Raw genomic sequence first — 72,089 nt, 5'->3', positions numbered from 1 at the left:
CTAAGTATACATCCTAGAGAAATTTGCACATGGGCCTTGAGTGACATTAAAGAGAATTTCAGAGCAACACTGGTTTTAATAAAAGTAAACAAACAACCTGAAAAAAACTATTTTTGTGTGTGTGTGTGTGTGTGTGTGTGTGTGTGAAAATCGATAAAGTATATTCATACAATGGAATACTACTCAACAGCAAAGTGAGTAAAAACCACATAAATCAATGAGTGAATTTCAAAAGCTTAAGATTGAATGTAAAAGGCAAGTCACTAAAACCATATCAGTTATGATAGCATATATATCAAAATAAAAATTATGCTGCCTTTACTCTGGGGTGGAAAAACCCTCTGGGGTTCCAAAAATGGAAATAATTCAAGATATTGGTCAAGTGTTGAAAAATGAGATGACTTGAATGTGCAGATCAGCACTATGCAGCAGATTCCTATAATAATGAAAATATTCTGTCTTTGCTGTCCAGCACAGTAGTCACTCACTTTGGCTATTGAACACTTGGAATATGGCTAGTGCAACATGAAACTGGATTTCAAATTTTATTTCATTTTAATGTAATTTAAATAGTTGCATGTGGCTAATGGCTACTGGTTAGCACAGGTCTAGGCAATGAATTCTCCTGCAAGGAAGGAAGTTTTCCAGCTTTTTGCTTATGTATTTGGTATGTGACTCAAAAGTAGAGTTCAAAGGATGGTAAAATTGCTATAATAAATATCTTTCCATCTCCATCTATTTATATATGATTAAAAGTTTTCTCATAGATTATATCAGCAAAACAAAAGTAAATAAAATTGATTCAGCCAGTAAAATTCACACCTAGACATAGAATTAATTGGGGGAAAAAGTCCTATGCATCTCATTAAACGATGTGTTTTTTAATAAAAAAAATTTTGAAAAATAATTCCTCATAAAAAGGTATTTTAGTTGCTTTGATCAACTGTATAAAAATACAAAAGAAATTTTAATGTTGAGAGCAGAGATTCCCAAACTGAGAAAGTTCTTGGTGCTTTCAGTGTCCAGGTTTTCCATGACTCCTCTAGGCTAAAACAAAGTCCCGACCGAATAGTCGTAGTTCAGGTCATGCCCAACAGATGTCACTGTGTTTCTCTCAAAGATTTAAAATATCCTTCTGGCCCCTGGGAGTAGGCTGAAGTGTCCAGGGGTACCTGGGAGCACAGTCTGGGATCCATGAAACTATAGAGACTTTCAGACATAGAAAGTGAAACCACTGACAAATCTAGTTAATGGATATATGGGAGTAACTTATATTCCCAATATTTAGAAGTAGTTTTCAAGAATTTGTAGTGGAAAATATGTAGGATATGTGTAAAAAGGGAGATTTAAAGAATTTATAATGATAATGCCTAGGGACGGGACAGTGGTGACTGTGTTTAGGTATCCACAAGAAAGGTATAAGGTTTAGATTAAATATCCTACAGAAGAAATGGATGAATATACACACCTATATAAACATACCAATGTATACAACAGGATTTTTTTTTTTTTTTTTTTGGTACTGAGAATGAAACCCAGGGACACTTTACCACAGAGTTATATCTCTAGCTCTTTTCATTTTATTATTATTTTTTTATTTTGAGTCAGTGTCTCACTAAGTTGCTTAGGGCCTCACTCAATTGCTGAGGCTGGCCTTGAACTTGAAATCCTCCCACCTCTGCTTCCTGAGTCACTGGGATTACAGTCATGTACCACTGCATCTGGCTGCAGGAAAATATTTTTTTGTTAGGTCTAAAAAAAGCAGTATTCAACTTAGTAAATAATCTTCTTCTAGTGTGCATCTCATCTTTTACTCTGAAGGCTGCTGTAACTAGGGAGGACCATATTAAGAAAGTAGACCTACCCTGGAAAGATTTAATGAGTTAATGAGAGAGAGAAGCAGCCATGAGGAGTTGGGGGAGAAGTGTTTCGAAGTGGAAAAGAGAAGTACAGTGAGTTTAAGGGAATCTTAAAGCGAGTTTAGAGGAGGGGCTACAGACTATGAATATCTTTAAATATACAATTAAATGAAGATAGGTGTATTTTCCCTATTATATTTATAAATTTATTTTTCTTTCTGGCATTTTTTACAAATAGGCTTTTATCTGAAATCAGTTTATAGGAAAACAGTAAAGTTCTTCAAGAATAGCAGCAAAGAAGGATAAACTAATATAAAAAATGAAACCTCTCTAGCCAAACACACACATATACTTTGATTAAAATAATAAGACCTCTAAGCACATGAATTTTATGCAACAAACATGGAAGAATTTGAATGGAGTAGATACCAGAATTTTCTTATTACTGTTCTCTTTATGAAATCACCTCATGACAAACAAGAATTTTCTACTATTAGCATGGACTTTTTAGAGGGCAGAAGTTTCCATCTTTACAATAAGGCCTGTGTGGAAATAATTTTTCCCCAATAACAATGTGAAATTTGAGAAATTTAATGTTCTTGCAAATGTCTTTCTGGTCCAAAAATTTTTTTCCCACTGTTTTCATTTTTGAAATTTAGAAAAGTTAGCCCACCTTTCAGTTCCTTATCAGTACAGGGACAGTAATAATCATTTCACTGAGTTGTTGCAGAAGTAAAGATATTGTCTGGGAAAGCCCCGCACCATCCTGTGATGCCACATAACGTCAACCATGGCAGTTGTCATTCCTCCACCTGTTCCCTGGCTTACATGAAACTCGGCACCTTCGGCTTCTTAATGGCAGACTGGAGGTTCTCTTGTGCATACTTTTAGAGGCAAATCTATGGCATTGTAGACCATATAATTTGGAGATTCAACAATTCTTCCGACTTTCTCTGATACATTAATCACTATTTCATTTCCTGTAACTCTGGGCATTTCTCAAGGATAAATTACAAAATTTTCACTCCTTTGATATACTCCTTTTGAAGGTTCTAGATGAATCTTTGCATTTCAGATATTGCCAATCTTGAATTACTCTCTCATCCACAATTATTCTTATCCTCTTTCTAGTTCTGTACCACCACTGTCTATCAACATTTCAATTTAAAATGCCACAACTATTCCTGAAACATCATATTGAAAAACAATCCATCTTCCCCAAGAGCTATCTTCACTAATTTTTCCTTGACTATCAACACGTTAAGAAACTCCAGACTCATAATCTTGGCATCACCTTTTCCTAGTTCTATTTTAACAAATCCCACTAATTCTTTCTTTATAATACTTTTAAGATTCACTTTTCCATCAACACTATGGCCCTACCACATCCGTATTCCCTTCCTAAATTCTCCACTTTCCAGATCTCTAGCCTTAACTTTCTCATGTAGAATATTTCAGTAGCTTGTTAGGAATTCTTATCATCTGACTTTATCCACATCAACCAAGTTTTGAAAATATTTGTATATCAATTACTCTTTTACTCAAATATCCAGAGTGAATGCCTATAAATATGTCCATTACACAAAGAACTTCATCATTAGAATGACTATTCTATGAACTAAAATTTTACTTGCTGCCCTATTATGTTTGCTATCTTTAAGTTTGACTTTTCTTGCCTTCTATGCTTTTCCATCTGCTATAGATGTGATATTGGCAAAAGAATGCCTTTGCTACTGTGATGGAATGGGAGATGATCAAAAGAGGGGAGAGAACTTCTGCAGATGACGGTTTGCTCTACAATTAAAAATGAAAATTCGTTGCTGAGTGTGGTGTCACATGCCTGTAATCCCAGAGGCATGGAGGCTGAGGTATTGTGAGTTCAGAGCCAGCCTCAGCAACTTAGCAAGGCACTGAGCCACTCAGTGAGACCCTGTCAAGTGCTCTTGAATTCAATCCCAGTCACCACCCCACCCCCCGCAAAAAAAAAAAATTAAAGGTTTTTCTTTGGTTTGGTTTGGTGGCCCAAAATTTAACTTTATATCACTATTCTTTTCCATCTTTAGATGTTCATGGTCTTCACCCTCTTCAAAATCCAGCTTTACATTTAAATTCAAGGATGTTTTCTGGACTGACTGCACATGGATAAAATATGCCCTTTCCTTAAGTGTCTCTGCTGTTCATTTAGAATTTTTAAGAATGCTGGTGTTGGGCTGGGATTGTGGCTCAGTGGTAGAGCGCTTACCTGGCATGTGTGAGGTCCTGGGTTTGATTCTCAGCACCACATAAAAATAAATAAAGTAAAAAATCCATTGGCAACTAAAAAATAGTTTTTAAAAACGAGAACGCAGGTGTTGATGTACTGTTACTTTCAAGCCCTTTTAAACACATACATAGTGATTATCATAAGCACATATCTCTTATTATCAACCTAGGACACAAAATAATGGCACATTTAAAAAGTTTTTCAAATTACAGGTCTCTATGCCTTTTCTTCTTTCCCATGATGCTTGCTTTGCTGACAACCCTGAGACCTCTAGGGATGCTTATTTTGACTTAGAGGTCACTTCTAGTAACCATCCTCTGACCAGTCAAGCAAGTAGTTGAACTCTTCATCTGTTACTAATGTCCCTGACACAAGATGGGCTTATTGAACAAAGACAACTCAGAAGTCCCAGCACACTTTTTATTGTCATTGTTGAAATACTCTGGTTCCACATTTCTTGTTCTTTGTTGGCCAAATTGCAATAAATTGGGCATGGCTTTTTTTCTGAAAAGCTGGCCATGCTGCCCAGTATACACTTGTTCGGCCTAAGAGTACCTCCCAATGCATGGAAAGAGCTCAATTGAACTTGCCCACATTGCTTCTTGGTACATGAAGGTTTTCACGTATCAATTCATTGGATTCATATCTTTGAGTCAGGGCACACACATATGAATATGGTACTCTAAGGGTGCCTGTAATATCAAAGTAGATGTTTCAAGTGATTTTTAGACTTGGTTACTGCAGTGATAAAAATTACTCCTTTTTCTGTTTGTTGTTTCCCAAAACCACACTTTTTCTGCCCAAGGATAAGTTGCAATGCTTCCAGGGGAAAATATGGACAGTTACCGTGTTAATGTTAAGAACCAATCTATTTTTTCTCTCTTTTCCACAGTTCCCACCATAGTAAGTACTTGTAGAGACATTGTTTGGTTGAACAAGTCCCTAATGTTAATATCCTTTGCTAATCTCCTCTAAAAGGGCTATAAAAACAAAATTTATGCTTTTCTAGTGTCTCATTAGATCAAAGCTAATTAGACGTACATGGAAATATGCTGAGAAAAAGTGGAAGGAACATTCCAAAGTGGAAAAGGAACACTCCAAAAATAAATTGAAAAAAGATTTCTTGTGATTTTTTAACCTCAAAACTAACATTTGGGGCTGGGTGGGATGTAGCTCAGTGGTAAAGTCCTTGCCTAGCATGCTCAAGGCCCTGGGTTCAATCCCCAGCACCACAAAACAAAAACAAAGAACAAAAAAACTAAATTATAATACATTGCTTACTTGTATGAAGAGTTGCATCAAATTTCTTAGGCAAATATAATTTCATTTTTAGTTTAGTGGTAGTCTCTGAAGTTAAGATTCAAAACAGTATTATTAATAAAGCTATTCCAGTTAGACTGGATATAAAGAGTCTTAACCACCTTTCTCCATCACATTCTCCCATATTTTATGAACCCCTTATATCTAATGAAATTAGAGTTCATTTTTGTTGCTTGAATAATATATACTTTCTGCTTCTAAGCATTTTTTTCCTCACACCATTTTTTGCATCTGGAATACCTCATTGTAGATAACAAAGATTATAGAAAACAGCAAAATATTCAGTAGTTATGGATCACAAGATATTCTAAGTATACTTAGTAAGGGGAGTACCCCTTACAAAGTTTGGGTGTTTGTCCACTAGGAGTTTGAAGTCGAACTGGGTAGGGTGGGAGAGGTATGAAAATGGACAAGTGAGTTGTAATAATGAGAATAGCAACAGGAAGATTAAATAGGAAGCTATCATAATTGTCCCAAGTAACAGATGATGAATACAAACTTGGAGTTAGAGGAGGTATGAACATAAAGGCTTACCACTTCTTCTTTTGAGAACTTCACCAAAATGACAGTAGAATGATCAAAACTAAAGTATTCAGAAGGCCAAAGGTAAAGGCAGATGAGAATACATTAAAGTTTAAAAGCCCCAAAGCAGAAGGGTAAGTGAGAACTGACTTAACAAAACTTAAGCCAGCAGGGAAAGAAACAAGTGAATTTGTACAACAGACCCACATAAAGACACAAGAAGTACAAGTACTAGATACTTCTGAAGGTAGGAATATGGCAAAGGTATGAATAAAAATCTGTAGAAGCACTGAGACCTACATAAGACCTTCATCAACCTTATAGTTAAGCAAATTGCCCCTCTGTGATCCATAGAGAAGACTAGAAATTTATTCTTTGAAGAGGCAAAACTAGTGTGACTTTGAACTGGGATGTAAAATTTGGCTGAAAACTATCTTCATATTAAAAACAAATGAGTTACTGAAAATCTGTATATTAAATGATGACCACATCATCTCCTGTTCTCAGTGTGACTCTAAGAATATTGGAAGCCAAGCTCATATTCTCAAGACAGGAACTTAAGAAAAAACTGTGAAAAAAACTGACCATTATAAAAGACTTAGAAATTGTTAACAGTTTGAGGTCCAAATAAGACAACCAACCATTTTGTCAAACACTGACACCAACAAATAATCCATATAAATATACAAAGAGATTTTCTATTACCTTTTAGTACCTCATACTTAAATATGAATTAATAGTCAAGAAACAGATTTTCTCAAATTCCTCTGGACACAGTGAAAAATTGAACAATTAAAAAAAGGAAACTTTGAGGAAAAGAGAGAAAAGAATAGAAAATAGCTTCACAAGACCTGTAATCAATATTCTTGGACAAATTAGACAGCATCTTTATTGCACTCATGAGATCAAGAACAAGGGGTCATTAAAAGGAAACATTCTGAGCATAAAAATATTCTTTAAGTTTAAAAATCATGATAAACAATTCACACTTTTTGTAAGAGTAGAGTTATTTGTATTAGATTAACGTCCCAACAGATAAATAACTCTGGGGGAAAATATAAAGATAATTACTTGCAGGCAATAGATACCAACTTAATAGGCAACAACTAGAGGGAATTTGACATTAGAGAAAAGGGAAATGTACTAATTCTGTGTGTGGCTTTTTACCTAAGGGCTCTCCACTGTATTGCATGGAGTAGGGAGGAGTCAAGGGGAAAACTGCAGTTTAACTGATTTGGGTATTCAGAGGGAAGAGTTTGAACTGATGGAATGGCTACAAAAAGATGAGAAAATCTCAGAAATGAAAAATTTAAGGGGCCAGAGAAGGAAAATTTATATATAAGTTCTCTCACATCTTGGGCTGGTCTTGCATGTTTGGAGGACCTGGTAAAAAGCAATAGCTAGAAGACTGAAGCCTTTAGCTCAGGGTAAAGTTTGAAGTTTGAGTTTAGCCACTGGAATTGCTTGCTAGAACAAAATCAACACTAAATTATTTAGATGATGATATCTATAGTCTCTACAAGGGCATAATTAAAAATTACTAAACATGTGAAGAAAAAAATGACTAGGAACAACAGTAAGATAGAGAAGGTCAAAGAAAGAAAGCAGTGAACTTAAAGCTGGATCAAAAGAAAATATTCAACCTAAAGCTGAGAGAAAGAAAGAGAAAAATACTGAAAAACAAACAAACAAACAAACAACAACCCAAAGACTTTGTGAACTGTGAGATCATGCTTAAATGGTTTAAGTTATATTTACTTTCATTTTTTTTTTGGAGAGAAGGAACATATGAAAATATAATGGCCACATTTTTCTAAATTATTGAAAAACATAAACTTACATATTCAAGATCATGGAATCATAGGAAAATAAATATGAAGAAAAATATACAGGGACACATCTTCACCATATACCTGAAAACATAAAGAGAAAAGCCACCAGCAGGAAGAAAGTCCCATTAAAAAAGGGAAACAATGATACAAATTACTTTTGATTTATCATCAGAAACAATGAAGGGCAGGAAATAATGGAACATCTTTGAAGTGCTGGGGAAAGCAGAAACTTGAAATTCAAGTCAAACTTGGATTCCATATGCAAGAAAAAATTATCTTAAACGTGAAATAAACATTTTCAGAAAAACAAAAATTGAGAGAGCCTGTTATCAGCATAGCTTCACTACAAGAAATACAATGGAAATTATTAGACTGTGGAAACTTACCTGAAAATTCATACGAGAAAAATGAAGAAGTCTGAAATGGCAAATATGTAGGCAAATATGAAGAACTATATATATTTTTAAAAAATACATTTAAAAGACTATGATTATTTAATGGAAATATAATAACACTAAAGTTTTGGTTAATGTATATAATGTATATAAATGAAAATATAACAGCAGATGAGATGGCAAATGGAAACAGACTGTTACAAGGCTATAACTTTAAAAAAAATGTTCTCATGGAGATATAATTAACATGCCATATAATTTACTCATTTAAAGTATACAACTAAGCGACTTTAATTACATCACAGAAGGAGGATGGCTAATATTGAATCTAAAATTTTTACCATGGCATGATATAAATATTTGCTTCAATTCATCTCCCCAAATCATACCCCAATTTGACCTGGAAACACAAAGTAGCCATTGACTATGAGGTATGGTTACAAAATTTAGTCTATTTCAATCAGGCCTCTTAATAATCTGTATTAAAAATTCAGAAATTTAGATTTATAAAAATGTTAACATTAAAACAGAGCAAAGGATAGAGTGAATAAAGTCTCTGATAAGAACCAATCCAGGAATAATTAATATGCATAAAAATTTCACAACCAAAATGGAATTTTTGAAATGACAATACAATTTGAATCTGATCATAAACTCAAATAACCACTACTTGTTGACAGCATTATATAAATTGGGACTATATGGATATAGATTACAAAAATATAAACAAAAGTACTGAAGATACCCTACCAGACACTAGCTTGACAATCAAACAAGAAAAGTTATGGCTGGTGCATTAAATGTGCTCAAATAAAAACATTGTTTTCCAAATAAATTTCTATTCACAAGAAGACCATACTGAATAGTGCAGTATTTCTCAAATATAAAAATAGATTCTTTAAAATGAAATTCATTTATATATGTAAACATAAAACCATAAAATTAAGTATAATAATATAATCCCTTTTTTTTATTGTTGGTCGTTCAAAACATTACATCTAATTTGATATATTTCACAGTTTGATTCAAAAGGGTTATGAACTCCCATTTTTACCCCGTATACAGATTGCTGAATCACATCAGTTACATCAATTACATTTCCATTGATTTACATATTATATAATCCCTTTTTTAAAAAAAGTACTTCTCAGAAACAATCTTTCAGAAGAGGAAAAACGGCAGATCAGAAAAACCCACAATATCATAACAACTCCCTAAAAGTGAATTAAAACAGCAGTTCTGCAGTGGCAAACAGAGGTAGGAAACTGTGAGAAAAGACAGTAGGCAACTCAGTAAGCCAGCAACCAAGGGAAAATAAAAATATTGGTTTCTAGAATAGAAAAAGAATTATTAAAAACAATGGTAGCAGTGTAAAGTGTATAGTAGCTCAGTTGGGGAGGGGAAGCTTACCTCCAACAAGCCAAAAGAAATTCTCCCACTGGATTTAAGAAAAACAGATGCTGCTATTCAAAAAATTTGCAATCTGAGCAGAACATAAGCTCAGATATGACTGAAAGTCATGGCACCACCCATCAGAGACATTAAAGTGGGGGAAAGAGCAACAACTTAAAAACACTCTCTATCTACTTCCCAAGGGCAGGCTAGAAGTCCTTGCAGCTTACCTTTGGTTTTCCTGTTTAGCTATTTTTTTCTCTTCTTGTCTAGTTTTTGGTATACTTGCTTTTGAACACCCAACACCAAACATCCATTTAGGCTCTATTTTTCACTAGATTGGTGGTACCCACACCAAAAATCATTTTAGGCATGAAATAGAGACTGTAAGACAGTCTTATGGTCTTGGGGTGGGGGGAACTCAGGGAAAATCTATAGGGTAACTACAGATGCCAATCTCTCAGTCTGCAGAGTGGAGAAGAAATGAAGGGCAATTTCATTTGAAACTGAAGTCTGATATCTGGGATAAGGAGCAGAGCAATGGAGGGGATGAGGACTGGCTGTGAGGGTCAGATGAAAAGCCACCTTCCTGTGCCACCTCCCCAAATCCCAAAAGGGAGTAGAGTACAGACTAACATGTTCCACATACTTCCCTCCAGCACACAAACTGAGGCTATCAGAACGAGAGGTATGACTCAACTTAGATCAGTCTGTAAGTGAAACAAGTGAGAGGGCTGACTAGCAACCTGACCAGACTTATATATAGTTCCACCCTGGACACAATAATAGACACAATAATAATTTTTTTGTGTGTGTCAAGTCTGCTTTGAAGAAGATACCACTCCCCATCCAGAGGTGGCTAGTAAAAAAGAAGAAGAGCTCAGCATACAGATTCTCCTAACAAGTTTGGCCAGTTTGAGTCAGAGAACAAATAAATAGCATGACATGTGGGCCACATATTTCTTCATAATTGGAATCTAAAATGGAAACTCCAGAAAGAAAGTCCCCTATTTCAAAAGCCTAATGAAACTGAATCTCCGTTTGACAATTATTGCACTAACTACATGCTATTAAATGGATTTCTAGGGTCTCCCATGTTTTGTGATTTGTCACAGTGCTAATTTTATGTATTTTATTAACTAATTGGATCCTTCCAATACCTGTTTTCCTTTCTTCCATCTCTATTCCTGCCTTTTCTCTTTCATCCTTTTTGCTCCTTAGATTTTAACTTGTTTCCTTTTCATCCCTCACCCTTTATCTTTTTTTCTTCCATTCTTCTAATTCAATGTAGAATACAAATGCTTAACTTTTTAAGTCTATTCTATATTATTTCTCACTTACATTTCTTTTTTGATGAATAGAATTGCAACAATCATTAATAATAACTTTGATAGCAAATGTTGATATATGGTTTGCTCTTACATTACCATTGTTACTGGCAGTTACTCTGGTGTTTATGATTAAAATTAACACTTTAATTATGATGATGAGGTGTGTTCAAGCTAAGCTATGCCCCCAGATGAGAGGTTATTGTAGAGATAACTAATCACTAAAGGACTTTCACAAAAATGAAAAGGATGAGGAATACATTTCAACAGATGCACAAATATAGCATCTCATAAAATATGAGAAAACAGGCCAGTAACATACTTCTAAAAATGTATCACCACCTAAAAACCAAATACATAGATACTGAAGTGGATGAAATCCCAGACAAATTCTCAAAAGGTGACTGTTAAAATGATCAAGAGCTTTAAGAAGACCTAAGAAACAAGATGAGGGAGAAAATACAGGATGAAACTGCATTTCATTGAAGAGAGGTTCTGAAAAAGAACCAAACATAAATCTTTGAAATAACTCAAATAATCAAATAAAAAATTTACTTGAAAGTCTTACCAATAGATTAGATCACATAGATGTCAGAATTTGAGGCCTTCGAGAATAGGTATATGAATTTGATACTTAGCAATAAATTAAAAAACACAAAAAATAAAAGAAACTATGATCAGAGTACACAAGAACTATAGGACATGAAGAGAACAAACTTTGGCATTGAGTAAGGAGTAGTAATACAGACTAATGACATTGATAGTCAATTTAGTTAAATAATGGCAAAAAATATTCAAACCTTGGGAATGAGATGAATATCCAAATACAGGAAGCATTTAGAATAATAACATACTATAATTAAAATGCCAAATATATGGCACAAGGATAGAATTTTTAAAATCTTAGAGAGAAATGACAGGTCACATTTAGAGGTAAACCAATCAGCATAACATCTCATTTCTTAATAGAAACTCTAAATTCCAGGAGGGCTTAGAACAATGGTTCAAATCCTGAAAGAAAATAATTGACAACCAAGATTGTTATATCCAGCAAACTTATTTTCCAGAATCAAAAGAGAACTGAAAACTTTCCAAGATGAGCATAAACAAAAAGAATTCATAGTCACTAAGCCAGCATTGCTGAAAATACTTAAAGAAATCCTACACATACAAGAAATTAAAACAAATATCAGAGCTGGGGAAAGGATGACACTCATTAGAAGCATAGTTAAGCAAATGACAATTAGGGCTGAATTAAACAATTGAAATAAATAAAAATTTCAGAAAATAATAAACATCCCTCTAAAATAACAATGAATGTAAATAATCTCAACTCTCTAATTAAAAGGACTGGCACTTCTCAGAAGAGGATATACAATCAACAAATATATAAAAAAGTTCATCATCTCTAGCAATTAGAGAAATGCAAATCAGAATGGCAGCTATTAGGAAGACAACAATAAGTGTTGGTGAGGATGTGGGGAAAAAGGTACATTCATACATTGCTGGTGGGACTGCAAATTGGTGCAACCAATATGGAAAGCAGTATGGAGATTCCTTGGAAATCTGGGAATGGAACCACTATTTGACCCAGCTACCCCTCTCCTTGGTCTATATCCAAAGGACTTAAAATCAGCATACTACAGGGACACAGCCACATCAATGTTTATAGCAGCAAAATTCACAATAGCTAAACTATGGAGCCAACCTAGATGCCCTTCAGTAGATGAATGGATAAAAAAATGCAGCATATATACACAATGAAATTTTATTCAGCAATAAAAGAGAATAAATTCATGGCATTTGCATGTAAATAAATGGATGGCATTGGAGAAGATAATGCTAAGTGAAGTTAGCCAATCCCCAAAAAACAAATGCCAAATGTTTTCTCTGATATAAGGAAGCTGATTCATAGTGGGATAAGGAGGGAGAGCATGGGAGGAATAGATGAAGTTTAGATAGGGCAGAGGGGTTGGAGGGAAAGGGAGAGGGCAGGGGGTTAGTAAGGATGGTGGAATGTGATAGACATCATTATCCAAAGTACATGTATGAAGACATGAATTGTGTCCACGTGCTTTATATACAACCAGAGATATGAAAAATTGTGCTGCATATGTGTAATAAGAATTGTAATGCATTCCGTTGTCATTTTTTTAAATCAATACAAAAAAAAAAAAAAGGACGGCAGACTAGATTAAAAAACAAGACCTAACTATACATTGTGTGCAAGAGGAAAACCTCTCAGATAAAGCATCTATAGGCAAAGAGTGAAAGGATGGAAAATATTCCATGAAAATGGAGCTTTAAGGCAAATAGGAGTGGTTACTCTCATTCAAAAAAGCAGAGTTCAAGTCAAAATTAATAAGAGAAAAATGTCTCTTTAAACTGGTAAAAGGAACAATGAATCAAGAAGATACACCAATGGTAAATATTATGCCACAATGTCAGTGTACTTAATTATATAAAGCAATCACTACTTAACATAAAGGCTCAAATAGATCCCAGTGCAATAATACCAGGTGATTGCAACACACTTCTCTCTGGATGACAGATAGTTCATCCAGACACAAAATTAATAATGGCACATGAAACTCCTCAAATATAGATCAAATGGATGGACTATTTCATCCAAACAAGAGCTGAATACACTTTTTCTTGACTTTTCATAGATAGTTCTCCAAGTAGACCATACTTTATGTCACAAAGCAAGTCTCTGAAAATACAAAAGAATGTAATTCTTTGTATCTTATTGGATAATAATGAAATTAAAAATCAACAGCAAGAAAAACTACAGAAATTACATAAACACATGGAGGTTGAACAATATATTTTTGACTAATGAATGGGTGATAAAAATTGGGGAAAATATAAAAATTATTAGTATCAACAGAAAATAGAGATACAACACAGCAGAATTTCTAGGACACTATGAATGCAATTCTAAGAGGAATTCTTATAGCTATGAGCACCTACATAAAAAATATCAGAAAGATCCCAAATAAACAACCTAATGACATGTTTCAAGGTCCTAGAAGAACAAGAACATACAATTCCAAAAGGTAGAAGGAAGGAAATAATTAAGATAATTAAGGATAATAATTAAGGATCAATGTGCCAAAGTTTATCAATCTTGGTTATCTTTCAAACCAAAAGAAAGAGAGAGAAGACTCAAATTAATAAAAACAGAGTTCAAAAGGAAAAATCATCACAGACATCTCTGAAATACAAAAGATCATTAGAAACTGTTTTGAAGACTTATATTCCAAGATAATTATATCATCAGAAATGTGCAAATCAAAATCACAATGAGATACCATGTCATCCTAGTAAAAAAATCTATTATCAAAAAGACAAAGATAACAAGTGCTGGCAAGAATATGAAGAAAAGGGAAGACCGTACACTGTTGGTGGGAGTCTAAATTAATACAGCTATCATAGAAAAAGTATGAGGTCCTCAAAAAATTAAAAATATATTTATTTATGATCCAGTAATCCCACTCCTGCATTCCTATGTTCTTTGCATCACTATTCACAATAATCAAGAAATGGAAAAAACCTATATGTCCATTGGTTGATGAATGGATAAAGAAAGTGTAATGAATATATCCAATGGAATACTAGTCAGCCATAAAAATATATGAATTCCTGACACCTGAGACAACTTGGATGGGACTGGTGGTCATCATGTTCAGTCAAAAAGTAGGCAAAGAAAGGCATGCACTGTATGATATATCCAATATGTGAAATATAAAAAAGTTGATTTCATAAGAAGTTGAGAGTAGACTGGTAGTTACCAAAGGCAGGGAAAAATAAAAAGAGGAGGGTGGGTAAGATTTGATTAATGGGTTCTAAATTTTAGTTAAAGCAATAAATTCTGGTGTGCACAGTTGGATAACTACAGATACAATTAGTGAATACATTTTATAAAGCTAGAAGAGACAGGCAGGCCCAGGTCAGCTCCACTGACATCCACAGAGCACAAGCAGGCCCAGGACAGCTCCACAAACACCTGCAGAGCCCACACTGGGTCTGAGCTACATCTTTGAACCCATTACTCAACACCACCACATCCCACCTCACCTGACCTGACTCTGCATCCCTGAAGGCTGCTGCCTCCATCTTGGAACATTGTTGTTGCTATCTTTAGTTTTGGCAACTCTCAGTTTGGAACACTGGCTGGGCAGGAGAGGTATTGGAATCTTGTAGGGGTACTATAAGCCTAAAGCATAAAAAACAGTAAAGCTGCGGATCCTCAGTGCTAGAAGGAAAGACAAAAAAAACAGCATGAACAAATAAGGGAAAATGGTGCCCCAAACCAATAAAGATACTACATTATTAGAATCCAGGGCCAGCGCAACAGAAGAAATGACAGAGAAGGAGTTCAGGATGTACAAAATTAAAATGTTCTGTGAGTTAAAGGATGATATAAGAGAACAAATACAGGCAGCAAAATTTCATTTCAATGAAGAGCTACATAAGCAAATACATGAAGCAAAAGATTATTTCAATAAGGGGATGGAAGTTCTGGAAAAACAACAACAACAACAACAAAACCACAAACAACCAAAAAGAAATACTTGAAATGAAAGAAACAATAAACCAAATTAAAAGCTTAATAGAAAGCATCACCAACAGATTAGACTACTTGGAAGACAGGACCTCAGACAATAAAGACAAAATATATAATTTGAAAAGAATGTTGATCACATAGTGAAGATGATAAGAAACCAAGAGCAAAACATTCAAGAAATATGGGATAACATAAGAAGACCAAATTTAAGAGTTATTGGGATAAAGCAAGGCATAGATTTCCAAACCAAAGGAGTAAGCAATCTATTCAATGAAAAAATATAAAAAAATTTTCTAAACATGAAGAATGAATTGGAAAACAAAATACAAGAGGCTTACAGGACGTCAAATGTACAAAGTCACAACAGATCCACAGCAAGTCACATTATAATGAAAATGCCTAGCATACAGAATAAGGAGAGAATCTTAAAGTTCACGAGAAAAAGGAATCAGATTACATTTAGAGGGAAAACCAATTAGGATATCTGTAGATTTTTCAATCCAGACCCTGAAAGCTAGAAGATCCTGGATCAAAATATATCAAGCTCTGAAAGAAAATGGATGTCAGCCAAGAATCTTATATCCAGCAAATTAAGCTTTAGATTTGATGATGAAATAAAAATCTTCCATGATAAACAAAAGTTAAAAGAATTTACAGCTAGAAAGCCAGCACTACAGAACATCCTCAGCAAAATATTCCAAGAGGAGAAAATGAAAAACAACAATGAAAATCAGAAGAGGGAGGTATTACACTAAAGGAAAAACTAATCAAAGGAGAAATCAAGTCAGTGTAATACCAAAAATAAACAAGAATTCCTGGAAATACAAATCATGTCTCAATAATAACCCTGAATATTAATAGCCTAAACTCACCAATCAAATTAGATGAAAGAAATTAAAGGGATACAGACAGGAAAAGAATGTCAAATTAGCACTATATGCTGATGATATGATTACACAGAAGACCCAAAAAGTTCCATCAGAAAACTTCTAGAACTAGAGGATGAATTCAGCAAGGTAGCAGGATATAAATTAACACCCATAAATCAAAGGCATTTCTGTATATCAGTGACAAATCCTCTGAAAGGGAAACGAGGAAATGAGGAAAACTACCCCATTTACAATAACCCCATTACAGTGTTCTTGGATAAGTAGAATTAACATGGTTAAAATGGCCACATTACCAAAAATTATCTGTAGATTCAAAGCAATCCCCATCAAAATACTAATGATTTTCTTCACAGAATAAGAAAAAGTAGTTCTAAAATTCATGTGGAAGCACCAAAGGTCCACAGTGCCCAAAGCAATTCCGAGCAATAAAAGCAATACTGGAGGCATCACAATCCCCAATTTCAAATGATTCTACAGAGATATGGTAACAAAAATAGCATGATACTAACATAATTTGGTCAATTTCATTCCCGAATACCTCCCCTTTCTCTAGTATCCACAGACCCATAGACCAATGGATTAGACTATAAGTCGCAGAAAAAAACCCACATAGATACAGTCATTTGACCTTGACAAAGAGGCCAAAAACATACATAGAGAAAAGATAGCCTTTTAAACAGAGGATGCTCAGAAAATTGGACATGTATATGTAGAAGAATGAAACTAGATCTCTATTACACAAACTACACAAAAGTCAACTCAAAGTAGATCAAAGACCTAGAAATTAGCCCAGAAACTTTGAAGAAAACAGAGTCAACACTTCAACATATAGTGCAACATGTAACTTCCTCAATAAGACTCCTAAAGCTCAAAAAACAAGACCAAAAATTAATAAATGGGATAACATCAAATCAACATGCTTCTTCACAGGAAAAGAAATGATTGAGAGTGTGGAGAGAGAGACTATACAAGAGGAGAGAATCTTTGTCAACTTCTCTTCTGACAGAGGATTTATATTCAGAATAAATAATTTTAGAAAACTTAACATACTCCCTCAACAACCCAATCAAAAAATAGGCAAATGAATTAAACAAACATTTCTCAAAAGAAGAAAGATAAATGGCCAATAAGTATTTGAAAAAATATTCAATATCTTTAGCAATTAGGGAAATGCAAATCAAAACTACACTGAGATTTCATTTCACTCAAAGTAGACTGGCAGCCATCAAGAATATCAAGATCATTGTACTGTCATGTGTAACTAAAATAATAATAATAATAATAATAATAATAATAATAATAATAATAATAATAAAGAATAGAAATAATAAAAAATGCTGGTGAGGATGCAGGGAAAAGGTACACTTTTCTACTATTGATGGAATTGGAAATTTGTACCATCTATGGAAATTTGTATGAAGGTTTCTCAAAAGACTAAAAATGGAAACACCATGTGAGCCCCCATACCACTTCTCAGCATTTCTCCAAAATTAAACTCAACATACTAGAGCAACACATGCACAGCCATGTTTATAGCACCACAATTCACAATAGTCAAGTTATGTAACCAGCATAGGTGCCAGTCAACAGATGAATAGGTAAAGAAATGCTCTATACACAATGACATTTTATTCTGCCCTAAAGAGGAATAAAATTATATCATTTACAGAAATGTAGATGAAACTGGAGAACATCATGCTAAGTGACATAAACCAGTCTCCGAAAATTAAGGGTCGTATGTTTTCTCTTATATGTAGAAACTGGAGGGAAAAAAATGGGAAAAATGCATGGGAAATCTCATATAAATAAAAAGGAGACCAATAGAATAGAGGCAGGAGATCAGGGGTAGGGAGGAGAAGAGGGAAAGGGAAGGTATGGGGAAATAGAATTGACCAAATTATGTTATGTGCATGTATGAATATGTTACAATAAATTCCACTATTGTTTAATTAAAGTACACCAATAGAAATGAAAGTCTTTGAGTACCTATTATTAAAATAGATATCATTATTAACATTATAGAACTTTTACTTGAAGATAACTCTGAATGTTTCTATTATTTAAATCTACATTGAATAATCTGGTTGATATACTTCGGAACAGGGTATTTAGCACCAAATAATTATTTCAAAGAGGTACAAAGATAAGGTCTGTAAAATACAAGGACTATTTCAAATTCAATATAGTTCACTATGTTCCTTTGAGTTCATGGTACCTTTATTACCATGTGTTATATTATAAATTAAAATTTATCTTTGACATTTTTGGTCTTATATTGCATCATGATTTTATTTTGTTTTCTCTAATAAGTAATTTGAGAGTGAATACAAAAGTACAGTACATAATTGCTCTGAAGTCACAACTTAGTACTTTGTTGTAGGAGGTCACTAAGATTACACACAATATTGTGTTAAATACCTGAAATCAATAACATAAAAAAGTACAATTTAAGACAAAGGGAAGTTTTTTTTTTCATATCAGTTATCACCTTTTAACATATTATATAGTTTACTTCTTTATTAGCTCTTTGTCTCTCTTCCATTCCCACAAGAGTATTAAGTTCGAGAGATTCCAACATGGCGGCGGGCACGGAGAGATCAAGTCTCTGACCTCTTCAGCTGTGCAGGCATAGGGAGTCGTAAACAGCCTAATTCTATTTGCTCAGGATCACTAGGCAATGCTGAACTGATGTGGATCTGGGGCGAGCTGTTTGGGCCTCTCAGAACACACGCTGAACCTGGATTGGCTGAATTCAAGCTCCCGTTCGTTCGCCTGCTTCCCGCAGACAAACAGCTGTGACTCAGCACTAATCCATCCGGCTGAAACAACCGGTCAGCCCTTCTGATCCTACGGAGGTAAATGCCAACCAAGCCTTCATAGGTAGTGGCCACAGGTTTGAAACGGGGCTTGGGAGAGACAGTAAGGACCCACCCATTGCATTGGTCACCCGGCAAAGGGAAACGAACTGTCGCCATTTGCAAGAGATACCACCATGGCAGACAACTGACGTCATCAGACTGCGGTGGAGGAGATAACTTCATTGAAACCTGCGGCTACAGGTGTGTAATTCCCTAGCCTTCCCTCTCCACACATCGGGGAAACCTTAAGGGCCAATCTCAGCTCTCCTGTAAGGGCCCCTCCCAGCTCTCCCGTGAGCACGGTAGCCAGACCGAGGGAATTAGAGGTGGCGCGGGACCCGCGGCGCGGGACTACCGCTCCCACCAGTGCTGACAGCTGAGGTCTCTTGCACCAGCTACCAGGGGTGTGGCTACCGGAGGGGCAGTAAAATTCGCTGAGGATTCTCAGCCCCAAGCTCTACAAACTTAGGGTCTGAGGGAATGGCAAACTGGAAGAGTGTGCCCAGTCAATCATGACAACAGGGCTCCCAGGAGCAGCAGACCTGGCGTGTACCCAGTATTGTGGTGAGGGGCAGCCGTGAGAGGGGCCTGGCTAGAGGAAAAGTGGGGAAGTGACTAGACACAAGAGGACGCCCTAGGCACCCAGGATTGGAGACTCGCCCAGTCTGGGAGGAGGAGCTGCTGCACAGTGATTGGTTCCCGCCTATTGACAGGAGAAGCGTGGCCTGGTGGTCACAGCACCACCTACTGAAAGAGAAGTTAATCAAACTCTAAGACTGCATTTATTAGTTTTTTTTTTTGTTGGTGTTTTTTTTTTTTTGTTTGTTTTTTAATTTTGATTTGGGGTTTTCTTTCATTTTCATTTTTCTTTCTTGTTTTTTTAATTTTTTTTTACAATTTTTTTTTAAAATTTTTTTTCTTCCAATTTTAATTTTTTTTTATTATTTAAAAAATTTTTTTTTCTTTTTTTATTTCCTATTTTTTTTCTTCTTTTGTCTTTTCATTTCTTTTCAATTATCTTATCCCCCCTTCCTTGAATTCTACCTGCTTACTCTCATTCTCTTTAGTGACTTTTTCCCTTCCCTTCTAATACCTTTCCTCCCAAGCATCAAATAAATTTATAGGAGTAAACAGTAACTCAGCAGTCAAACAGAACAAGAAGTAACATGAGCAGCTTCAAAAAGCAAGGAAGAAAAGGAGTACAAACAATGCAGGACAGCCGAAATATTCAGGAGGACTTAGAGTCATCAGAAAAATGGTCATATAAAGAACTCAAGGAACACCTTAGACAGATGGAATGGAACCTTAAAGAGGATACGAGACAGCAAATTCAAGCAGCGAAAGAACACATTGAGAATGTATTACACAAACAGATAAAAGAAGAAGTTAAGCACCTTTATCAGGAGCTAGAGATTATAAAAAAGAATCAAACCATAATCTTAGAAATGAAGGAAACTATAAACCAAATTAAAAACTCAATTGAGAGTATCACTAACAGAGTGGAGCAAGTAGAAGCCAGAACGTCAGATAATGAAGACAAATTATTTCATCTTGAAAAGAGTCTAGCCAACTCAGAAAGGCTGGTAAAAAATCACGAGAAAAACATCCAAGAGTTGTGGGATAACATAAAAAAGCCAAACTTACGAGTCATCGGGATAGAAGAAGGTACAGAGATTCAAACCAAGGGAATGAGTAAAACCTGCTGAATGAAATAATTACAGAAAACTTTCCAGAAATAAAAAAGGAAACAGATATACAAATTGAAGATGCATACAGGACACCGAGCACACAAAATCACAGTAGACCAACGCCAAGACACATTGTTATGAAGATATCCAATATACAGAACAAAGAGAAAATATTAAAAGCTACAAGAGAAAGGAGACAGATTACATTCAGGGGTAAACCAATAAGGTTAACAACGGATTTTTCATCACAGACACTGAAAGCAAGAAGGTCATGGAACAATGTATTTCAAACACTGAAAGACAATGGATGCCAACCAAGAATTCTGTATCCAGCAAAATTAAGCTTCAGGTATGACAATGAAATAAAAATCTTTCATGATAAACAAAAGTTAAAAGAATTTGCAGCCAGAAAACCAGGATTGCAAAGCATTTTGAGCAAAACACTACACGAGGAAGAAATGAAAAACAATAACCAAAACCATCAGAGGGAAGTGCCTCAGTAAAGACAGAGGGCGAGGGGAAAAATAATCATGGAGAAACAAACTAAATTTTTTTTAAAAAAAAGGATAAATAATCAAACATGGATGGAAGTACAAACCATATATCAATAGTAACTCTGAATGTTAATGGCTTAAACTCTCCAATAAAGCGACATAGGCTGATATCATGGATTAAAAAAACAAATCCAACAATATGCTGCCTCCAGGAGACACATCTGATTGGAAAAGACATACACAGGCTGAAGGTGAAAGGATGGGAAAAAATTTACCACGCACACGGTCCTCGTAAGCAAGCAGGGGTGGCCATCCTCATATCGAATAAAATCGACTTCAAGACTAAGTTAATCAAAAGGGATAAAGAAGGACATTATATACTGTTAAAAGGAACTATTCACCAACAAGACATAACAATTATCAATATTTATGCACCTAATAATGGCGCTGCGACATTCATAAAACAAATTCTCCTCAAGTTCAAGAATCAAATAGACCACAACACAATAATTATGGGTCACTTCAACACACCTCTCTCACCATTGGACAGATCCTCCAAACAAAAGTTGAATAAGGAAACTATAGAACTCAATACCACAATCAATAACCTAGACTTAACTGACATATATAGAATATATCAACCATCATCAAATGGATATACTTTTTTCTCAGCAGCACATGGATTCTTCTCAAAAATAGACCATATATTATGCCATAGGGTAACCCTCAGTAAATATAAAGGGGTGGAGATAATACCATGCATTTTATCTGATCATAATGGAATGAAACTGGAAATCAATGATAAAAGAAGGAAGGAAAAATCCTACATCACATGGAAAATGAACAATATGTTACTGAATGATCAATGGGTTACAGAAGACATAAAGGAGGAAATAAAAAAATTCATAGAGATAAATGAAAATACAGACACAACATATCGGAATCTATGGGACACAATGAAAGCAGTTTTAAGAGGAAAATTCATCGCCTGGTGGTCATTCCTCAAAAAAAGAAAAAACCAACAAATAAATAAGCTCACACTTCATCTCAAAGCCCTAGAAAAGGAAGAGCAAAACAACAGCAAATGTAGCAGAAGGCAAGAAATAATTAAAATCAGAGCGGAAATTAATGAAATTGAAACAAAAGAAACTATTGAAAAAATTAACAAAACTAAAAGTTGGTTCTTTGAAAAAATAAATAAGACCGACAGACCTTTAGCCATGCCAACAAAGAGAAGAAGAGAGAGAACTCAAATTACTAACATACGGGATGAAAAAGTCAATATCACAACAGATGCTACAGAAATACAGAAGACAATTAGAAATTATTTTGAAAACCTATATTCCAATAAAATAGAAGATAGTGAAGACATCGATAAATTTCTTAAGTCCTATGATTTGCCCAGACTGAGTCAGGAGGATACACACAATTTGAACAGACCAATATCAATGGATGAAATTGAAGAAGCCATCAAAAGACTACCAACTAAGAAAAGCCCAGGACCGGATGGGTATACAGCAGAGTTTTACAAAACCTTTAAAGAAGAATTAATACCAATACTTTTCAAGTTATTTCAGGAAATAGAAAAAGAGGGAGCTCTTCCAAATTCATTCTATGAGGCCAACCTCACCCTGATTCTGAAACCAGACAAAGACACCTCAAAGAAAGAAAACTACAGACCAATATCTCTAATGAACCTAGATGCAAAAATCCTCAATAAAATTCTGGCGAATCAAATACAAAAACACATCAAAAAAATTGTGCACCATGATCAAGTAGGATTCATCCCTGGTATGCAAGGCTGGTTCAATATACGGAAATCAATAAATGTTATTCACCACATCAATAGACTTAAAGATAAGAACCATATGATCATCTCAATAGACGCAGAGAAAGCATTCGACAAAGTACAGCATCCCTTTATGTTCAAAACACTTGAAAAACTAGGTATAACAGGAACGTACCTTGACATTGTAAAAGCTATCTATGCTAAGCCTCAGGCTAGCATCATTCTGAATGGACAAAAGTTGAAGGCATTCCCTCTAAAATCTGGAACAAGACAGGGATGCCCTCTATCACCACTTCTATTCAATATAGTTCTCAAAACACTGGCCAGAGCAATTAGACAGATGAAAGAAATTAAAGGCATAAAAATAGGAAAAGAAGAACTTAAATTATCACTATTTGCAGATGACATGATTCTATACTTAGAAGACCCAAAAGGGTCTACAAAGAAACTACTAGAACTAATAAATGAATTCAGCAAAGTGGCAGGATATAAAATCAACACGCATAAATCAAAGGCATTTCTGTATATCAGCGACAAAACTTCTGAAACGGAAATGAGGAAAAACACTCCATTCACAATATCCTCCAAAAAAATAAAATACTTGGGAATCAACCTAACAAAAGAGGTGAAAGATTTATACAATGAAAACTACAGAACCCTAAAAAGAGAAGTAGAAGAAGATCTTAGAAGATGGAAAAATATACCCTGTTCATGGATAGGCAGAACTAACATTATCAAAATGGCGATATTACCAAAAGTTCTCTATAGGTTTAATGCAATGCCAATCAAAATCCCAATGGCATTTCTTGAAGAAATAGATAAAGCAATCCTGAAATTCATATGGAAAAATAAAAGACCCAGAATAGCAAAAGCAATTTTAAGCAGGAAGTGTGAATCAGGCGGTATAGCGATACCAGATTTCAAACTATATTACAGAGCAATAGTGACAAAAACAGCATGGTACTGGTACCAAAACAGGCGAGTGGACCAATGGTATAGAATAGAGGACACAAAGACTAATCCACAAAGTTACAACTATCTTATATTTGATAAAGGGGCTAAAAGCATGCAATGGAGGAAGGATAGCATCTTCAACAAATGGTGTTGGGAAAACTGGAAATCCATATGCAAAAAAATGAAACTGAATCCCTTCCTCCCGCCATGCACAAAAGTTAACTCTAAATGGATCAAGGAGCTTGATATCAAATCAGAGACTCTGCGTCTGATAGAAGAAAAAGTTGGCTCCGATCTACATATTGTGGGGTCGGGCTCTAAATTCCTTAGTAGGACACCCATAGCACAAGAGTCAATAACAAGAATCAACAAATGGGACTTACTTAAACTAAAAAGTTTTTTCTCAGCAAGAGAAACAATAAGAGAGGTAAATAGGAAGCCTACATCCTGGGAACAAATTTTTACTCCTCACACTTCAGATAGAGCCCTAATATCCAGAGTATACAAAGAACTGAAAAAATTAGACAATAAGATAACAAATAACCCAATCAACAAATGGGCCAAGGATCTGAACAGACACTTCTCAGAGGAGGATATACAATCAATCAACAAGTACATGAAAAAATGCTCACCATCTCTAGCAGTCATAGAGATGCAAATCAAAACTACCCTAAGATACCATCTCACTCCAGTAAGATTGGCAGCCACTATGAAGTCAAACAACAACAAGTGCTGGCGAGGATGTGGAGAAAAGGGTACTCTTGTACATTGCTGGTGGGACTGCAAATTGGTGCGGCCAATTTGGAAAGCAGTTTGGAGATTCCTGGGAAAGCTGGGAATGAAACCACCACTTGACCCTGCTATTGCCCTTCTCGGACTATTCCCTGAAGACCTTAAAAAAGCATGCTACAGAGATGCTGCCATTTCGATGTTCATAGCAGCACAATTCACAATAGCTAGACTGTGGAACCAACCCAGATGCCCTTCAATAGATGAATGGATAAAAAAAATGTGGCATCTATACACAATGGAGTACTATGCAGCAATAAAAAATGACAAAATCATAGAATTTGCAGGGAAATGGATGGCACTAGAGCAGATTATGCTTAGTGAAGCTAGTCAATCCCTAAAAAACAAATACCAAATGTCTTCTTTGATATAATGAGAGCAACTATGAACAGAGCAAGGAGGAAGAGCAGGAAGAAAAGACTAACATTTAACAGAGTCATGAGATGGGAGGGAAAGGGAGAGAAAAGGGAAATTGCATGGAAATGAAGGGAGACCCTCATTGCTATACAAAATTACATATAAGAGGTTGTGAGGGGAATGGGAAAATAAACAAGGAGAGTAATGAATTACAGTAGATGGGGTAGAGAGAGAAGAAGGGAGGGGAGGGGAGAGGAGGGGGGATAGTAGGGGATAGGAAAGGTAGCAGAATACAACAATTACTAATTGGGCATTATGTAAAATTGTGGATGTATAACCGACGTGATTCTGCAATCTGCATTTGGGGTAAAATTGGGAGTTCATAACCCACTTCAATCTAATATATGAAATATGATATGTCAAGAGCTTTGTAATGTTGTGAACAACCAATAAAAAAAAAGAGTATTAAGTTCATTAGAGCGGCAGCATTTTAATCTTTTTTTCATAATGTATATCTCAAGTGCCTAGAACAATATCCAAGAAACAAGCCTTCAGTTAATATTTGTCGAAAAAACGAAAACCTTGCCATGAGACGACATTTGGGGATACACCAACCTTTCAGGATTCCAAGATTGAGACATATTGGCACCAAGGCAAAAATCACTGGCTTAGAAGCAGAAGAAACCTGAATTTGTACCTAGTTTTTAGCTACTAACTGTTACTCTCCTACTTACTAGTGTATGGCATTGGGCAAATTACTTAAATTCAGATTCTTTCCATCTCCCCCAGTAAAATGTAAAGTCTGTTTAAAATGGGGATAATGGTCAATATATAAAATATAAAAACATCAAAAGAAACCCATCAGATGTGGAGATTATCATTATTATTTTTAGAAATATCATAGAAAAACATTTAATCAGCCAAAATTATTTTCTATGCTACTATGATTTTCCTCTCCTTTACTTCATCTTATTCACAAAAAGGATAAAATAGGAAATAGGTTTAGAATAAATGAAAAAGCAAAAAGGAATAGAACTTAAAACTTTCATCAATGCAACTGATTGAAAATACTGGAGGATGTTTTCATAATCCTTTGTCAAGTTCTGAAAGAGCTTGGTTATGATAGGGCTGTAAAATAAGTCAAAGAAACAAAGCATCAGCAAGAACCCAGAAATAGATGAAATATGAAACAGAAGGATGATCACTGAGTGAACTCAGCTGCTCAGGAGCTCCCACCAATTGTTCATGCATAGTTTATCATCTACCTTCTCCCTCCTTGCCATCTGTAAAGTTTCTTGGCTCATCAGGAACTTTAACCCTCAGGCCAAACCTAAAGGAAGAATTAACCTACTTATTGAACCCTTAGGCGGTGTGCATAGCCAGGAAGCTGGGTATTTGGGGAACACAGAAATGATCTCTGGGTTTTATTGCAATATCCCATAACCACTGAAGGAAGAGGTTAAAACCAATTTACTATATTAAGAAAAAGCAGTGTCAATTTATTTGTTAGTTTAAGTTCAGCATCCAAGTGGAATTCTCAAAAATACTTTGGAAATACAAGTAGATTTAAGCTCTGTTTTGAGTAAATCTTACTTAACAAGGGAGAATAAAATACTACTTAATGTTAGGCAAGTTATCATTGGTGTCCAGTTATGCACACAAAATGGCAATTAAAATTTTTTGGTACACAATAATTATATGAATAGGGTTTCTGTAGGGCATGATGTAACATGGGACATGTTGCATCAGAAAAGAGGAAACTTAACTTGCTGGCTGCTACCCGCTTCCCAGTCCTGGGGCCACATGTGGCTAAGAGAGCACCTAGCAATTAGCCAGAAGGCACTGCCCTGGGTTGTGATGAATAAACCTCTAGGATAGGTTCAGAACCCTTCTGCCCTCAAGGACAGCTCATGTCTCCCATTACTGCCTGTAGGAAGGGTGTAGATGTAAATTCTCCCCACCCTGCTGACCTTTACCCTGATTGGTTCCTGTACATTATATTAGCTGTGTGTGTTTTCTCAGTAAATGAGATCCTGCTTTGACTGTTCTCCCTGTTGTGTCTGATTGTCCTCCAGCAAGAGAGGACTGGGTGTGGGCGGCCAGTCCGGTAATGCTTTCCCCATCTCTCCCGCAGGTCAGGAGGAAACGGGAGCCTAAAAAAACCCCGACAGGTTTCATTGTGGCATTTAGCACATGCAGATAACATAATTTTAACAATTTCATTCCCCAGTATCCCTTCTCCTCCTCATTACCCCTTACCCCGTTCCTCTATCCTATTGGTCTCCTTTCTTCTATTTTCATGAGATCCTCTCCCCATCCCCTTCCAGCCCTGCCTCCTCCACAATAAAAGCAATTTTGGATTGCTAAGTTCAGTCTTACCCAAACCATGTTTGAACAATGCACAAAACTGGAAGATAAAAATGAATTTATTCTCTCATATTCTAATAATAATAAAAATAAATGTATTAAATGTGGAATATACACCTGTAAATGAAATTCAGGTGTTTAGAGCTGAGCAAACACAGTCCCATAAACTCTCCCTTGCCCTTTTTTGTCACCTATTTCTGCCAGCATGCAGTTGGCTGATCTCCTTTGTGCAGTAGACATTATCTTAACTTCCGCTTAGCTGATTCACTCTATTGCCCTGCACTTCATTCTCTCTATAAAAATGACTGATACCTATGTTGCTGAAATTCCATTGCTAATAATCTATTCTCTAGTAAGGCAAGACATTTCTTCCTCTAGTTAAGCAGAAACTTACTCAAGATAAATTGGGATTGTTTCAAATACTGTTTATAATTATTGTATTTGTTACATAGTCTAATTATCTACAGATAAACTAAAAAAAATATGAATGCAAAAATAGGGTTGTTGCCTATAAAAAAGCAACAAATGAAGCAGAATGCTCTTTCAAAACTCAATAAAGAAGTCCCTAAAAATTTTCTAGAATTAGGTGTGGATGAGACACTGGAAAAGATTAGAACAACTGTAAAAATATCAAAAATTTTAAAACACTTCCTTTCTTTCTTCAAAATCAAAAGGGGAATGTGTATAAGAGTATGATTTTCTGTGAGAGATTCAGAACATTATTCAACAACCCATACTCAAAGAAAAGATCTTGGCCTCTCATGATTGATGAGTGAATGCAGTTATGTGTTTCATAGAAAGTAAAATGCTTAAGTATTAGCATTTTAGTAGTCCCAGTTATAACAAACTTTTAAATATGAACAAATTACAGGTCCCACTCATATTATTTAAGAGGGGTCTACTCTATTAATCTTGATGGTTTCTCCTTAGTCTTAGAATGCTGGAGGATTCAGATGCCAAGTTCTCCTATCACTTTTAAACCCTATGGAAAGGAATATGCCAAAAATATCATCCATTTGTTAGAATCTAAAGATTTCTAGAATAATTTAAGATTTCAGAGAAAGCAACAGTAAGAATTTCAATTAATTGTGAAAGATAATGCATAGAAAGAAAAGAAACTAGGTGTACTGAAAATGCAACTTTGAAAGGGAGGCAGAAGAAAGGATATGCATACTAAAAACAGCAGTAAATCAAAATAACATGAAAGGATGATGTGAATGAACCTGAAGAAACCACTGTAATTACTGTTATAGTAAAAACAGGTTCAACAATTGGAAAATAGTTACTTAAACTATGGACATTCTTTGTATGGAATTCTATGTTGTTAAAAACAAGACAAGTAGACATAGACATGAAAAGGTTCCAAAGCTTTATTATTGAGTTAAAAAAGCAAGATGCAAAACAATTATTTCCATCTTTGTTCAACATTTTGCACATGTAGATGTACAGTGCAAAAAGACTTGGAGAACACACAAAAAGCTCATTATGCCTCCTTAGTCTCTAGTAATGAATACCCTTGGAAAGTGGCACTGAGGATAATAAGGGGTGGGGCATACTTTCTACAGGGCCAATTTTTTTAAAATACTTTGTTACTTTTCCTAGCAATACAGCTTTGAAAAAGCTATGGTGAAACAATGTAACTACTGGTAATTGATTGCCACCACAGAAAGGCTACTTTATATATTCAGTTTAAAGACTTTGGATATCACTGATGTCTAACAGGTTTATGACTTTTGGGGTGACAGCTGAAAAACAGCAAGATACCTTTTCCAAACTGAAAATATTAAGAAAGGCTAAAGAAATCCTGTTAAATAAAGAAAACTAACAATGAAATAAACATTGATAACTACATATCAACTTTTTTCATGTATATCCCTATGCTTTTTTGAAACTATATGAGAATTTCTGTTCACATTATTCAATGATAAGTTATTCTATCACTTCTATTTAATTTTAACCGTCATCCTTTTAAGAATTCTTTTCTGATCTGATTTCTCCTTTCCATGGAAGCCTGTTGTTCATAGTCTCTCTCTCTCTCTCTCTTTCTTCCCCACCCCCCTAAACATCCTCTTGAATCTCTATATACGTTAAGTGTTTTGGTTTTTTTTAAGTTTTCTTTTGCTTCTTGCACCATCTATACCTCTTTTGGAATCAACAACTCACTTTTCTCATTTTATTCTTTCATTTTCATTTCGCTGATTTCCTACTTATACCTGGTAGTCTTTGTGTGTTTATAAATGAAGGACTAAGTTGCTCATGATAGGATCTGACTTCCTTAACAAGATACCTAAAGCACAGAAGTAAAATCAAGAATCAATAAATGGGATGGATTCAAATTAAAAAGCATCTTCTCAGCAAAGAAAACAATAATGTGAAGAGAGAGCCTACAGATTGGGAGAAAGTCTTTACCACATGCACCTCTGATAAAGCATTGATCTCTAGGATATAAAAAGAACTCAAAAAACTTAACACCAAACAACAACAATAACAACAACAACAACAAAACCAGATAACCTAACCAATAAATGGGCTAAGGAACTGAACAGCCTCTTCACAGAAGAAGAAATACAATCAACAAATATATGAAAAAGTGTTCAACATCTCTAGCAATCAAAGAAATGCAAATCAAAACTACGCTAAGATTTCATCTCATTCCATTCAGAATAGCAATCATGAGGAAAATAGGCAACAATAAATGTTGGCAAGGATGTCAGGAAAAAGGTACACTCATATATATTGTTGGTGGTACAACCACTATGGAAAGCAGTATGGAGATTCTTCTGAAAACTTTGAGTGGAACCACCATTTAACCCAGCTATCCCACTCCTTATACCCAAAGGGCTTAAAATCAGCATACTACAGTGATACAGCCACATTAATGTTTATAGCAGCTCAATTCATAATAGCTAAACTATGGAACCAACCTAGGTGTCCTTCAATAGATGAATGGATAAAGAAAATTTGGTGTATATATTCAACAGAATGTTACTCAGCTTTAAAGAAGAATGAAATTATGGTATTTGTGGTAAATAGATGAGTTGGAGGATATCATGCTAAGTGAAATAAGCCAATCCCCCACAAAATAAAGGCTGGGTGTTTTCCCTAATATGTGGATGATAATTTACAGTAGCCGGGGGACGAGAGAAGAATACAGTTACCTTAGATTAGGTAGAGGGAAGGGTGGGGAGGGGATGTGGGGATAGGAAGGATAGTAGGATGAAACAGACATTATTACTCTATGTATATACATGACTGCATAACATGTATACTTAGAAAAATGAGAAATTACATCTCACCTATGTATGATATATCAAATGCATAAATGCATTTGATATATCATACATATATATATATATACTGTCATGTATAACTAGAACAAATAAAAAAATTAAAAACAAAAAATAAAATAAATAAAAACAATGGGGGTATAAATCAGTCATGAAAAAGAACAAAATCATGCCGTTTGGAGGAAAATGGATAGAACTAGAGATAATAATGTAAAAAAAAACCAGATTCATAAAGAGAAGTACTGCATGTTTTCCTTTGTATGTGGAATCAAGGGGGGGGATGACATGAAAGTAAAGAGGAAATTATTAAAGAAAAGGAAGGGGATCGGGAAAGGAGGAGTAGAGGAAGGGATGGGTTATGGGGCTTGGATATGATCAAAGTGTGTTATTTGCATTTACAGATATGCTACAATGAAACCCATTATTCTGTAGAATTAAAATGCACTAATAAAAATAAATAAAAACTAAAACAAAACAAACAAATTCTTGGCATAGCCTCATGGGGAAATCTTAGGCCTGCTAAGGGAGGAGAGAGATTTAATGCCAACCAAGTATGGCAATACCTAGCTAGAATGTGCTACAGGAAATGGAAGAGCATATTTGGGTATATCGTGTTGGACTTGGGAAAGTATAATTTACAGGGCTTATATTTGAACTTTGCTATTTTTCTATGTAATCCACATTTAGAGGATTTAGGCAATTTACATTTAATATGCTTAATGAAGAGTAAGTGCAAATCTTTAATCTCACTGTCTTAGATTGACTAATTGTGTGATAAGCATTCTCTCTTTGTTAGCTTATTGACTATAATTCTGTCATTATAGCTTTATTTTTTTTAGGATACAATATACACCTTTAACTTATTATAATCTACCTCTAGTGATATTATCAATATTATATCACTTCATGTGTAGTATATAGACACTTATAATGTTTCCATTTCTGTTTTCTTCAATAGCTTTTTAAAAAAATATATATTTCTTTTACTTGTAGATGGAAATTCTATTAATTTATATATGGTGCTGAGCATCAAACCCAGTGCCTCATACATGGCAGATAAGCATTCTACCACTGAGCCACAACCCCACCCCTCTTTAATAGCTTTTGTGTGACTGTTGTCATGGATTTTATATGTTATAAAAACAATGTTATTATTGTTGCTTTAAACTATCAATTTTATTTAAATAGTTTAAATAATAAGGGAAAAGTATGTTAAAATTTGCCAATGTCACCATTTCCAAAGCTTTTTATTCACTTGGTATAATTTTCCATTTGCCTGGGGAGCTTCCTTTAACATTTCTTACAGTGCAGTTCCTCTAATGATGAATTTTCTTCTGCTTCTGCACACCTTTACAAAGTTTATATTTCTCCTTTGTTTCTGAAAGATATTTTTGCTGTATATAGAATTTTAGTTTAACTGTTTTTCTTTCAATACTTTAAAGATATTTTTTCCACCGTCTTCTGGCTTACATTGATACTAAAGAGAAATCTATTGTCATTCTCATCTTTGTTCCTTTGTACATAATGTATCACCTTTTCTCTGTTTTTAAAATATTCTATGCAATAACTTGTCATTGCAATGACTTTTATGTAGAATGTTAGTATACTTTTGGCTTTTTAAATGTCTTATACTTGGTACTGATACAGTTGGACCTATTGTATTTTATAGTTTTCAACAATTTTGAAAAAATTCCAGCTATTATTTCTTTGAATACCCTTCAAGGACTTCAATTACACATGTATTGGGTCACGTGAAGTTGTTCCCTGACTTGCTGATGCTCTATTCATTATTTTTTGTTATTTTTCTTTCTCTGCATTATTTTAGATTGTTTGTATTTACATGTGTTCAATTTCACTAATCTTTTCTTCTCAAATATTTATCTTCTGCCTATCTTTCCCAGTATTTTCTCAGTATCGGACATGGTAGTTTTACTCTAAAAGTTCAATTAGAGCCTTTTAAAAATCTAGTTCCTACTTAACATGTTCCTGATTTATTCTGCCTTCTCGAACATAGAGAATTCAGTTATGATAACTATCAACCAGTTCTATCTTCTGTGTTATTTTCAGTTTGGTTTAGGTTGATTGATTTTCCACCTAATTATTGGTAGCAAATATCTTATCATAGTCTGTAGCCTATTTGTTTTCACTTATTATCTGCCAAAGAGTAGAAATTTTCAATTTTGATGAAGTTCAACTTACCTTATTCTTGGTTCAAGTTTCCTCTCAAACTTGTTCTGAGCCTAAATTGTTTTCTTAAGATACAGATTATTATTTCAAAATTTTGCATATTTCTGAAATACATCATTAAAGTTTATTTTCTTTTAAGAACCTTTGCCTATTAGAAATTATGTAACGTGTTTTCATTTTCATTCAATTAAAAACATTTTCTAATTCCCCTATCTTTTAAAACCATGTCTTTTAGAAATAAATTTAATTTCCAAAATTTAAAATTTTCCAGATATTGTTCTCTTATTAATTTCTAGTTCAAATTATATTTGTGTTTCACAGAATATATTTTGTCTGACTTGAATATTTTAAAATTTGTTATTTTTTTATAGGCTACTATTGACCAATGTGATTCTACAACATGTATACTCAGAAAATGACCAAGGCAGAGTGCTTGCCTCACAAGTATGAGGCACTGGGTTCGATCCTCAGCACCACATGAAAATAAACAAATAAAATAAAGGTACTGTGTCCATCTACAACTAAAAAAAAACATTAAAAAAAAAGATCAGGCACCAATGAATAAATTACCTATTCACATGGTACATTCCAATTTGTTCCTAATATGTATGATCCAATAACCCATTCTCTACACTCTGCACTGGTCTTATTTTGGTTCTACAAAGCAGTCATGTTCTTTACCTGTATCAGGATTTACTGAAATGTGGAAATATTTTCTCTCTTTTTGTCTTATCTCAACTTTCAGAGTTGACTTTGAATGTATGTTCTTTAAGAGTCTTTCTGACAAGCCCTCTGAGGGTCAGGTCCTCCTGATACAAATTTTCATGACAGTCTATACCTGCTTTTCATAGATTTTATAATGACAATGAAAAATAAAAGGTCAGATTATCAAAGATGTTATGACTTCTCAAAAGTTTTGATTATCTACTCAACAAAGTTATAAAAATGGAGATTGGAGTTGTCAACTGAAGTGACTCATCTAAAACCTAATTTTTACTGATGAGCATTTCTCTTCTGAAGACAATTCTGAAAGCAGAATTATATCTTCAAAATAAGACCACTTGTTGATATGCACTTTTCATATCAATATCTAACATGTACAAGACTATAATTTATAAAATGTTGCACAGAACAGGGCAAAAAACCCAACCAAATGAGAAGTCCATTCTTCCACATTCATGGATCCAGACACATGGATAAGGTGATGTTTCTTTAAGATTTCCTGGATTTAGAAAAGAAAACCCATAACAAATAGCACATGTGTCATTAATATCATTCCCAAAATGAATCCAAAAATTAAAGTTTCAGAGTCCAAGTTTCTTACAAACTTTTAGGCCAAAAAAACAACAGGAGTGAGAGGAAAAATCTTTGTCTCTTAAGAATGTTTGGAACCTTCGTTTCTTTTAAAAAGCACATGACCATATTATAACGGGGCATTTGGAAAATATAAGGGTTTTGCTGGCAGTGGAGTTGTAGGAAGTGCCTTCCTCATGTCTCTCAGGCTTACTTTGTAAATTATGTGAAACACTTTTAGACAGACACTGGCACTCATAAATTATACAGCTCATTTGCATATTCCAGTCATGAGACGTTATGCAAAGTGACATGATTTGCATAATGGATTCCTCTTGTCGCTTCACTTGCTGCGTGCTTTTAAAAAACAAAATGAAATAAAATGAAAGCATGAAAAGGTGAAAGCATCAAGTTCCCAGCCTTGCCTGTCTCCTCTCCAACTACAATGTCAACTGCTTTTATTTTATTGAGGGGAAAGGGACAGAAAGCAAATACACACACATGTACATAGGCACAAACAAAACACAAAGAGCTTCGGTAAGAATTTTGTTCTTAATTCCAACCTACTTAATTTATCACTGATATCCTTCGCCATAAAATGACCCATTTGGGCCAAGAGTAAAAGGGACAAATCAAAACATTGAGATACAGAGAAAAACTTGATGGAACTTTTTCTTTAAAAGGCAAACAAACTCCTATGCCTGTGATATTTGGGGAAGGTGTAGTCTTCCTGTTTTAAAATTAAAACAAAGATTAAAAAAAACTTAAAGGCACTAATTATTTTCTTATTGCTGGAAAAAGCACAATACAGATGAGATAAATGGTCTTAGAGAGTGATTCCCCCCACCCCCAGGTGAACTTATGAAGGGCTTTCGTAATTTGAAAGACCAAGGGAGAAGGAGAAAGCCAGGGTTGTGTTTCGATAATTTAACAAAATATATAATGGCTACATATATTGTGAAGGATGAGGCAGTGCCACGTCGACTTCTACCGGCTGTACTCCAATAAGCAGGCAACGTTCCCTCGCAGTTGCTAGTTCTGCTGCGGGCTTTCCCTGCCCCCCTGCACCAGTGCGAAAGGCAGAGTGTGCCAAGCGGCTGGCGTCTGTACCCTGTGGGAAAAGTTAACTGTAATTCTTCGGCTTTTAAAATCAATTAACCCGTGTGTTAATTAACGTCAAGTCGACGGGAGGAGGAGAAGAAGGGGAGGGAGGGAGGAAAGAAAAAAGCTGCAAGGGCGGATGGCAGAAGAGTTGGCACGGTGCCATCCATTCAGGGGCAACGCCACAGTTTCGTGTGATAGCAGCAGCGGGTATATGTTTCCGGGCCCTGTATGCGGGCCAGACAGTGCGGTAAAGCCAAGGGAGATAATCCAGACCCCCAGGAGCGAACAGCAAGCAGCAACCGAAGGTGCAAGTGCCAGGATTACAGCCTAGGCTGCTCCAACCATGAGCCCTTCCTCGGACCTTGGGAGTCGGCTACTTGGGGTTTGGGGGTCTTCCACACCAAAGAGGCACAAAGCTGACTTTAATCACTTTTTTTCCTTTAAACTTGATTCTGCTGCAGTGGAGCCAGCACAGCGGATGTTTTCACACCCAGCAAGACAAAGGCCGTCGTCTCCGCCATGACACTGTTTCGTTCCAAGCAGAGGCCGGGATCCTGGACTCCTAGAAAAATCAAAAAGAAACAAGGAAAACAAACAGCAAATACAGCAACAAACAGAAAAAAATAACAACCACCAAAATCGTTTGCCCGTTTGCCATGCCAGGGGTGATCTGGGCATCTGTTGCAGCAGAAGGCGCTTGTGTGGGGCTATTTTTTTTTTTTTTTTTTGGGCAAGCTGTTGGCTTGTTTGCTATTCAACTTCGTTTATAATTAACTTAAAAAAAAACAACAATACGATTCAGCCTAGTCAACAACAAACAAAGAGAAAAAGCAGACATCGGAAGAGAAATGCCATAGAAAGCGGCATGAATGCATGCCACAGCCGGTGCCACTTGCCATTCGGGAAACCTCAGGGAAAGAAGCCAATCTTACAGCTCTGAAGATGCAGAGAAGGGAGCATAAAGGTCTACAAATAGAAATCATGAGGAAAGAATACCACTTTTAACATCTTGGATTGCAATTGCACACAGCCTCTGCTGGGAGAAGAGAGGGGTTATTTAAATGGAGATATAGATGGGTATAAATGAAAAGATAGGCACTTATCAATTGCATATAGACACAAATGTAAGCTGTATGTGTATATAAATACACATATTTGCAGATGAATTAAACGCTTAGATATGTATATATTTTTGTGTTATAGGTATGGATATGTACATAGGTGTGTATGTTTATGCATATACATACTATGGGGGATGTATGCATGTGTGAGAAAAAGGTGAGGAAGGCAGAGGAGAGAGAAGGAATGGTGTGTATGTGCATGTATGTGTGTGCATACATCCCACTTTTTGACCCAGGTATACACAGAAGACAAAATAAAAATCATACTCCAGCAGCAAGCAGGCAGCCAGAGATTTATCTACATTCACTGCTATCACCAGGGAGATGAATGGGGCCGATCTGAAGCCCTTTTACAAGATCCACTATGGGAGTGAAGGAGGAGGAGGGATGCCACACAGACATGCACAAACTTGAAGGCAGAGGGATTTGGAAGGGCTACTGAGGAAACCCTGGTGGCATAATGAAGGGGAGAAGAAGGGGAAAGAGGCTTGTCTCTATGTTTTAGGTGGTTGTTTAAAAAAAAAAAATCTGCAAAAGGGTTTCAGGGAACGGCTGGTACTTACGTTGTCTGCGTTGCTGTGAATCCTGAAAGGTGTTCTGTTGGCACTGGGCGCTGAGCCAGGGGCAGGCGTTGGAAACAAAAGGGAGAGAAAAAAAAAATAAAGTCATTCAATGGGAATATTAATTGCTGCTCGTGTGGATCTTACAAAACACACAAACTGTTTTCTTTTTCTTTCTCTCTCTCTCTTTTTTTTTTTTAAATGTGGATTGGCGCGTGTCCCTTTCGCATGGAATATACAAGTAGTATGGGATTTACAGCCCAGTTACGGGACTCAGGATTAACCGCACTGGCATCTTTTGGGCATATTCGTCCTTTTAATGAATGAGCTTTCGCTGTTAATGAGGAATAATCGTTTGGCTAATGAGCTTTGAAACATTAAGAGAAAAAGAGTTTTTTTTTTTTTTTTTCTTCCCCGTTAATCGCTCTGGTGCGACTGCATGGATGGATTACAAAAGACAGCAATAGGAATTCAGTACAAAGGGGGGGAAACCTCTCCTGGAGTGGGAGAAGCACCGAGATGGGTGATGTGTCCCTGCGTCTTTCCTTCCTTCTCTCTCCCTTTCACTCTGCCAACTGCTATGGGTTTCCATAACTCCGCAATCAAAGTGGATGGTCGGGAAGGATTATTACAAAGAGTGAAGCCTCCGCTGTTAATGTCTCCAGTGTTTAATCATCATACAGTAGAATGGTTTTATGCATATTTCATTTGCATATCATTAAACTGTGTTAGCGAGGGGCATTCAGAGCCAGGAGAAGTACAAAGTTGGGGAGAGAGGGAAGAAAAAAAGGTCCCTATGATGCTTATCTTCAAACAGGGACTTGTTCCATGATCTGTCTTCTACTTTTGCTAAAATCATTATGACTTAGAAACCTTTGAAGTTGGATACAACCTTGGATTCTTCTAATTCCTGCAGAGCGGTATATTTTAAAAAACAGCAGAAATGTTCCTGCACTAGACAATTAAAGGAATATAAACTCCAGTGGGTTGAAACTAGTAGCTCTTTGGGGAATGCAGTGGCAGAGGCTTCTACAAATACCAACACTTAAAAAAATAATAAAGAGCATCACATTAAAAACAAAGAAAACGAAGACAAGAAATATTAACGTGGATTATATTTCTTTTGGGGGGTAATGAACTAAAGAGAATGAAGAAGCCATCGGTAATTTATCCCATCATTAATGAACAGTCACCTTTTTGTATGTGTTTTTGTTCTTTCATTTTGAAGAGGGATGTTGACACTTTTGAAGCAATTAGTCAATTATTTTGAAACTCTGATCCTTTCCCCATACACCCGACAGGAAAGCAAGGTGGTGGTTAGGGAATATGTGAGTATTGGGGGGATTTGGGGGGGGAGGAGGAATACAGTGAGTTCTTTGTAGATCTTAAACATGCACAACATATTAATTGGGGGCTTTTAAAGCTGCCTCAATAGGCTATTTCATTCCTGGTAAAAGCAGCTGGTTAGCCACTGTTGGTGACTCTTCAAATATCACTTTAACTATTTTTATTCTATCACTGTTATTGTCTTGTTTTGTTTTTCTTCAGTCAAGAATGAGAATATGCTACTCCTTCTTTATTGCGTATCTTTTCTCCTCCATCTTCTTCACTTCCAATTTCCAAATTGTAAAACAATGTTGGTTTAATATTGAATCCTGGTGCACAGTCTAACTGGCACAACTTGATTTGGAAATGAGATGCTGTTTTATATTTAAATTATCCCTGCTCCTCCCTTATTCTCCAAAGCTTTGTCTCTGCTATGAATATTCAGATGAGGCATGATGTGATTACACTGTACAATTACTCCTATCCATGGTGGTGGCAGGGGCTGCTAGGGAGACAGAGCTAGACAGCCTCCAAGCTAATACAGAGTTTTGTTTTCGGGATTTTTCCTATCTCCTTGGCACTGTGGTACATGCAGATGTCGCTGTTGTTCTTTATAAAGCCCTAATGATATGCAAAAGCATAACGACTTGGTTTGGACGCAAAGCATCAACGAAATATTATGGATGTCTTTAAGAAAGGGGGAGAGAAAATCCTGACTGAAGGAATGTCCACATAAATTATTTTTATTTAAATGAATTCAAAGGATGGGGTGAGGGCAAGTCAGGAGGAGTCACATGGAAAACATGCATAATATTAGTATGCATAAAGAATTCTCACCCAGGAGAAGCTCCTCACTACAGCTCATGGGACAAACAGGTTCATTAGGAAATAGCTCAGAGCGACTACAGCATTTTGCTATTTCAATTTTTTCCTTATTTTAAATGAAGAGTCAGACAGATGTGTTTTCTTTGCATGGCAGCATTGAGATGGATCCAATCTGTGAAATTTCCTGCCCAAATAGCATTTCTAATGGAAACTGCAACTAAACAAGGGCACGGATATGGAAGGGAGGGGAGAAGAGAGAACATATGAAGAGGAGTATATTCAGAGCCACTGCATGGCATTTTGTGTAGTACAGGAGGTTTTCAGAAACCACCTTTGCTTCATTAATCCTAGATATGGGCTCCTGATGCAGAGAGCTATCAGGGTTTACCAAGATGGGCACTGAGACAGGCCCTTCTAGGTCTGGGGCTGAGGAAAGCCGCGGCAGTGTGCCTGTCCCCAACCCACCCCCCAGCTGTCTACAGCTCAGAAGCCAAAAGCACAGCTACTCCTAATTTGGGGATGCAGTAGAGTGCCTCCTGGTCCAGGTATTTGTGAAAGAGGGAATTCTTGGTGCTATCATAGTATACGGTGCTAAAGAGCAAATGGAATCATTTGGATGATTACAGAGGCCTGATAATTCTTATGCTGGTTAATTCTCAGGGTAATGATTGCTGTGGTTGTCTCATGTTTTCAGAATGATGAATTTATGAGTGTGGATTAGTGCATGTTCACAGTGAGGAGAGATAGACAAATTGTGAATGAGCCTATTGTGTGGATTCAAAACTGATAAAATATCGGACTATACTCACAGTCTCAAAGGATTAACAAAGAAAGCCAAAGCAAGATGCAATAGTCACAAAGAGATTTTGTTTCTTCCTGTGGTCAGGTGGATATAATTCAAATTAATTTCATAATTCAGGTTAAAACAATTTAATACTTCTGTTTAAGTTATCTGAAGGCAGTTTTTGATTTGATCTGTATATCTGCTCACATTTCTACTACAAGGCATAAGGTTAATCAAGAACTGGTCTCTCTAATTTTATGTATGTTCTAAATTCTGCAGCTTTTCACCTATAACTACTAACACTTTTAACACATACACACACACACACTTTTCAAATGTTATAGGATTCTTAATTAACTGTTGTTATAGTGTACAAAACTTCAGAGTACAGATGATTATTTTCAGAATGGCTATCTAATATTCATTATTCTGGTTTTAACCTCTTTTTTGGTTTCTGTTGTCAGGATTATGGCAATTAAATTTTGAAACAATGCATATAAAGAATTTAGTGCAGCATCTGCATATAACAAAAACTAAATAAATGTTAGATTTTATTATTGTTATCATTATTATTGTCTCAGAGTGTTGTTTATTACTTGAGAGAAATAAGGAAAAAGAAATACTGTTTTCACTGTTACTACTAAATAGCTGTACAGGTAAAAAGTTTAGTGAGAAAGTGTTAAATAGGCATTCATTGTGAACAGATCATAAATGATCTGTGATCAGAAGTCAAACTATAGCTCATATTAGTGCATAACAGACACATGAAGGGATTTCTTAAGTATAATTCCAAAATAATGATCATGTTTCATGACACCTACAGTCTGATAACAGAGTTCTAGCATGGTTTATGTGGAGTGTTATGGGAACTGAAAAGCACTCATTATTTAAACACACTGATGAAGCAATGCTGACTTCAGTCTTTAAAAAAAGTTACTGTCCTTTCTAGCATGAATTCCTAACTCCACCCCCAAATAAGTAAGCACTAGTACCAATTTCATGTTCATCCTTCCAGATGTTAATATAATGTGGCCAGGTTTTAATAAGGTACTAATATAATCTCTCTCCTGTTTTTTACACAAGATTCCTCATAATTTTCTGTAAACATAATAAATCCATCTCTGGATATACTGCTTAAATCTTTACTACCAGTAATTATGCCAAATACATTTTTCTCTTTAGCTTATTTCATTAGTGAGGCATCCATCTAGAAAAATGGTAAATAGAAGTAGTGAGTGATGAGAATGAACATCCCTGACTTATTTCCCATTTTAAGGAACATCATTGCCTTGTTCATGATCTTAGGAGAGAAACACTAGTTCTTTCTTTTTAAACCACTAACAAATACATTCTTTATCACATTATCTCCATTTCTAGTTGTTAAGGTTTCTTAAAAGTCATGAGTGGTTATTAAACTTTGTTAAAGTCTTTTCTGTCTCTATTGAAACAAATAATAGCTTAATTAATCTAACAGCATTGTAAATTACAATGACTAATATTGTAATTTATATGTGAAACCAGCTTTGCAATCTTGGAACAAACACTACTTTGATCATGATGTATTCACCTTTTTATATATTATATGACTTGCTAGATTTGTTAAGGGTTTTAAAAATCAATGTGCATGAGAAGTACTGGTCTATAATTTTCTTTTCTTACAATGACTTTGGCATTATAAGAGTCTTGCTAGCTTCACAGGATGAGTTGGAGAATGTGCCCCTCCTCTAAATTCTGAAAAAATTTGGGTAAGATTGTTATTATTTTGTCTTTAAATGTTGGACAGAATTTACCAGTAAAGCTATGAGCCCTAGAGGATTTCTTTGTGGCAGATTTTCAATTAAAATTTCAATTTAAAACTCTCTAGAACTATTCAGATTTTAAATTTCTTGTGTCAAATTTGGTAAGCTTTTTTTTTTTTTAGACAAACTGTCCATTTCATCTTAGTTATCACATCAATTGGAATTAAGTTGTTCATAATATCTTATCCTTTTAATTTAATTAGTGATGTCACCTTTTTATCTGTGATATTGGTGACTTGTGTTTGTTTTCTGGATCAATCTTAAAAATGAGTTTTATTAATCTTTCAAATAATTGTGGCTATTGATTTTCTTTTGACTTACTCTTTTTAAAATTAATTAATTAATTTGTTCTAATTTGTTATACATTAACAGCAGAATGCATTTCAATTCACAGTACACACATGGAGCACAATTTTTCATTTCTCTGGTTGTACACAAAGTAGAGTCACACCATTCATGTCTTTATACATGTACCTAGGGTAATGATGTCCATTTCATTCCAACATCTTTCCTACCCCAATGCCCCCTCCCTTCCCTTCCCTCCCCTTTGCCATATCCAAAGTTCCTCCATTCCTCCCATGCTTCCCTACACCCTCATTTTGGATCAACATCCACTTATCAGAAAAAACATTTGGCCTTTGGTTTTTTGGGATTGGTTTACTTCACTTACTATGATATTTTCCAACTCCCTCCATTTACCTGCAAATGCCATGATCTTATTCTCTTTTAATGCTGAATAATATTCCATTGTGTATCTATACCACATTTTCTTTATCAATTCATCTACTGAAGGGCATCTAGGTTGGATCCACAATTTAGCTATTGTGAGTTGTGTTGCTATAAACATTGATGTGGCCGTATTACATCAAAATATTATGCTATTTTTAAATCCTCTGGGTATAAACTAAAGAGTGGTATAGCTAGGTCAAATGGTGGTTCCATTCCATGTTTTCCAAGGAATCTCCATTCTGCTTTCCAGATTGGTTACACCAATTTGCAGTCCCGAAGCACAGTGCCTTTTTCCCCACATCCTCTTGAATGCTTATTGTTGCTTGTATTCTTGATAGCTGCCATTCTGACTGGAGTGAGATGAAATCTTAGTAGTTTTGATTTGCATTTCTCTAATTGCTAGAGATTTTGAACGCTTTTTCATATATTTGTCAATTGATTGTATATCATCTTCTGTGAAGTGTATGTTCAGTTCCATAGCCCATTTATTGATTGGGTTATTTGTTTTCTTGGTTTTATGTTTTTTTGAGTTCTTGATGTATTCTAGAGATTAGTGCTCTGTCTGATGTGCATGTAGTAAAAATTTGCTCCCATTCTGTAGGCTCTCTCTTCACCTCACTGATTGTTTATTTTGCTGAGAAGAAGCTTTACAGTTTGAATTGACTCCTACTCTTAATTTCAGAATTTACTTTGTTCTATTTAATTTAGGTTTAATTTTCTTTTCTTTTTTCTAGCTTCCCAAGGTAGAATATGCAATAATTAATTTTACACATCCTTTCTAATATGGATGTATAAAGCTATACATGTCTTTATAAGGACTGCTTTACTTGCATCTCACATACTTTCATAGAATGTAGGTTCAATAGTTTTTAATTGAGATTTTAAAAAGGTTTCCTTTGTCATTTCTTTGATGTGTTATTTGTAAGTGCATTGTTCAATTTCCAAATATTTGGTTATTTTCAATGAATTCCCAAATTAATACCTTTGTGTTCAGGGAATATATTCTGAATAATTTCAAATCACTTGTTCTGTGTCCCATATATCCTATTTTTTCAAAATTCCATATGCATTTGAAAAGAACACACTACTGTTCTATTGTTGATTTTCTTTATTACACAGATTTCTGTCACACTAGATTTTTATCTAGTTAAATTCTGTTCTTACTGCTATACTTTTTTGAGTTTAATTTTTCTATTCTATTTCTTTATTGAGGTCTTTATATTACTGACTTTCAGCCTTGTTTTCTTTTTAAAAACTTTACATTTTTATCTAAGCATGGCTTCAGGTACAATGCCCAAGTTTTTCTCTGTCATATTTTCACTATCATTGGGTTCAAAATACTTTTAAACTTACATCGTAATTTCCTTTTTGACCTATATAGTATTTAGAAGAATATAAATTCTAAATCTTTAGGGATCCATAAAAATTTTAATTATCTCCTGTTATTGAGTTCTAGCACTTTAAAAATTGTTTTCCAGATCTCTGTGGTCCTAGTTCTACCATAAATAATTTCAGTATGTTCACTGTTTTTAAGACTTACTTTGTGGTCCATTTTGGTAAATGTCCACATTATACACATAACCATGTTGCTCAGTTCACCTATATCTTTGCAGTTTTTTTCTCTGCTTGCATACTTGTTCTTTTTTTTTTTATCAAGAGAGGTTTGTTGAAGTTTTATAACCAATTTGAATTTGTGTACATATTTTTTGTTTTGTAAATTTTTGCTTTATATGTTTTGTGGCTATTTTATTAAGTGCATTGCTGAGAATGATAATATTCTGTTGGATTAACACCTTAATAATTATGCCATATATATATTTAACTGTTCCTTAAAGTCAACACATTTTTGTAATTATATTTTATAGAGCTGAATTTTTTTTTATATTATTGCTTTAAACTTTTCTATATCTTATTTTCTAATTGGATTTTACCTTTTAACTCATCTGACAATTCCTTTTACTGATGAACTGGATCACTTTATATTTAATGTAATTACTGTTATATTTTGAATTATATGCATACTCACTTTTTTTTCTTATTTGTTCTGTCATATTTATTCCCTCATTCCTCTTCATTTTTTAAGATTAAAACAAGTTTTTTTTTTCCCTTGGGCTGGGGGTGTGGCTAGGGTGTGCCTAGCATGGAGTTCAATTCCCTGCACTGGAGAGAGAGAAAGAAAAAAAAAATTCTTGTTCAATTTTACCCATTAGCTTGATAATAATACATTATTTTACTACTAAATGTTACCCTAAATATTATAACATGCATCCCTGATTTACTACAATGATCAGCTATACATTTATCACATCCCAGACAATGCTAGAAGCTTAATTGTATCCTTTTGTTTACTTCCTCCCACCTTTGGGGTTATTGTTGATGTGTGTTTTATTGTTCATATATTTTAAATCTCACAGGATGTTTTCATTTTCTATTATGTAGTCAAGAATCCTTAGGTATTAATTTTCCTCCACTTTCATGTTTCCTTCTGAATTCACTTTTCTTTTACCTAAAGAATGCCCTTTGGTATTTCTTTTAGATAAAGTTTGCTCTGATAAGCTCTCTTTTTGTTTATTCATAAAGTCATTGCATCTTAAGTTTTGAAGGAAATTTTCGCTGAGTACAGAGTTCTACGTTGGCAGTTATTTTCTTTCAACATTTAAAAAGGTGTCATTCCATTGCTGTTTAGGCTCCATCATTCCAGTTGGGAAGTCAGCTGCCATTCTTATTGTGGTGTTTTGAAGTTATATGCCTCTCCGCCCCTCCTGCTTTACTTAAGATTTTTTCCTTCATTTCCACCTTTTGTATAGTTTTACTTATATGTCTAGTAGGCTTTTCCTTTAATTTAAGCTACCTCAGATATCTGTGGCTTGATATTTTTCCTCCCTTTTGGAAATTGTTAGTCATTATCAATTTGAACATTACTTACATTGCAATCTTTCTTTTCCTTGTAGGATTCCAGTAATATCTATGTTAGACATTTCCAGTATGTCTTTTAAGTACCTCATGCTTTGGTGTGGATATATATATTTTTAACTGATCTATCTATCATAAAGTTCAACAATGATCTTTCCAATGATTTAATTTAGGTTACTATATTTTTCAGTTTCAGAATATCCACTTATTTTTTTTCCTTTTTTGTACATTGCAATTGTGTTTTCCAAAATATTATCATTTTGGAGCTAAAAAGCTTTATTTGGTAACTTAAAAAAGTTTCTATATGGATCTGCTTTCCCCCGTGTTTTGGTTCTGTTTATTGATTTTCCTGGTAAGCACTGAATGGATGCCAGATATTTTATATGGCAATTTTTGGAGGTTCTGAAAGATATCTTCTAGAAGATATCTTCTAGAAGCAGTAGCACAGAACAATACCAGATCACTTCAGTCCAATAAAAAAGCAAATTGACTGGAAGCCAGATTACAGTTTGTATAAGGCTCCAATTGCATCTTGTTCCCCTCATCTCCCAGGTCCTATTTCCTTGACAGATTTTGATACCTGAATGCTATCTTTTCAGCACTGTAAGATTGTTGAAAGCTCCACTGGGCATTCAGCAGATTTCCACTTAACTTCCTAGCTTCTTATTTGCGGAAGGTAAAACACAACTCTGAGAGTTACTCCTAATATAAAATTCCTCTGAAGTAATGCCATCAGAAAAGGAAGTGAGGACATTTGTTCTTTGTGAAGCCACATTTATTACTAGTGATCAAAATTCTCCCTTCCAAGTGCTTATAAAAGTATTTTTTAAATAATTTATTTTAAAATGAAAAGTTGACATTTTTGAAAATTAGGAATAATTTTTCCACTTTTTCAGATTTTTAGCTCAATCTGCTTATTTTCTTAAAAATATCTGAAATTCCCTAAGCTTAACTGCAGAGGAAGTTTCTCAGACTCAGTTGCAAATTCTCACTATGCCTTTCAAACCTATATATTTGGTATAGAAGATGAAATGTAATAATTTGTTGTTTTCTTCTAATCTCTTTGCCAGATTGTGAACTGCTAACTTACTAACCAATGTTAGTTTTGTCTTTTCTTATCTGAAAGTCATGACTCCTCAAAAAGAAGGGAGAGAGAGAGGGAGGGAGGGAGGGAATGGAAGGAAGCAGAGAGAAGAAATCTGAAGAATAATTCCTATATTCTCTCTTTCCCTACTCCTCTCCCTTTATCTTAAGAGAACATTAATTTCTCTTAACAGAAAATAGAAATCCTATAGCACCCATCTCTTTCTTTTTCATAGAAGCTAACCCCAAATTCTGACCCTTATATGCCCCTCCTTATGTCTTTTACATATAGTCATTTATTACCTAAATTTCATCAAAGGTATCCTTATAAAATCACATTGCTACTTTTTACATTTTTCCCTTTGTTTTTTTCTCCAACATTTTCTTCATTTTAGCCATAAATTACTTATGAAGTTTCTATGTATCTGCTACATACCACAGTAAATAAGACAAACATACTCCTGCTCTAAAACCTGGTTTTTAAATACAGGCAACAGGTCAATTACAATTGAATGTGTTAAGTTTCATTTTAATGTTATTTTGGAAAACTTCCCATTTTTCTTGAGTGATTTTTCCTTTTGAAGTTATGTACGTGAAGTTATATTAACCCTTTATCTTAATGTTTTAAAAATCTGCCTTTATGAATCCATGGTAGCACTGTCCAAACAACTTTCTGCATTGATGTAAATAGAATGTGCTTATAGTAGTCATAAGCTAGTACAACTGAAAAAAAAAAACCTGAGCCTTTAATTTTATTTAATTAATTTAAATTTAAATATATGTCTAATGGCTAATTTATTGGACAGGTGGGTATAAGATATATATCTTATTATGTGAAATATTCACCAAACCTGGATGTTTTAGCTTTAGGATTAAATGACTACTTTCTTCAAAAGTTAAAAATTTTTTCTAGCTCTCTTAAGAAATTCTTACATATTGATCAAAATTAGGATCATGAAATTAGTTTTCCTATAATATCTTCCATCTAACTGAGAATGCAGATTATTTGCAATGCAAACCAAACCTCTATCAATTTAACTTTTAGTAGAAGGAGACTTAGTGCAAGTACTTGAATAGGTGATCATGATGCCACATGATCTTTATATATTGAATTTGTGATTTTTTAAGGATCTGAATCAGGATTGCTAGATACATACCATTGTTTCTTGGTATCTGTGGGAGATATGTCCCAGGGCCTCCAGGGCCTCCAGAGGATACTAACATTTGTAGATGTTTAAATCCCTTAGATAAAAATGGCATAGTATTTGCATATAACCTATACATATATCCCCCAGTATACTTTACATCATCATTAGATTAATTATAATGCTTAATGCAATGTAAATAATATATAAATAGTATTATATGTTAATTTTTTCTGAATATTTTCCATCTGTGATTGGTTGAGTCCATGGATGCAGAACCCATGGATACACAGGGTTAACTGTAGTATTTATTTGGCTCAGAAAATTGTAGAATATTTACCCTAAGCAATTATTTCTGATTCCTATTTTTAAGCTTACCCAGATGCTTCCTATTGTATTCTCACTCAAATTCTTCTTCTTTTTGACATTAGATTGTCATTAATGAGTGCTACATCCATAATCAAAATACAATCTCATGGAAAATATTACAACCAAATGGTCAACTTTGGGATTAACATACAATTTTTAACTAATTATTGCAATGATTAGTGCTTCTGTATGTTGCCAGATAGTTACACACATATGGAAGCATTTCATAACTTTGTATGAAGCAGTAATAGTATTTTTCCAGAAGGTTAAAATAAAGGGTTAATAAGTTTAAAGAATTCATTTAAAGAATTTAGTTTAATGAAGTGAAGGATATCCTATCTAAAGTATTAATTACCAAAGAGGATTTAAAAGTTTCCTTTGATCTTTGTGAAAAACATAGAAAAATACTATTTTAATAGAGAGAATCTCTATTAGCTTATCTGAAAATGAATGAGAGGTAATAAAGAATATTGTATGGCCTCTTCTGGTATCTTCTAAATTTGAGTATTGTTAAATGTGTGTTCAAGGCACATATAAAATATATGAAATAATTTATAAAAGTGCTTACTTTTTCCAATGAAATAAATCTGGTTGTTCATATTTATTGAACATCAATGTAAAGGGCATATAGTTTAGACTTTACATTAATATAGACCTAAGGATTCTGTAATGTATAGCTCTTAATTATGATGGTTCCTAGCCTAAAAAATGTTAGCAGCTTTTCCATGACATCTTTTTGGAAATAGTTCAAGAGATTATAGGTGTCAATCAACATTATTTAAGAATATTCTCCTTTAAAAACTAAAATGTTAAAAATTCAAAACACCTAATTAGGAAATCAGTCACATTACCAACGAATTATTTACTTTGTTTTAGGCATCACCTAAGATTAATAGGCTCCTATGTGCATTTAAAAAAGTATTTAAAAAATATTTTATTTAATTGTTGATGGACCTTTATTTTATTAATTTTTTATATGTGATGCTGAGGATCAAACCCAGTACCTCACACATGCTAGGCAAGCATTTTACAAATGAGCCACAGCCCCAGTCCAAAAAAGTATTTTTTTAATTTATAAAAAATTACTTACAATTTTTCAGGAAGTCTTTTATCACACAGAGCAAGATAAACCTGTATTTGAGATAAAAAAGTCACAACTATTAAAAGGGTTATAATAAATGTGCTTCAAACTTGTTACCAGGATTAGAACTTATACTAGTTAGGATTTTGCAATATACAAAGTAATTTCCCATATACAGTTTCTTTTTAAAGAAGGCATCACAAGAACTGAATACCATTTTTTTTCTCCATGAATAGTAGTACTTTTAAAATGGAGAAAGACCATGAGTATCATTTTATAAATAAAAAAAAAAAATCAGCATTTTTTCTCTGGACTTCCCAAAAGGCAATATAGCAAAGCTTTATGAAAAGGAATCAAGAGGATTTATGTTAGAATCCTAGTTATATTTGTTTACCAGATACGCAATTCTGAGGGAGCTACTTAACCCATACATACTTAATTTTCCTCATTTGCAAGTTAGGAATTCTGAACTTGTAGAGTCAAATTAAGTGAAAAAATTTTACATATCATAAAGCAATACCTATTATGTAGTAATAATTCAATAAATAATATCACCAATAATGTTACCATTATTAAATCATTATTTCATTGACTTGAAATGTCAGTAAAAATTAATATGCAAAGCAAATAATCAGATATGAGACAAAGACGGGTCCAATATCATAGATAAGTCAGGAAGAGAGCAGGGAGAGGTAAAAGCCTATTTCAGAAGCAACGAGATAGTGCAACCAAGGGCAATAGAACTCAATAGGAAAATCTGAGGTTATAACTATGCCAGTTTAAATTTATGATGTTTAAACAGCGTAGAAAGTTATACTAAGAACATCACAAGCAATTTTGCTTCAGGAAGAATAAAAATGGAAGCACATTTGTGATGTGAATGTTGAATGAAATAAGATAATGGAATCATATCTGTGAAATAAGGAATTGTTTTATATAAAATGGGGCAAGGTACAGGGAACATGAGGCTGGAATAATTTGACTTGTATAAGCAAATAAGCTCACTTGGATTGATCATATACATTATAACAACAAGGAGAAAGATAGACATGAACAGTTTTGCATAAAAAACCTTTGTTCAAGAGCAAAATATCTTAATGAATCTTTTCACAAATATGTGCTGTCAGTTAAACAAGGAGCCTCAATTTAAAGAGTTTATTGCCGAAAGTAGTCCATCACTATTATATAAACAAATAAAATTATATGCCCTATTTACATAAAATTAAAACTATCTTTGCATTAAAATATTCACTCATCTTTATTTTTTCTTGATGTTGTACTTCAGACAGAGTAGAACATTTAGACAGGAGATTAATGTTATCTGAGGGCCTATTATATGCCAGGTATTTACATAACTGGCATAATCTTTTATGCTTACATCACAGTTAAGTAGAGATAGGTAATAAGCTTAAATACCTAATTCATGGTGGGAGCAGCATATAAATCAAGATTTTTAAATTCACATATTCTGTCCTCACTCCCCCATAATTTTTCCAAATGTACCTGGCATTGAAGAAATGTTATTTATTTCTTCCCTAGGTGTAGGGTATTTCAAATTATATTGGTATATCAGAAAAATAACAGAATCTGCCTTGAAAACATCCTAACAGTTGTACAGGGCACACAATAAGCACTAAATATATGTTTGGCTTATCTGATTTTTAAAAAGAATATTAAAAATAATTTCATGGTACAGAAAGTAAATCAGCCAACATTTCAAAATTAAAGTACAAAGTTATAAAAATAGAAAATTAACACTAAGGTGTTGTTATATTATTTCCATCTTTTATGATTCCTCTAAACAAAGGATGTCAGAGAATTGGCTCATTGTGAAAATACAGTTAGTCTACAGATTTGAAGGCTGTTTTGCACATTGGGTTTGGAGATTGTTCTTTGCCACAATTCCAAATTCCATCTCCTTTATACCATCAATTTGTAGCTTGGAAGGGATGAGGACAAGGGAAGAGTTTATACTGTAATCCCAAGAGCAAAGGTCTGTTTTCCTGCCTGTCATTCTCTCAACTTCCCAGAATAAATTGCTACTTAGAAAAAGGAAAGTCAAACATTAATGAAACATACTGCTATTGAGAAAAAAAAGAGAATTGTTTTGCAAATAGTAGCAATATTAAAAGAAGTAAGAGAGAATAGCATCAGTCATTTTATATTACATATAAGCAGTTTATTAAAGAATTAAATATTTATAGACTATAAAGCAAGGCAGGCGATGAGTCGCAAACAGCTTGAGGAGAAGTACATTATAAAACAATGAGTCTGTCAGTGATTGATAAAGAATAGAGAAGTGCAAATGCTACATAAAATCCCTAAGTTAGCTATGAATTTCTAGACTAGCAAAACAGGACACTGTAGCCAGCTACATACAAATTCAAGCTGATGTACATGCCAAAAGCCTTCAGTGAACACAAAAGTATATGCTTAGATCCTTACTACTTTGTATAATATAGAGGAAAGGGTTGTAAAGCAGAGAGAACTGCAAGGGCTTTATGGATGCTCACTTCCAAGTTAATAGATACTCATCTAAATACCCACATAACTCATCTCATTTCCTTCTAACAACTTCCTTACTCAATAAGTCTATGTAAGACAAATAAAGAAATCCCTTCTTTCCTTATAGAATCAGATGAAAGATTATATCACCTAATCTAATTCTCTCAGTTTAGAGAAGAATCAACTGATTATTTTTCCAAATTTTTTATTGGTGCATTATACCTGTACATAATGGTGGGAGTTGTTGTTACATATTCATACATGTGCATAATTTAACAATGTAAATATGGCAATATCACTCCCCAGCTCATCCCCTCTTCTTCCTTGTCTCCCACATTTTGGTCCCTTTCCTCTATTGATCTCCCTTTGAATTTTAGGAGATCCACCCCTACCTTTGTTTTCCTTTTTCCACTTGAGCTTCCACATGAGAAAACATGATTCTTGACCTTCTGAGTTTGACTTATTTTGCTTAACATGATATCTTTAGTTCCATCCATTTTCCTGCAAATGACATAATTTCATTTTTCTTTATGGTTGAATAGAACTTCATTGTGTATTTATATACCACATTTTTTTAATCCCTTCATCTACTGATGGACACCTGGGCTGGTTCCATAGTTGGCTATTGTGCAGTGTGCTGCTATAAACATGGGTATGCATATATCACTATAGTAAGATCCCTTTAATTCTTCAGGGCAAATACTGAGCACTGGTATAGCCATGCCTAGTCTTCTGAGGAACCTCCATACTGATTTCCATAGTGGTTGTACTAATTTACAGTCCCACCAACAGTGTAAAGTGTTCCTTCTCCCCCACATCCTCTCCAGCATTTATGATTTCTTTTCTGGATGACTGCCATTCTGACTGGTGTGAGATTTTCCTAATTGCTAATGATTTGTATTTGTTGGCCATTTGTATTTCTTCTTTGGAGAAGTGCCTGTTTAGTTCATTTACCCATTAATTAGTTGGTTTGATTTTTTGGTTAAAGCTTTTTGAACTCTTTATGTATTCTAAATATTAATCCTTTGTCAGAATAGCTAGAAAACATTTTCCCATTCTGTGGGTTCTCTCTTCATATTCCTAATTATTTCCTTTGTTGTTCAGAAGCTTTTTGATACCATCTGATTTATTAACTTTTGGCATTATCTCTTCAGCTTTAGGGGTCATATAGAGAAAGTTGCTGTCTGTGCAAAAAGCTGGGGTGTTGACCCTATGTTTTCTTCCTAGGAGTTGCATAGTTTCTGGTCTAATTCTGAGATCCTTGATCCATTTTAAGTTGATTTTTGTCCAGGATGAAACTTTTAGGTTCTAGTTTCATTCTTCTACATGTGGATAACCAGTTGTCTCAGCACCATTTGTTAAAAAAAAAAAAAGCTGTCTTTAATGTATGTTTTTGGCACCTTTGTCAAGGATCAGATGACTGCTGAGTCATGTATGAGTTTGTGTTTTTATGTGAGTTCCATGCAGCTGTGTGGTATAATTCAAAGTAAGATACTGTGACGTCTCCAGCATTGTTTTTGTTTTGGCTTAGAATAGCTTAGCCTTTTCTATGTCTTTTATTCTTCCAAATGAATTTTAGGATTTTTTTTCTGGTTCTGTGAAGAATATCATTGGTATTTTGATGGAGATTGCACTGTATATTGCTTTTGATAGTACGGTCATTTTTAACAATATTAATTATATATATTAAAACATCCTTGCAGCTGTGGAATTAAACCAACTTGGTTGTGGTGAACCATCTTTTTAATATATTCTTAAACACCATATGTTAATATGTTATCAAATAATGTTGCACCTAGATTCATCAGGGATATTAGTCTGCAGTTTTCTTTCCTTGATGTGTCCTTAGCTGGTATGAGTGTGATACTGGTTTCATAAAATGAATTTGGAAGTTTTCCATCTCTATTTCAAGGAATACTTTGAGGAGTATTGGTTTGGGAGAATTCAGCTGATAATCCATTTGGTCCTGGTTTTTTATTTTTTCCTGTGGGTTCTCTCTTCATATTCCTAATTATTTCCTTTGCTGTTCAGTCTTCCTTTGTTGGAAGGCTTTCTATTACTGCTTGTATCTCATCACAAGTTATTGGTCTGTTTGTTTTCTATGTCCCCTTGATTCAGTTTTGGCAGATCATATTTATCTAGAAATGTAACTATTTCTTTTAGGCTTTCCAGTTTATTGGAGAGTAAGTTTTGAAAATAGTTCCTAATGATATGCTGAATATCTGAGAGATCTGTAGTGATTTCTTCTATTTTTATCTCTATTTTTATTACTTGTTTTTTTTTCTCCCTTTTTCTTTTGGTTACTCTGGCAAAGGGCTTCTCAATCTTGTCTTTTCAAATAACCAACTCTTTGTTTCATCAATTCTTTTTTTTTTTAAATCTCAAGTTCATTGATTTTAGCTCTGATCTTAATCACTTCCTTCCTTCTACAGGTTTTGAAATTGTTTTTTTGTTCTTTTTCAATAGTCTTGAGATGCATCATTAGGTTGCTTAATTGGGATCTTTCTGATTTTCTTATGCAGATAATCATACCTATAAACTTTTCTCTTAGAACTGCCTTCATAGTATCCCAGAGGTTCTGGTATGTTGTATCACTGTTCTCATTTGAATCTAAGAATTTTTAAATTTCTTCCGATTTCTTCTATAGCCCACTCATCATTCAAAACAGTATTCAATCTCCATGTGTTTATGTAGTTTCTGTAGAAGTTGGTTGTATTGATTTCTAATTTAATTATGATCTTATAAGATGCAAGGAATTATATCATTTTTAAAATTTGCTAAGAGTTGCTTTGTGGCCTAAAATATGACCTATTTTGGGGATGCTCCCAAGAACCACTGAGAAGAAAGTGTATTTAGCTCTTGTTGGGTGAAATATTCTATAGATGTCCCTTAGGTCCTTTTTACTTATATTTTTTCAGGTCCAAAGAGTTGTGTTTACATTTGGATGGCCTACCTAATGGTGAAAGAGATGTGTTGAAATCATCCAGTATTATTGTACAGGAACTTTTCTGGGCCTTTAATCTGATCAGTATCACCTATATTTGGGATATAAATATTTATTGCTGTTATATCTTCTTCTTGATTTGTTTCCTTTACCATTATGAAGTGACCTTCTTTGTCTATTATGATTAATTTTGGTGTAATATCTACTTTGTCAGATATGAGAGTAGCTACTTCTGCTTGTTTTGGAGCTTCATTCACATGGTATATCAATTTCCATCCTTTCACTTTCAGCCTGTGGTTGTCTTTGCCCATAGATGTGTCTCTTGTAAACATATAGTTGGATCTTGTTTTCTGATACATTTTGCCAGCCTATTTCTTTTGAGAGATGAGAGCATTCACATTCAGCATTGTTTAGAGAGATGTTCATTAATTCCTGCTATTTTGATTCATTTAATGTGTTCAATTTTGTCCTGTTTCTCATTTGCTTAACTTCTCTTCAAATAGGATTTGATTTTTGTGATATCTGAGACTTATTTTCTATTTCTTCTGTGTGTGGTATTAAGTAAGTTCTGTAGTGCCAATTGATTAGTCATGAATTCTTTTAATTTCACCTTATCTTGGAAGGTTTTATTTCATCTTCAATTTTGAATGATATCTTCACTGAACAGTCTTTGTTGACATTTCCCCCCTCCCCCACCAGGACTTGGGACACATCATTCCAAGCCCTCCTGGCTTGAAGAATTTGTGCTAAGAAATCAGAAGTGAGTCTGATTGGCTTGTCTCTAATTGTGTCCAGATGTTTTTCTCTTGAGGCTTTTAAAATTCAATTCTTGTTCTGTTTGTCATGATTTTAGTTATAATGTGTCATAAAGAGCTTCTTTTTGATCTTGTCTTTCTGGGGTCTGAATGCATTCTATATTGGATGTTCATCTCACTCTGAAGGTTTGCAAAGTTTCCTGTATTCTTTCCCTGAAGAGTTTATCCATTTCATTAGCCTGTATCTCATAGCCCTCCTCAATTCAAATGATTATTAAATTTGGTCTCTTCATGTTGTCCTAGATTTTTTTTTTTTGTATATTCTGATGATGGTTATTTTTTTCTTTGATATGTCTCAATGTTCAAACCTGGCCACTTTGTCTTTCAGCTCTGAGATTCTGTCTTCAGCATGGTCTACTCTATTAGAGAGATTTCAATGGAATATTTTATTTGATTTATTGTCTTTTATTTCCATGATTTCTTTTTGGTTGTTTTTAAATATTTCTATCTTCTTTCTGAATTTCTCATTCATATTTGATACTGACTTTCTTAATTCACTTGGTTGTTTTTCTGTGTTCTCTTGGGATTCATTGATCTTTTTTTCAAAGATTTTTAAAAGAACTCCTTATCTGACATTTCATCCACTTCAATATTTTTGGGGTCATTTACTGGTGAATTATGAACTTTAGGAAGTATTGTGTTAGCTTGTTTTTTCATATTTCTTGTGTTCCTTCATTGGGTTTTACGCATCTGATGGAAGGGTTTTCTTTTCCACTCTTATGTGTTGGCCTTTTGGACATGGTCTTCACTTGCTAAAGTATCCTAAAATGATCTATATTGAGACCCCTGAAGGTGTCATATCCACAACCATTGTGTTGTTTCTGTTACTGGCCTTCCCTCCCAAATCATATGTTAAGTGCAAGCCTCAGCTTATTTTATCTGTGCTTTGGACTGAGCAGTTAGAAATTAGGCTTTTCCCAACTCTCTCCTTGGGTTTGATTAATTTGCACTAGGGGTTCACAGAATTGAGAAATACTTACATGAAAGGAGTGCAGAACTTCCATCTTCCATGTCCTCTCTATGTACATCACCCTCCAGGGACCTCTGTGTGTTTAGCTATCTGGAAGCTATCAAACTCTGTCCTTTTGAGTTTTTATGGAGATTTTACTCCATAGACATGACTACTAACAGATTAGGTAGGGAAGCCCAGGAAGATCTACCTATCCACGGGCTTTCATTCCCCAGGGTAGGGGGCAAGACTTCTCTGCAATGAGGGGGCTATTTTGTCATATAATTGGACAAAGTTGTTCAAAGAATCTGTTTATGGCCATTCCTGAAACAGAAAGGCAGAGACAGATTAGAGTTTTAGTGACCTGCCTTAGGAAAGAGAAATTTGAGTTTCCACAGCCTATCTTGGGGAGGGAGTTATGAGCCAGGAACAGTGGGTAAAAATCTAAAAATAAATATCATAATATTATAACCTCCTTGGGGCTGGGGCTGGAGCTCAGTGGTACAGCATTTGCTTGGCATGTGTGAGGCACTGGGTTTGATTCTTAACACTGCATATAAATAAATAAAATAGATATATCAACAACTAATTTTTTTTAAAAAATCATAACCTCCTTGGTTAAATTTATTTTTTAATATTTTATTCTTTCTTGTGCTACTGTAAATGGAATCTCCCACCTTAATTTCTCTTTCAGATAATTTTTTAGTGACAGAAACAACTAATTTTGTGTCTTGCAATTTTACTGAATTTCTGTGGTGTTCTAACAGCTTTCTGGTAACCTTTAGGATTTTGTTTATATAAGATTCAGAGATCTATAAACAATCATATTTCTTCCTTTCTTTGATGCCTTTCATTTATTTTTCTTACCTAACTGCTCTGACGAGGATTTCAGGTCCTATGTTGATAGGAGTGGGCATCCTTGTCTTCTTCCTGATTTTACAGGGAAAATTTTCAGATTTGTACTACTGAGTATAATGCTAGCCTTTCCTTGCCAAATACGGCTTTTACTTTGTCAGGATACATTCCTTCTATACCTAATATATTAAAAGTTTTTAATCAATAAAGCATATTGAACTTTGTAAAAAAATATTTTTTTGCATCTACTGAGATGATAACATGATTTTCACTTTGTTGATGAGCTATATCATTTTAATAAACATATATATATTGAATGATGACTGCATTCCAGGGATAAATCCCAGTTGATCATGGTGTATGTTGCTTTCATTGTGTTGTTGAATTTGGTTTGCTAGTATTCTGCGAAGGACTTTTGGATCTATGTTTATCAGGGATCCTGAACTGATAACTTTCTTGTAGTGTCCTTGTCTGGCTTTGTTATCAGGGTAATACAGGCCTTGTAGAATGAGTTTGGAAGTGTTTTTTTCCTCTTTGTTTTTATTTTGGAAAAGTTTGCAAAGGTTTTGCACTAATTTCATTGAATGTTTGGTAGAATTCATTAGTGAACTAGTAAAACCTGGACTTTGTATTTTTGGGAAATTATAGATTACTAACTTAATCTTGTTTCTTGTTATTGGTCCATCCAAAATTTCTATTTCTTTCTGGTTCTGTCTTAGCAGGCTATGTTAGGAATTATCCACTTATTGTCTAATTTATTGGAATATAATTATTCATAGTAGTCTCTTAAAGTCCTTGGTACCTTGTGATTATCAGTTATCTCTTCTTTCATTTATAATTTTGTTTTTTTCCTTTTTTCTACAAGATATGTTGATTTTGTTTTCTAAAAAGAAACTCCTACTTTTATCAATTTTTTCTATTGTTTTTCTAGTCTGCTTCATTTATTTCTTTTTATTCTGTTCTTCTGCTAAATTTTGATTTAGTTTGTTCTTCTTTTCTCAGTTTCTTGGGGCATTAAGTTAGGCTGTTTATTTGTGATCTTTCTTTTTCTCTTAATGTATGTGTTTATTTATATAAACATCCCTCTTAGAACTGCTTTTGCTGTATACTGTAAGTTTTGGTAGTTGTGTGTGTGTGTGTTTTTTTTTTTTTTTTTTTTTTTTTGAGAGAGAGAGAGAGAGAGAGAGAGAGAGAGAGAGAGAGAGAGAGAGAGAGAGAATTTTTTAATATTTATTTTTCAGTTCTCGGCAGACACAACATCTTTGTTTGTATGTGGTGCTGAGGATTGAACCCGGGCTGCACGCATGCCAGGCGAGCACGCTACCACTTGAGCCACATCCCCAGCCCAGTAGTTGTGTTTTCATTGTTATTTGTCTCAAGACAGTTTAATTTCCCTTTTAGTTTCTTCTTTGACTCTATGGATATTTATAAGTCTGTGGTCTAATTTCCACATATTTGTAAACAATTCCAAATTTTTTCCTGTTTTTGATTCCTAGTCATCTTTGTGATCAGAAAAAATACATGAAGTGATAATTTCAATTTTTTAAAATTTATTAAGACTTGTTTTTTGGCTTACAGATGATCTGTCTTGGACAATGGTCCATGTGTGCTTCAAAAGAATATGTATTCTGCTACTGTCAGATGGAATGTTCTGTACGTGTCTGTTAGGTCCATTTGTTCTATGGTATTGTTTAAGACTGCCATTTCCTTAATGAATTTCTGTCTGAATGATTTATGCCCTCCTAATAGGAGTCCCTTTGTATTATTTTATTACTATCTACATCTCTCTTAAATTCTATGAATATTTGTTCTACATATTCAGGTGCTCCAACACTGACTACATATGCATTTATAAAAGATTTACCTTCTTGTGAAGTTGACCTCTTTACCATTCAATAGGGATATTTTTTGTTTCTTGTAATAGATAACTATAGAGATCAAGGATAGCAGCTATCTTTTGCATGGAATACCTTTTTCATCTCTTCACTTTCAGACTATGTGTTTCCTTAAATCTAAGGCAAGTTACTTGTAGATAGCATAAATAATGCTTGCACTTGTAGATAGCATAATATTTAGAACTTTTTTTGACCCATTTAATTATTCTGTATCTTCAGAATGAAGAATTTAACTCATTTACATTTAAAGCAATTATTAATATATAAGAACTTACTATTTTAATTTTGTTAATCTTTTCTTATTGTTCTATAATTCCTTTGTTCCTTTCTTTCTGTTTTCCTTTGTAATTTAATGAATGTTTTTGTTGTGTTATGTTTTTATTCCTTTGTCTTTCTCTTCTGGGTATCTATTACAGGTTTTGCTTGGTAAATACCATGGGGCTCACATAAAATATCTTATAATTACAATAGTATATTTTAAGCTGATCACAATTTGATTTTGATAATAGACACAAAGTTCTACACTTTGCCCCCTGTATGCACATAAACACATATTTAATGTTATTGATGCCAAAATTATATCTTTTTATGCTCTATTTTTAATAAATTTTTGTAGGTAGTTATTTTTAGTACTTTTGTGTTTTAATATTCATAGTAGAAAAGTGATGTATTTACCTACCACCATTATGTAGTAGACTATTTTAATTTGATTACATTTTTATTATCACCAATGAGTTTTTGTACCTTCGTATATTTTCTTGTTACTAAATGTTGTTTCATTTCAACTGAAAAACTCCCTAAAGGAGTTTCTGGTGAGGTTTACAGATGATCTGTCTTGGACAAATTTCCATGTGTGCTTGGAAGGCAAGTATAGTGATGATGAGCTCCCATAGCTTTTAATTGTCAGAAAAAGTCTTAAGTTCTCCTTTGTTTCTGAGGGATAGCTTTCTGGCTATAGTATTTTTGGTTGGCAGTCTTTTTTTAAAATTTTCTTTTAGCACCATGAATACTACTCTCTACTGACTTGCAAGATTTCCATTGAGAAATCAATTGATAATCTTATGGAGCATCTCTTGTATGTGATAAGTCACTTTTCTCTTGCTGCTTTCAAAATTCTCTTTGTCTTTGACATTTGATTTTAATGTGTCTTGGTAAAGATCTCTATATATTAAACCTATTTAGATTCTCTGGGCCTCATGTATTTGAATACTCATTTCTCTCTCCAGATTCTGAAAGTTTTCTGTAATTATTTCTTTAAAGAATCTTTCTACCCTTTCTCTTTCTGTACTACTCAGAATCCCATAATGCATATATTACTTCACTTGTTGTTGTCATTACATAAGTCCTATAGACTTTGTTCACCTATTTTCACTTTTTCTTTTTGTGCCTCTGACTGAATAATTTCAAATGATCTGTGAGTCTGGTGATTTTTTTCTTCTGCTTGTTTGAGCCTACTGTTGAAACTCTTTATTGAATTTTTCAGCTCAGACTTGTATTCTTCAATTCTAGAAATTGTTTGTTTCTTTTTTTTAATGGTTTCTTTCTATTTGTTGAACTTTTCACTTTGTTCATGCATTGTAGTCCTGATTCTGTTTAGCTATCTGTGTTTTCTTATAGATCACTGAACTTCTTCTAGATTATTATTTTGAATTCTTTGATGGAAGCACAGACATCTCCATTTCTTTTAGGTCATCCACTGGAAATTTATTTTGTTCTTTTGGTGGTAGCATATTTCTTTGCATCTTCATGTGTTGTTTTCTTCATATCTAAAGAAGCAGTCACCTCCTCCTGTTTTTATTGACTTGGGAAAAAAAACCACTTCACCACTTCACCTGGCCAGAGATTACGGGGATTTCCCAGTCTTTCACTATGGATGTACCTACTCCACTCTTCTTGTTACATTTCATGAAGAATATCAGAATTGTGTGTATTATCTCAATTTACAGAGCCATTCTGAGTGCTGAAAGTCTCATATTTATTTTCCCCTGGATGATAATACACTGGTATTTACTGCTGAGTGTCTTTGCAGAAACCAGTGGGGTTGATATGGCTGCTAAGATATACACCTTCTAAGATATACATCTACCATTCATACCAATGTGCTCTCCACAGAAGCTTGCACTGGATGTGTACTGGGGACACACAGGGTGCCACTGACATGTGGAAGGAGTTTGTGGAGTTTGGTAGGGCACAAAAAGGCTGGGTGGGAGGATCTTGTGGAATTCATAGACAGGTCCTTTTGAGTCCAAAACTGTTTAACTAGATTTTCAGCTGGCTGTTGAGATTTGTACACCACTTGCTGTGAGCTACTGCCCTTTCTACCTGCTCCTAGCTGCCACCAGATGTCTTAGGCATGTAGATCCCTTCAGTATTCTGGGTGGGGCCAGGCATAAGTGGGACCCTTGGGCAGCATCTACAAGGCTGGATAAACCAGTCTCTTAAATTACTTTTATTTTCTCATGGAAAAAATTGTGGGCTAATAGGGTCTTGTCAGGCACTAAACATGCTACTTTGGTGAGGGTAACATGGATAAAATAACTGTTCTTCTTATCGTCTTCAATAAGTTCCTCTACCCAAGCTACAATGTCAGATTCTAGACTCCATGGCTCCCACAAAGTTATTCTTTTCCATGGGTAGTTATGAAAATTGGTGTTTCCACTGGGTGCTGAGAGCTAGAATCTCCTATTCTGTCATCTTATGTCACCCTCTTTAGATGGTTTCTTAATAGAGTAAGATTCAGAGGCTTCTTCCTGAGACAGAACAACTCAACCATTCTTGGCTTATAAAGTTTTTCACTCCTACAATTCTAATCAGTACTGAAAAACAACTATTTTCATTTCAAAAGTGGGCACTGCCAATATAATAACAAAAATGAATAATACAGAAGACAATAATTGTTATTTCATTTGAAAATAACCAAAAAGTTTGATTAATGGTTGCAAATAATTTTATTTTTTTAAAATAGAAAGTTATCCTCATATTAAAGCAAATCACTGTACAAAATAAAAATCACTGTTTCCTGAAAGTTTCTCTTTCAAAGAGAAAAAATGTGGCATATATATACATAATGCAATATTACTCAGCAATAAAAGAGAATAAAATCATGGCATTTGCAGGTAAATGGACAGAGTTAGAGAAGATAATGCTACGTGAAGGTAGCCAATCCCAAAAAACCAAATGCCGAATGTTTTCATTGATATAAGGAGGCTGATTCATAGTGGGGTAGGGAGTGGGAGCATGGGAGGAAAAGATAAATTCTAGATAGGGCAGAGGGATGAGAGGGGAAGGGAGGGGGCAAGGGATTAGCAAGCATGGTGGAATGTGATGGACATCATTATCCAAAGTACATGTATGAAGACACGAATTGGGTGTCAACATACTTTGAGTACAAATGGAGAAATGAAAAATTGTGGTATATATGTGTAATAAGAATTTTGTAATGCATTCCCCTGTCGTGTATTAAAAAAAAAGAAAATCAATTTAAAAAGTGGAAAAAAAAGAGTAATTGTTACTTCAATAGGCTCTAAAACTAAACAAATAGATGGATATTAGATTCATCATAATGCTATTAAAGGGTAATTAGAATGTTTTCTTGGTTGATAATATAGAGCACAAAAATGCACTCTAGTAGGAGTCAGAATGTTACAGGTAACCAAGCTGGGGAGCCTGCCTAGATTCTGGATGGCCAGACTCAGCTGGCCATCTGCACAAGAAATAAGCAAAGGAAAAATGAATTTTATGTAGTTTTATTAAATTGGGGAGAAGCAGGTAGATTATTTCTCTTCCTATCTTACAAAAGTGGTTACAATGTACAGAAACAAAAAGCCAGGTGACAGACAGATGTAAGTTAGCTAGGTTAGGCTAGACAGAGAATATGTCAGTCTAAGCTTTCTTGGTGGCACTGGGTCAGGGAGTCCTTTTTCACTCTTTATTTCCAGCAGAGTAAAACTAGGGAGGCAGAAAAGCACTTACCAGAAAGTTTCTTTTCATATTAAAGGGGCTCTTTCAAAATTGCAAGGGTATCTTTAATATGACAATTGTATATTGTTATAAATGTTACTTGCAGTCTTCCTTAATTTTCAATCAAAAAAATAAGTATGATTACATTCATTAAACCAATGCAAAATTTAATAAGGCAAAAATCTCACAATATTTTAAGAAATACAGGTCTAAAGGAAGGAGGATATTATTTTATGTCTCAAACAGTAAAAAACACAATGTTAAGATCTATACCAATAAGTCTGGTAATTTAAAAATCTACCATGGAAATCAACAGCTAAAAGTTAATTGCAATTTGGTGTTATTATGAAGGAATTTACTAGAACTCAATTTCTGTATTTTTAATCTTCCAAATTTTAAGTGCAACTGATATTCATCTCTGTAATGTCCCCCAAAATAACCCCCAAATCAGTAACAGGATTGAAAACCAGCTCTTTTGCTGTATTGGTCCAAGGTATAAAGATCTATTATGAAAGGAGATGTATTAATGAAGACAGTAAATTAGTAGGTTTGAGAACAGATTATTTGGGTCTTCAGAGTTTTCAACTCAATATGACAAAGATGAATTCATTTCTGTGAAAATAAAAAGCACAGACTAAAACTGTAATTCTAGGAGCTGTTATTATGAGCTCTTAAAGCCAATTGTTAACAACTGGATAAGCCAAAAGTCCATAGATGACTGAAGACCATGGATTTTTTTCTTTTGTTTTCTATTTGTTTTCTCCATTTTGCCCTCTAAAGCAAGACAGTACTTGCTTGTTTGTCCCTAGGAAAAATTAGATACCAGGATAAGGCTTTTTTTTTTTTTTTCTGAAGAATGACCACTGATGTCAGGTTTTTCCTCTGTAAACTGAAGTAGAGGGAGCTATCTAATTCCCCATAGGGTCTCAAAGAAAGCTATAGCTTTAAGGCAGATAATTCCCATGTACACATAGGAAGAAAGGACTAGCTGTGCTTTATAGAGTTAATCTTCAGAAAAAGATATGGATCCTTAGGCAGTGTTTGCAAACAATGAACAATGGGTTCCACATCAGCCAAAATGGCACACGTGAAAAATAAGAATCAGCATGTGATTAGCTGCTTGTGGATACTTAAGTAAAATACTCAGTATTTTAAAACATGCTACATTTTAAAAATATTAATAAAGAAAGAAATGATAACTGACATAGATGATTGCAAAGATTATCTTAATTACTCATAGATGATATATGATGAGGAAAGTATAATTTATAAAATTTAATACAAATGATAACAAAAATAATGTAACTGTCATACAATAACTATTATTTCTTCTGTTATTCTTTTTAAGAAAGAAAAAAGTCACTATTTTTAATACTTCCATTCATATTATCATGGTTTGTTTGAATTACTGAAATACCTTCCTATAGTCTCCCTGGTCCAACCTTCCTCCTTGCCCCTATACAGTGAATTTTTTAGTATAATAACCCTAGAATTTTGTTCATGTCACTCCTTGTTTAAACACCTCCAGTGATGTCTCATTTCATTTAGAGTGAAAAACAAATTCTGCCAGATTCTACATAAACAGGTCTTCCAGGACTTCAAAGGTCTCACCTGTGACTGCTCTCTCTCTAGCATACTCTACTCCTGCAGATGAGCCTCCTCAAACCTTCCAGGTACAGCCACACCTCAGAGCTTTTGCATATGCTATGCCTTTTTCCTGACATACCACTATATATTCCCATAGTTCACACTTCACTTCCTTCCCCTTCCCAATGAAGCTTTTCCTGAATACCCTGTTTAAAATACTCCCCATCTCAGCAATGTCCTAAAGACTCCTTATTACTTTCTTTTCCTTTAGAATACTTCTCTAATAGAAATGTGATTTATAGATCTAATTTATTCTTGGTCTCTCCTTATATGGATAAGAGCAATACAAGTATAGGGATTTTGTCTGTTTTACTTACTGCTGTATCCCTGGTCTTCATAACTGTGCCCATTATGTAATATGCACTTGATGATTATCAATTTAGTCAATGGAACACTCTGCAAGGTAGAGTATAAGCATGTGTAGTTAGTCTGCCTGGATTTAGATTCTGGCTTACCCATAATCTGCTTTATAAAATTTGGTTTCTTTTCTAGTAAAATAGGAAAAAATTATAGTTCCACCTATAGTGTTCTTCAATTAAAGGGTTCATCTAAAAACATTCCAAAAACATCTAGAATAATCAATGTAGTTACTAGAATCATATTTACCTTATGTTCATATGCTGTTTAGTTTTCCCTCCATGGGCTGTGGTCTAGAAAGTGCCCCTAGATAGAAGTTGAGGTTCTTATGGGAAACTGGACAAAAACTATGAAAAAAACTAAATTCAGACATTGAACAAAAGCACAGGATTATGATCTCTGTCAAAATGAAATAAATTGACAACCCCCACAATCACCCCAGTTTCTCCCTAGAGGCACTATCCAGACCCTAGGTGGGTGAACCAAGCAGAGCATGGTAGTTTTACCAAGTTAAAGGTAGAAACAAACATTTAGGGAGGTCAAATAGCCTGGAAATTTTGAAGGGTACCCAAGAGAATGGAGAGACAATGAAGAAGAAATCCCCCAAACTGCCTAGGGATTCCCTCTACATTTTGGTCTCAAAGCCTCTTTATACTATTAACAATTGAGGACTCCAATCCTCAATGTGAGTTACTTGTCAATATTTAGTATACTAGAAATTAAAACTAGTAAATATCTAAAATATTTATTAATTCATTTTAGTCCATAATAAACTATACATGTAACATTTTTATGAAAAACTCATTTATGGAAATGAAAAAAATTGAATAGTATTATTTGACTTTTTGGCAATTTTCTTATTTTCTGACTAAATAGAAAACATCTGGATTTTCATACCTGCTTCTGAATTCAATTTGTTACAATATCACATATCACATGGTTCCTGGAAAACTCCTCTGTACACTACTGAGAGAATAAGAATAGAAAGGCAAATAACATCTTAGTATAATTTTGAAATAGGTTTGAACTTATGGGCTTTAGTATAATTGTAAAGTTTTATTATTAGTAGTAGTAAACTTATAGATCTCTAAAATATATTAGAGACCCCCTCAGTGGACTCTGACCAATACTTTGCAATTTATTGCCCTAAAGTCTTTGAATAAATACTAAGTTGCAAAGATGTAGGGTGAAAATGCATAGGACCAGGAGAAGGGAACTCAGTACTAAGAGATATTCAAATTCCTACCAATTATGGAAGGACTTGTTGACTATAAAGAACATTCAGTAGAGCTCTAAGAAGGATTGGGACTTGTTGGAGGAGCTAAACTAAATCTTAAATAAAAACTGCTTTAGATAGACCAAAACAGTGGTATTCAAAAGCAAGAAATTGATCAACTTGCTTTAAAGGAAGACAAAATCCAGACTCAACAACATAATGCTCATAATGTCCAGCATCTAATTAAATTAAAAGAGCACTAGGCATGCAGAGCGGCAGAAAATGGTGATTCTGAAAATGAGTCAGGAGAAGTAAAAACAATAGAGATGATAGTAATCCAAAAAATATGTGAGAGACTCATAAAAAAAAGCATGAAGGAGGAGAGAAGAAAAAAATGGAAAAGAGAGAGGTTATATTTGTATGAATATTTTCATATTTAATGAAAATTATAAAGTCAATAAATTCAAGAAGTGCAAAACACTTAAGCAGGATAAACCTGAAGAAAACCATACACTGGCACAATATGATCAAATTGTTGAAAATAAGCAATAATAATATTAAAAGCAGCTAGAAGAGAAGACACATTACATAAAAATAAACATAGTAAAACACAGCAACAATTTCTGATAAATTGATGAAGCCATAAAAAAAGGAATATCTTCAATGTGCTAAGGGAGAAAAAATCCTGGTAATTCATAATTCTATATCCAGCAAAAATAGCTTTTAAATATGAAAGTGAATTAAAGATATTTACACATAAACAAAAACTAAGGAATTCCATTACAAAAGATCTAAGGGAAAAAAGCCAAAAACAAACAAAAAATCAAAGCAAGTTCATGAGAAGAAAAATGACAACAGAAATGACTCTACAAGAGGGAAAAATGAATAATATAAAAAACAGTTTAAAATATGGGTGGATAGAAATTGTTTTTAAGTTTTTTCATCTTTTAAAAAACTTTTATTTATTTATTTTTATTAGAGATTTATAGTTATGTATAGTAGTTGGGTTCATCCTGACAAACTCATACATGCATGGCAATCAATTTCAGTTCATGATCTCCCCCTTTATCCTCCTTTTTCTTCCAGTCCTTCCTCTTCTCTCCCACTTTCCTTTGTCTACTAAACTTCCTTTCACTCACCTATTAATTTGTATTTTATTGATTGATTGATTGTAATTGGACACAATACCTTTATTTCATTTATTTTTATGTGGTGCTGAGGATCAAACCCAGGGCCTCGCATGTGATAGGCAAGCACTCTACTGCTGAGCCACAATCCCAGCCCTAATCTGTATTTCATTGGTTCTTTATGTTATCCTATCTTCCCTCCCCCTTTATTTTATTATAACTTCTGCATATGAGAGAAAACATTTGACCTCTGAGTTTCTGAGTTTGATATTCTCAGTATGATATTCCCCATTTCCATCCATTTACTGGCAAATGCCATAACTTCATATATATATATGTAGTATATATTTATACTGTAAATATTATATATATAGTATATATTCTCAGTTCATTCATCTACTGAGAGCATAATTCCATAATTTAGCAATTGTAAATTGTGCTATTATAAACATTGGCGTGAGACTTCGGGTGTAGCACAGTGGTAGAGCGCTTATTTAGCATGATTGAGGCATTGGGTTCAATCCTCAGCACCATGTAAAAATAAATAAATAAAATAAAGGCATTGTGTCTATCTACAACTAAAATAAATAAATAAAAAAAACACTGGTGTGGCTGTAGTATGCTGATTTTAGATTTTTGGAGGAAACATCAAGGAATGGGATAGCTGGGCCATATGAGAGTTCCATTCAGAGTTTATTGAGGAATCTGCACATTGCTTTCCAGCGTGGTTTCATTAGTCTTTGCAGTCCCACCAACAGTATACAATTGTATCCTTCCCACGTGACGACCCCCCTCCCACCCCCCGCAACCTCACCAGCATTTATTGTCATTTGTATTCTTGATCATTGCCATTCTGACTGGAGTGAGAGGAAATTTTAGTGTATTTTGATGTGCATTTTCCTGATTGCTGGAGACGTTGAACATTTTTTCATATATTTGTTGGCCATTTGTGTTTCTTCTTTTGAGCAGTTTCTCTTTAGTTCTTTTGCCCATTTATTGATTGGGTTATTTATTTATTTTGGTTTTAAGTTTTTTGAGTTCTTTGTATATTCTGGATATTAAAACCCTATCAAAAGTATACATGGTCAAGATTTTCTCCTCTTCTGCAGCTCTCTCTTCATGCTTTTAACCATTTCTTTGCTGTGCTAAAGTAAACGTTTTAGTTTGATAGTATCCCACTTATTGATTATTGGTTTTATTCCCTGCAGTTTACGGATCTTGCTAAGGAAGTCAGAACCAGTGCCTACATGATGGAGTGTTGACGCATATTTTCTTCCAGAAATTGCAAAGTTTCTGGTTTAATTTCTAAGTCTTTGACCCATTTTTGATTCGAGTGTTGTGCAGGGTGAGATATAGAGGTCTAATTTCATTTTTCTATATATAGACATCCAGTTTTCCTAGCATCATTTGTTGAAAAGGCTGCTTTTTCAAAATCTAGGATATATTTTTGGCACCTTTGTCAAATATCAGATGGCTAGAGGTATGTGGATTTGACTCTGACTTCTATTCTATTTCATATCTATTTTGATGTCAATACCATGCTGTTTTTGCTACTACAGCTTTCTAGTATAATTTCTGATTAGGTATTGTGATGCCTCCTGCTTTACTTTTTTTTTCTTTCTTACTATTGCTTTGGATATTCTAGGTCTCTTCTTTCAAATGAATTAATAATTGCTTTTCTTAATTCTGTGAAGAATGTCATTGGTATTTTGATTGCATTGAACCTGTATATTGCCTTTGGTAGTATGGCCATTTTGACAATATTAATTCTGCCTATCTAAGAACATGGGATGTCTTTCAATCTTCCAAAGTCTTCTTCAGTTTCTTTCTTCAGTGTTCTATAATTTTCATTATAGAATTCTTTTACCTCCTTGGTTAGATTAATTCCCAAGTATTTAATTTTTTTTGAGCTTATTGTGAATGGGATAGTTTTCCTGATTTCTCCCTTAGCTGAATCATCACTGGAGTATAGGAAAGTTTTTTACTTAAGGGTGTTGATCTTATATCCCGCTACTTTGCTAAACTCATTCTGGTGGAGTTTTTTGGGTCTTCTAGATATTGGGTCATATAGTTGGCAAAGAGTGTTTGACATGTTCTTTTCCTATTTGTATCCCATTAATTTCCTTTTCTTGACTGATCACTCTGGCTAATGTTTCAAGGACTACAATGAATAATAGGAGAGGTGAAAGCAGTCTTATTCATGATTTTAGAGGAAATGTTTTAGTTTTTCTCCATTTGGTATGATGCTGGCTTTGGGTTTGTCATAAATGGCCTTTATGACGTTTTTTTAAACATGAATAGCTGTTGGATTTTATCAAAGGCCTTTTCTGCATCCATTAATATGATCATGTGATTTTTGTACTTAATTCTGTTTAAGTGCTGAATTACATTTATTGGTTTACATATGTTCAACTAACCTTTTATCCCTAGAATGAAATCCATTTGATCATGGCATATTGATTTTTTTTGATGTATTTTTGAATATGGTTTCCTAATATTTTATTAAGGATTTTTGCATCTATGTTCATCAGGGATATTGGCTGATAGTCTTCTTTCCTTGTTGTGTTTTTGTCTGGTTTTGACATCAGGGTTATACTCTTCATATAATGTATTTAAGAGTATTCCCTCCCTTTCTATTTCATGGAATACTTTCAAAAAAAGATTTCTTAAAAGGTCTGGTAGAACTCAGCTGAGAATCCATCTGGTCCTGGGCTTTTCTTTGTTGGAAGGCTTTTAATTGCTGTTTCAACTTTGTTACTTGATACTTGTCTGTTTAGGCTTTCTATGTCTTCCTACTTCAATTTGGGCAGGTTATATGTCTAGAAATTTGTCAATGTCTTTTAGATTTTATAGTTTATTGGAGTATAAATTTTCAAAGTAGGTTCTGATAATCCTGTGAATTTCAGAAGGGTCTGGTGATATCTCCTTTTTCATCTTAATCTTGTTGATTTGGGTCTTCCCTTTCTTTTGGTTAGTTTGGCTAAGGGTTAATCAATATTGTTTATCTTTTTGAAGAGCCACTCTTTGTTGCATTGATCCTTTATTGTGTTTTCTTATATTTAGTTTCATTGATTTAGGCTCTATGTTGAATTATTTACTGTCCTCTACAGGTTTTAGAATTAGTTTGTTGTTCTTTTTCTAAGGCCTTCAGGTGGAACATAGGCTTATTTATTTGGAATCTTTCTATTTTTTTAATGTATGCACTCAGTGTTATAAGTTTTCTTCTTCAGCATGGCTTCTGTAGTGTCCCACAGATTTTGATATGTTGTATCTCTGTTCTCATTCATTTCTAAAAATTTCTTGATTTCTTTTCTCATTTCTTCTTTGATCCAGTCTTAATTTAAGAGAGTATTGTTCAATCTTCTTGTGTTTATGTGGTTTCTATTATTTTTCTTACTGTTGATTTCCAGCTTCATTCCATTATGATCCAATAGGATACATGGATATTATCATTTTTTTTTAATATTTGCCAAGATTTTATTTGTGGCCTAGAGTATGGTCTATTTTGGAAAAAGTTCCATGTGCAGCTAAGAAAAAGGTGAATTCAGTTGTTTTGGGGTGGAATATTCTGTAGATGTCTTTTAGGTCTATTTGACTTATAGTGTTAAGTTGGAGATCTCTTTACTGATTTTATATTTTGATGACCTGTCTGTTGGTTGTACTGAAATCAGTCAGTATTTTTATGATGGGGTCTATATGGGAGTTAACATCATGGGGTATTTTTTCCATGTAATTGGGTGCATTGACATTTGGGTCATAAATGTTTACTATCATTACATCTTTTTGTTGGATTTTCCCCTTTACTAGGATGTAATGGCTCTCTTTGTCTTTTGTGATTATTTTTTGCTTGAAGTCGGCTTTCTCAGATATGAGAATAGCTACTCCTGCTTGTTTTCTTGGACCATATGCCTGAAATATTTTTCTGCTATCCTTTTACCTTCAGCCTAGGGTTGTCTTTGCCTATGAGTTTCTTGTAAACAGCATATACTTGAATATTGGTTTTTGATCCATTCTGTTAATCTGTATCTTTTAATTGGGGAGTTGAAATCATTAACATTCAGCTTTAATATGGATATGTGTTTGTTTTTCCTGCCATTTGGGTTTTTTTTTTTGTATATTTGATCCTATCTTGATTCTCAATTAGTGGTTTATTCTTCTATTGGACGTCCTTTGTTTGTGAGATCCGGGAATTGTTTTTTAGTCCCCCTGTGTGTAGTTTATCTTTGAATATTCTTTGTAGTATTAGTTTGGTGCTCATAAATTCTTTTAGTTTATTCTTATCATGAAAAGTTTTATTTCCCTCTTGAATTTGAATCTGAGTTTGATGGGTATAATATCCTTGGTTGCATCTGCTTTCTTTTAGAGCCTGGAATATCACAATCCAGTCCCTCCTTGATTTTAGGGTTTGAGCTGAGAAATTAGAATTGAACTTTAATGGTTTTCTTCTAAATGTGATCTGATGTTTCTCTCTTGTGGCTTTTAACATTCTTTCCTTGTTTTGTATGTTAGGCATTTTGATTAGGAAATGTCTCAGCAGGCTTCTTAT

The sequence above is a fragment of the Ictidomys tridecemlineatus genome, chromosome 15 (assembly GCF_052094955.1).
Source record: "Ictidomys tridecemlineatus isolate mIctTri1 chromosome 15, mIctTri1.hap1, whole genome shotgun sequence".
Taxonomy (NCBI): Eukaryota; Metazoa; Chordata; class Mammalia; order Rodentia; family Sciuridae; genus Ictidomys; species Ictidomys tridecemlineatus.
This window is presented reverse-complemented; position numbering follows the sequence as displayed.